This window comes from Marmota monax, unplaced genomic scaffold (genome assembly GCF_021218885.2).
Source record: "Marmota monax isolate L192 unplaced genomic scaffold, Marmota_monax_Labrador192_F-V1.1 WCK01_AAM20220418_F8-fsc00395, whole genome shotgun sequence".
NCBI classification, from domain to species: Eukaryota; Metazoa; Chordata; class Mammalia; order Rodentia; family Sciuridae; genus Marmota; species Marmota monax.
Genome location: NW_026693011.1, coordinates 434846 through 488754, shown reverse-complemented (window position 1 = coordinate 488754; position 53909 = coordinate 434846). Strand labels below are relative to the sequence as shown.

At 45.1% G+C, this 53909-nt stretch overlaps 2 pseudogenes and 1 gene segment (V, D, J or C); 1 reads left to right on the top strand and 2 right to left on the bottom strand.

Moving 5' to 3' along the window:
* Positions 1 to 10951: 10951 nt before the first annotated feature.
* LOC124098405 (immunoglobulin heavy variable 4-61-like) lies at positions 10952 to 11596 on the top strand. The segment is given in 2 exon segments: positions 10952 to 11062; positions 11148 to 11596. Coding segments are annotated over 2 exon segments (495 nt in total).
* Positions 11597 to 16230: 4634 nt separating this feature from the next.
* Positions 16231 to 17813, bottom strand: LOC124098419 (dnaJ homolog subfamily B member 14-like; annotated as a pseudogene).
* Positions 17814 to 32929: 15116 nt separating this feature from the next.
* Positions 32930 to 41244, bottom strand: LOC124098404 (chromobox protein homolog 1-like; annotated as a pseudogene).
* Between the last annotated feature and the right edge of the window lie 12665 nt (positions 41245 to 53909).

The window sequence follows — 53909 nt, the reverse complement described above, 5'->3', positions numbered from 1 at the left end:
GTAAAAATCTCTCCTGAGGCTCAAGGCAAACTCCTCACTGTGGGAGTAAAGTTCAAAACCAAGTTCCAGGTGTCTGATATATAAAGGTGCAGAGTCAACATCTCCAGTTTGAAAGTTAGAAATGAGGCATAGAATAAAGGGATGGGAGCAAAGTGAGACCAAAGTCCAGCTGGACAAGCAGGTCCTGTAGCTCCGTGTCCAGCACCTGGGGCACATGGCATCCTCTGCTTTACCCACAGGGCTGTGCCGCTCAGCTCCAGCAACCTTGCTGGGTGCAGCCTCATGGCCTCTCTCGGGGCTGGTCTCTGCTGGACTCATGCAGTTTCCTTGGCATAAATTCCATGTTGCTGGCATCTCTTATTGGGGACTGTGCCCCTGGAGTTTCACCTTTCTCCTCACATCTCCATGCACCGTCCTCTCAGGGGCAGACCACATAGACAGTGACCCTCCAATCTCTGGCCTTCCCACCTTCCTTAGAGTCTTGTTGGAAGACCTGCCCCTACGTCCAGTGTCCAGCAATCCTGCAGAACCTGCACCATGTGGTTGGCTCCCAGGTCTGCCACCATCTCCAGCAGTGACCTGGCCTCCTGGGACCATGGCCACATGGCCTCTGCCTGCCTGGGTGGCTGAGAATGGTGAAACGACTTTCTATTTCCCCTGTGCAAGCAGGGTGTCCCCGTGGTCTCTTCTCACCTTGAGCCTGAGATGGGGTGGTCCTGCAAATTTCTGAGGTGCTGTAAAGCCATCTTTTATCTTGTTTCCAGGGAGAGTATTTAGCATTTCCCTAGTGACAGTGTGGTCTTGAACAATCCCAGTTTCTTGAGCCTCAGTTGCACTCACACATTTCTAGCTGTACTGCAGGATTTCCACACCTTTCTGCTCCTCCTCCTCATTATCACACTAAATGGCTAAGACCAGGCAGCCTTCTCCATGCCTCTGCCTGAAGGCTGTGCTGTCCTGAAATTCCCTCTGCTATTTTAACAAGTCCATCCCTTTAAACCAGCTTCACAAGAGGAATCAGGACATGGGGGAAAGTAGGCAATTCTGTGACAGAATTATGGTCTCCTCAGCTCCCACCATAAGTCCCTCCCCGTATCAAACTCACACACAGTTGTCTGACACTTTTCCAGTGTGTGTTTGTAAATCTTTCTATAATCTTCCACTGTGGTGAGCCGCTTCTGCCGTTTCTGCAGATTATGGTCGCCATTACAAGATGGCGCTGGCTCCGCTGTGGTCTGTGACAAACAACTTCTTATCTGGGAAAGTTGGCACATGATTTTTCACCACCCTGTGAGAACGTTCCACGCAGCAGCTTTGCATTGGGGCTTGGGATGCTTTATTAAGGCTGGGAGGGGCATCCGGGAGAGAGAAGAAGAAATATCAAGCGCCTGAATAAACTGTTGAAAGAAGATTCTCGAGTTGCGTCTTCCTTGCGGGCAAGGGGTCGCGACAAGTGGTGCCGAAACCCGGGAACCAGAACTTTCAGCAGTCAGGGGTGGTGCACCGGTTAGTCCCAGGTAAGTGGGATCCGCGATCAAAGCGGGGTTAGTCCCAGGTAAGTGGGATCCGCGACTAAAGCGGGGTTAGTCCCTGGTAAGTGGGATCCTCGACCAAAGCGGGGCAGCTCCTCTGTAAACACAGAGAGAGCCTTACATTTTATTGCAGCTGCACTGTGTACTTTCGCTTTTGTTTTTTTGTGCTTCTTTTGTTGTTGTTATGACAGGGACGCTCCCCTGTAAAAGGAAGAGAGCGGGGAATTCATAGAACGGAACGCTCCCCTGTAAAAGGAAGAGAGCGGGGACTTTTGTACTTTCACTTTCTTTATAGCTCTAAAAACATTATGGGTGTTACTTCTTCAAGCCCAATTTTGTTGGCCCTAGATGGGTTGTTACATTCAAAAGGACTTAAGATAAAGCAGAGCACTTTGCAGATGTTTTTAAGAGAAGCTGATATAGCGGCTCCTTGGTTTGCTTTTTCAGGGAGTCTTACGGTTCCCAGCTGGGACAAATTAGGGAAAGATCTAGATTTCGCTCATGAGCAAGGTACCTTGCAGGGTGGCATTATACCACTTTGGAAGTTAGTTAGAGGATGTATAACAGATGGTAAATGCCAGGAAGCTGTGAGTGAGGGTCAAGCTATTCTTGAGCAACTGCATGAGGAAAAATCTGAAGGATCATGTAGTGAAGTGGCAGAGAGTATTAAAAGTAACAGTAGTGAGAAGGCAAAAGAGCCTGAAGATAAAAATAGGAGAAGGCTCTACCCAGACTTGACCGAATTAAAAACGCCTGAGAACACAAGCGACTCAGAGAGTTCTGAGGACCTTGATATATTGTTACAACAACTACATAAGATAAAAATGAAAAAGAAGAAAAAGGAGACACAGGGCACACAGGCCTACTGTAAGAAGGGGAAGGGAGTTAACATTGGTCAACAAAACTCTGAGGAGGAGGAGGTAGAATATCTAGAAGAAGATATGGTGCCGATTGCCCCACCTCCGTATGTGGGGGGGAGCCAAGGTTCCGGGAGATCTTTTCATGCACAAGTTTGGAGGACAGTTAATACAGATATGGGACTTGCATACCCTGTATTTCAGGACAATAACAGGGGAAGATATCATGAGCCTTTAGACTTTAAGATAATTAAAACCTTGGCAGAATCTGTCCGCACTTATGGCATAGATGCCGCTTTCACTCTCACTCAGGTGGAGGGACTTACTAGATTTTGCATGACTCCCTCAGATTGGGCTAGTCTAGTCCACGCTTGTGTTTCCCCAGGGAAATATTAGGAGTCCAAAGTTGGCTGTTTAATGTTTCTGGCAGTACCCAAGACTCGGAGCGAGGTAGGAGACTTAAAATTACTTCACACAATTCACAATTGTTTAATGCTACATTACCCTCCGCAGCAGTCTGTCTCCAATCTCCGTTCCTGTTTCTTTTGGCTAATGTTACATTACAGGGGATGCTTAATTGCTCTAATATTACCTGTTATTTGTCTGAGTGTTGGAATGGATCCTGGCCTATGGCAATGGTTATGAAAATTCCAACTTTTGTCCCGATCCCGGTTACTGCAGATCCAGAGTCATTTCCTATTGTTGAACTGATTGGAGCCCGTAGAGATTTTGGAATTACGGCAGCTATGGTGACAGCTGTGGTGATATCTGCTGCTGCAGCAGTTACAGCTGGAGTAGCCATGGCCAGCCAGGTACAAACTGCTGCCACTATTAATCAGGTTATTCAACAAACATCCACCATACTTGAGTCTCAAAGTAAAATTAATCAACACACTTTATCTGGGATTCTAGCTGCTAATCAAAGGATAGATCTGCTTCAAGCTCAAGTTGAGGAATTGTCTGACCTAGAACATTTGGGTTGTATTGATCAACGTGCACATTTATGTATAACCTCTGTCAGATTTTATGATTCCAGAAATGCCTCCCGCATCATCGGGGAATATTTATCCGGAACCTGGTCCATGGAAGCAGAAAACTTGATCCAGTCTCAACTAACTCAGATTGCTGTTCTGAATAGCACCCGTGTCGAACCAGTGACTTTGGGTCAATTCACCAGTTGGCTATCCTCTGCCTTTTCCTTTTTTAAGGAATGGGTGGGAGTGGGCATTTTTGGTGCAATGTGTTGCTTCGGTGTTGTACTTTGTTTGTGGCTTCTCTGTCGCCTTAAAACTCGCCATGCACAAGAAAAGGCTATGATCATACAAGCTCTTGCAGCTTTAGAAAATGGCAACTCACCTCAAGTCTGGCTTGCGCATCTTAAACAGTAAACCTTTGTCATGGTCGTTACACCCCAAGTTATTATAACATTGCACTGGGATCGACATGACTTTCCTTGTTATTCTCTTAGTATTGGAAAGCCCTTGCACTCTGCCGGTCTTACTGCCATTGCACGCAGATGGGTTTCCACACTAGTGCTTTTCTATCGCCTTAAAGTCCGTGCCTTTCTTTCAGGGTGCTGTCAACTTGTTTGTCGTTATAAACAGCCACAGTTCAGCCTCAGCTATCCCCCTTCGTCCACCATCGTCACGATACAGGATGCGAGGCAAGGCACTGCACTTGAGTGATCCTTGACGTGGACCTCAAGGAGAGCATGTCCTATTGCATGCGGGTTAGACGCGTTCACGCCCCGCCCCACGAAAAAAGGCGTCGGCTGATATGGCCTCAGATCTGGGGAAGGCGCCTCCTTAGGACTGAGTCATACTATGCAGCCACTTCTGCACAGTGGGATAGGACCTCTACTCTCGCCTGTATTGTTTTAAGAAAACAGAAAAGGGGGAACTGTGGTGAGCCGCTTCTGCCGTTTCTGCAGATTATGGTCGCCATTACAAGATGGCGCTGGCTCCGCTGTGGTCTGTGACAAACAACTTCTTATCTGGGAAAGTTGGCACATGATTTTTCACCACCCTGTGAGAAAGTTCCACGCGGCAGCTTTGCATTGGGGCTTGGGATGCTTTATTAAGGCTGGGAGGGGCATCCGGGAGAGAGAAGAAGAAATATCAAGGGCCTGAATAAACTGTTGAAAGAAGATTCTCGAGTTGCGTCTTCCTTGCGGGCAAGGGGTCGCGACATTCCACAAACACCAAAAAGCTCCAAAAGCTTCTGAACCACACAACCAGGTTAGTGGCTTAGTCACCTGTATGGATCCCTATTCCTATTTTAGTCAATATTTGCACTGCTGAGGTCAAAATACCTGTCAAGAACATGGTGTGGGACACAAGGTTCAGTCAACCACTATCTGACTGCATTGGTCAGGACACAGTTAATGCAGAACATCATGTCAGAGGTGTTTGGAGAAGGAAAGCTGCACAGGACAGTGTCATGAGGAATGAGAGAGAGAGAGAGAGAGGCACTCCCCACATCAAAATAACACTCCACTCATCAAAAATAAACCCCTAAATATAAACACCTCCAGGGACCTGTATCCTACAGACACACCCTAACTGTCTACATTTACCAAACCCACTCACTCCTTGCTGATGCATTAATCCACTGGTTTATCCCAACCTTCAGAATCTGACCCCATCAACTCTGCAAATTCTTTCAATGTCTCACACAAGAGGGTTTGGAGCTCCTCACATCAAAACTAAAGCTGATACTCAGCTTCCAACATGGCTCATTGAAAGAAGTGATAGTAAGGGGATCTTCAGAGAACCCTGGACCTATATCAGTAGATGCATGTGACTGGGGACAGGCTGGGGTTCTGTGCCCAAATGATAGCTGTGGCATGTCAGGGCAACAGCAGAGCAGGTAACCTTCTGGGCTCCATGATGAGGGTCAAAGAGACAATTTAATTGTCCAAAAGAAAACAATGGCACTAAAATTAGAGGACAATATTGTTTTCCTAAGGTCCCTTCTATAGAGTTCACACACAGAGTTCCTGGTACAATCCCCAATGTGTGCCTTTCCAGACTGAGGTCACATGTGCAGTCCACCTCCTCAGGGTCTCATGGTGAGGAGGGCTGAGCTGGGCTCTGTGTGCCACCACCACTGTCAGGAGATCTCACCACAATCCAGGACTCAGTGGCACGTGGTCATGTGGTCATGGAGGGCAAGTCACAGAGTGACTCTCCACCAAGGGCAGAATCCACAGGACCAGTTGCCCCTGCAGGACCTCATCTCTCCACAGGAAAAGGCAAGAACCAGGCCTAAGTGCTCTGCCAACAGTGCTAGGAGTGGACCCATGTGAGCAGGGTCTACACCCCACTGAATCACAGTGTGTGCAGCTAGTGAGCACCAACCCTCCCAGGGACGTCCTTGTCACCACACAGTCCAGAGCAAGGTTCATGTAGAACCATGGAGCTCAGTCATGAGTCACCCAAAGTCTTCCAGCACCTGATGAGCTTTGGGTCTAAGGGAATCTGCTCTGAATGACATAGACTGCAACATGCAGATGTTCCATCAAACTCTGGAACCCCAAAGCTGAACATGAGCTTATGGTGACTGCACATGTATTAGAATCATAATTCTGTAACTTAGGGTAAGATATGGGTGTGTATAGCCTGCACTTCTGTGATCTGTTCACACATACACACACATACACACACACACAGCCATTAGCCCTATGTCCTCTGGGAGGTGAGCCTGGTCACCAGTTCTCAAAGCCCTCTGTCATGTGTGGATATATCCTGCTCCCTGGAAAGTCCCACCACATATCGCTTTGGAATGAGGACTCCCTGTGCCTGGTGACATACACCCCAGGAAATTGATGGACCTTCCTGGGTGCACAGCCAGTTGCCTCCCCTAGAGCAAGGTGTCTGTCCCTCCCTGCACATCGTAGATACAAGCCTCCCCACACCAGATGCACAATGAGGCCCCAGGTTGAACCACAGACCTGCTCACTCACATTCAGGGTCTTCTCCAGCTGGAAGGGTTTTTCTAGTATGGGAACCTGCTCTGGGGAATGTGGAGACATCCTGGTCCTTCTTCCTTTTGCTGGAGGCTCCCAGATGTGAGGTCTCAGGGACTCAGGGAGGAAGACATGGGGCAGCTACATCTGAGTTCAAGACTCACTCTGGTTCTCTGTCCCCAGGCTCCTCTCCCTGATGCAGCTACAAGAGTGGGGACCTGAGTGGTGAAGCTCTCCAAGACATTGTCCCTAACCTGGATGTCTCTGGATTTTCCATCACCAGTGGTTACTGCTGGAGGTTCATCCATCAGCCTCCTGGGGTGGGGCTGCTGTGAATGGGGCTCACTGATGGTAATGGAGGCACAACTTATATCCCTCCCCTGAAGAGTGGAGTCTCCATGTGCAGAGACCATGTAAGGACCAGTTCTCCCTACAGTTGAGATCTGTGACCGACCAGGATGTGGCTGTGCATGACTGTGCAGGACCACAGTGAGGGTGTTGTAGGGACAAATGAGGCAAGGCACCGACGATAACAGGAAACAGTTTTATTTGGCTGCAGCCAGGTTCAGAGGGCACAGCTTTTGCTGTAATCAATCAATCCCCTGAACCCCGAGTTCAGGTAGTTTCAGAGTTTTATACCCAGTGTGTAAGGGGAGGGGCTCATAAGTTCACAGTTTGGAAAAGTTCACATAAAAGCAGCTTTTTTCCCCCACTGCTCTGGGCAAGTTAACTCTTCAAGGACCACACCTGAGAAGGGGGGAGCTTCTTCTCCCCTTTTTATTCTCCCCCTGCCAGCTGTTACCATGGAGCCCAGTTGATAACTTCTCTTATCTTAAAAATGTAGACATCTCTGTGAAGCTCAGCTCAAGGCCAGGGGCCTTGTTTGCACATTTCTTCAAAGTACTATAGTGGATATGTTTGTGAAAAACTAGTAAGAGGTATCCAGCACCTGGAGTGCTGATATCCTCTCGGCTAGTGGTCAAGTAAACAGGGAGACACAAAAATAGGAAGTTTATCTACATGGAACTCTTTTGCAGAGACTCTTTTGCTGACAGTCTTAAAATCAGTCTAGGTGAAGATTTCTGGAGAGGCCCAGTTAAGACTTTTCAGTGGAGAAAGAGGGTGCTACTTCAAGGGTACTCCAGGGTGACCCTAACTAAGCACAAGCCTCCCTACATGGTAGCTAAGAACAAACAGGGACATTAGGACCAGCAGGGAGCTCAGGACCAGCAGGGGACCAGAATCAGTATCAGAAAGTCAGGACCAACATGGGAAGCTCAGGACCAGGGGTGGGGCTCAGGACTAGCAGGTGTCTGGGGAACCATGAGGGACAGGAAGGGACCAAGGAGAAGGTGCAGAGAGGAAGCTGGGAGTGAGGGGCTTCCTGTAGGCCTGTGGGGTTTCCTCTCCTTTTTTACCTTATAGAACCACAGAGACCCTGCAATGCACCTGCTGTGGAGGACCTGGGAATGTCCAAGCCCCTGGCATGGAGGAGACTCTTTGTTAAATTTTCCTGCTTTCATAGGTACCTGTTTTCTTCATCTCATTCTTATGAATTTCTCTGAGAGGCAAACACGCCTTGTACACAACTGAAAGTAGACTGCAGTCTGCACAACTCAAGGGCCTTTGGAGGATGGAAGCATCAGAGTCATTACCCTCATCTGAAGCTCAGTCTGCTGTGTTGTCATCAAGAGGGGCAGCTGCATGCAGGACTCTGTGTCTCTGATTAAGAATGAGGGCCTCATGCCTGTCCTAGTGGTCTGAGGACTTCCAATCCTTCTGCTGCACCATTGAACAGTCCTGGGGAGGCAGGAGCAGAGGCCTGGAGTATGGTAGAAGAACATTTAGTGGTGGAAGCAGATGCCACTACACACCTGTTCCTGAACCCCCTGCTGGTCCTGAGGACTCCCTGATGGACCTGAGCATATGCTGGTTCTTTTCCCCAGATGTCCTTCCCAATTGCACCTGCAGGGGTTGAAATCAATACTGTTTAGAGTCAACATCACCAGGGACACTTCCAAGAGCCAGGTATCATTAGAACTCAACAGGGTGAAACCTGAGGATATGGCTGTGTATTCCAGTGGGAGACACCCAGTGAGGGAACTCAGTGTGAGCCCAGTCACTCACCTGCCTGCAGGGGAAGCTCAAGACCACCATGGGGATCTAAGGACCACCAGGTGGAGCTGAGAACCAGCAAGGATCTGAGGACCAGCAGGGGGATCTCAGAATCAGCAGGGGACTCAGGGGACTCAGGGATCTCAGGACAAGGAGGGGGAGCTCAGGGCTATCAAGGGTAGCTCTGCCCCAGGATAAGGTAAAGAACTGTCCAGAGGAGTGTTTGTATTAAAATATTTTGTCTAATTATACAAATCCCAATTTCTCTGTCTGATTGCAGCTCTTAATTGTTAAATGCTGTTATCAGTAAATAATATTCTGTTTTCCTACTCTGGGCCCATGTACTTGTGAGGTTCAACATATTCATGAATTTCAACATTAAATTCTCAGCCTTGATAACTATACCAGTAAGGATAAAGAATTTTAAATATTGTGTGATTCCTTCTCCTTATTTGCTGTGCACACAGAGGAAGAGGGACACCTGAGGATTTGAAGCAGCATCATAGGAACATGAGAACATGAGGCTTGCCTTGCTCCAGACTTCTAAAGCAAGAGTGTTTCAGCTTTGGAGGCCAAGTCAGACTTGCTCAGCCCTAGGAGGCAGGTCAAACTCACATTTGAAGCTGTTGTAGTTTTGCAGTTTTCCATAACATGAGCTGCCTGAGAAAGCATTTCCCACACACACCCAAATCCCAGGAGGATCCTTCACTGTATCCTGTTTTACTGCCTTCTGTTAAGAACAACATTTCTTCTGACCACATTGGAGGGCCACATTCCCTGCAATGTCTGTGAATTTTGATTTGGTTATTTGCATTCATCATAAAGAATTTCCCAGGGGCAAGAAGGATGAAATAAGCTGACAGAAAGCAAGTGAGTTACAAGAAATTTTTCTTCGGCTATAACTCACAGTGATCTTGGCAATGGATCCTGTCTTAATTAGTCAGCACTCTCAATGTTCACAAACTAGAGTAGAATCATCTGAGCTGAAAAGGAGGCCACTCAGAAAAGTTCCAAAGCAACATGAGTCCTGGCTGCAGAACTCACGGAAGAGAAATGAGAGTCAAGATATTGAATCCATGAACTTGATCCTAACCGAAATGCGGAGCTCAGCCTAAGTGAGACTGGATGGAAATGTTACCTCAAGCAGGGCCATATGAAGCCCTGGCAGGATGGAGTCTACCGTCTTACACATTGCACAGGTGAAGTGGGAATGAGAATCCTAAAGAAGACTCCAGATTCCCCAGGTCAGGGCTAAGATCATCTGAAGATGTCTCACCTTTGGTATGCCTGGAAGAATAGCTTTTTAAGTTAGAAGATTTTCTAGGACATGGAAACTTCACCAGGTGGCACTCATGAATTTAGGTGGTAAAATTAAGGAGATGAGCAAGGTCTTACCTGAGTCACCCCAGGACCAGGGGTCAGTGTTTTCAGTGAATTTATGATTAACACCAGAGTAAATAGGGAGAGGAGCCTATATGTCTTATTAATATGTCATGTTCACTCAGTTAGGCAGGAGATAAATTCCTGAATCCTCATCAAGAGATCAGCAACTACACCTGTCCTCTCAGTGACCACACCTCACTAAAGACAGTGTCCACTGTTCTCTCCAAATGCTGGGCTGTGGGCAAGGCAGGTCTCACTGCAGGGATGCTGCACAGGGAAGGGGACCTGGGCCTCCTCCCTCACCCAGCCTGCCCTGCATGCCGTCCTGTCTGCTGTCAGCCTGGCTCTGCTGCTCTGGGGGACTCAGGGGCTCTCAGCCTCAGGCTGCAGCTGAGAGCTACCTCTGCTCCCAGGACTCTCCCCTGGCCCAGCACCTCCATCCTGTCCTCTCCTGGTGGAGACCAGAGGGCAGGACAGGTGAGGGGAGGAGCTCAGGGCAGATTCCCACCCACTGCTGTCCACAGGCATTGGCTGGACAGTCAGGAGGACAAGCAGGGCACAGGGTGGGGGAGGGCAGTGGGCACACAGCAGGAAGCCCCTCCCCTCCTGAGACCCTGCTCCCTCCTCTCCTGCTCAGTCTGCAGCCCCCAAATCTCACAGAGATGAAAGAGAAGAACTCGTCCTGAGAACAAAGGGGGGCTCTTCTCCTGGATGTGGGGAACCCCATCCTCAGCCCTGGGCTCTGTTCAGTCATCACTGAGGGCTTCTCCTTCAGGGCTGGGAGGTGGACCTGGGCCTCTTGCATGCTGGGCACGTTCCGGCCACTCTGACACCCTCCCAGGAGCAGGGAGGAATGGCTTGGAGGAGGCAGGGCTGGGCTCAGGAGGGTGGGCTCCCCCTCTGACAGCCTTCCAGCTCCCCTGAAACCACCTGCTCTCCTCTCACAGGTAAAGCTCCACCTGGGTTCAAGACAGGGACACATCTCAGGAGCACAGAGGCCCTGGGCAGCCTGACCTCAGCCTCTCCAGATATCAGAAGAGCCTCACTCACATGCAAATCCCTCCTCCTGCTCTGGGTTCAAAGGCCCTCTGGGCTGTGGGAGCTCCCAGCTCTCTGCTCAGACAGGGCTGAGGTCTCTGGGAAGGCAGGTGTGGTCTAGAAGATGAGGCTGCTGGGTCTTGTCCTGTGCCTGGTCACAGCTCCCCAAGGTGAGTGTCCCCAGTGTCAGACCTGGGTCCATGGGGAGGTTCTGACTTCCAATGAATGACAGGCTGTGACTGTCTTTGTCCACAGGTGTCCTGTGCCAGGTGCAGCTGCAGGAATCAGGACCTGGCCTGGTGAAGCCCTCGCAGACCCTGTCCCTCACCTGTGCTGTCTCTGGATTCTCCATCACAACCAGTGGTTACTGGTGGAGCTCGATCCGTCAGTCCCCAGGAAAGGGGCTGGAGTGGATAGGGTATATAAGTTATGGTGGTGGTACTAACTACAGCCCATCCCTCAAGAGCCGAGTGTCCATCTCCAGAGACACGTCCAAGAACCAGTTCTCCCTGCAGCTGAGCTCCCTGACCACTGAGGACACAGCCACCTATTACTGTGCCAGAGACACAGTGAGGGGACCTCAGTGTGAGCCCAGACACAAACCTCCTGCAGGGAACCCAGGGCCAGCAGGGGGCACACTGAACACAGGGTCAGTTCCAGAGCAGGTGCAGAGGGAAGTAAGTAAAGTTCCCCTCATGTCCTGAGGTTTCTTCCCAGCCAGCACACCCCCTAACACTACCTTGCATAGAGATTATTTACATCTTTCCTGTCTCAGAATCTTAGAAGTTTGTCCTTCTCTAAATCAGGCTTGTATGAAATTCTCTTGCTCAGCACAGGCTACTGAATAATATTTCTTGATGAACATTAATTTTTTAACCTTTATTTTATTTATTTATTTTTATGTGGTGCTGAGGATCGAACCCAGGGCTTCGTGTGTGCTAGGTGAGCACTCTAAAGCTGAGCCACAACCCAACCCCCCCCCGAACATTAATATTTTAATGATATTTTCTGCCCAGTGTCTGCAACGTAAACTTTATAGACTTATTTTTTCAGTACCAGGGTTTCATATCAGGGGGCCCTACCCTGAGCTCCATCCTAGCCCTGCCTCAGTTTTATTTTAAGACAGGTTCTCTCTAAGAGGCCCAGCTGGTTTTGAACTAGTTATCTTCCTACCTCATCATCCTGAGTACCTGGGATTAAAGGTGAGCTCTACCATGTCTTATCCCCTCCATGCTCAGATGGATCCCCTGTTCCCTCCCCATGACACCTTCCCATTCCCAATCTTCTCAGTGTGCTTCCTGTTATGGGTCAGGTCATAGAACACATGTTACAGTAGAGCCCACATACTGCCAGAACCTTTCACCCCTGGGACCTTTGGCAATGTCTGGAGTCAGTTTTATTTTCTCTTCTGTTAAAAAAGAAATTTTCCAAGGCAGTTAGTTGTTAGGTAACATTGTAGCTGCCAAACCTCCAGCCATCACACAACACCACCCACAGCAAGGCATTATTCGAACCAAATGGCTATGTACTAAACTGAGAAGCAGTGATAGAAAGGCCTAAACCCAGTTGAAATGCACAGCAATATGCATATTCAGAATAAACTTTCATGTATGTGAGATGTCTATCCTAGTGATGAGGCTCTGTGACACCCAATTACCAAACCCAGGGCTCCAAGCTCTGTGTGGCCTGTGGACAGGGGTGACCTAAGAAAGGTCTTGAAGAGAAAGGGGCTCCCTTGGCAAAGACCCAGGAGGGAGCATGGTCAGTTATGCAGGAGACGGTGGGAGCTGTAAGGTGGCTCTGAAACTGGCCCCAGGTCCCTGAAGACATGCTCTGCTCAGTACCATTCTGTTCCCATCTTGGAGTGAGGTGACCCCAAGTCCAAGAAGCTCCAGGACACCTGCTGGGGAGAGGCAGCTTGGAGCCTGCCTGGGTTTCCAGCCACTGTGGCTAGATGCAGGGTCACAGAGAGGGACACCCTGGGCTCTGTTACTACTCACACCAGTGTCTACCCTGTCCTGAAAGTCCAGCTCCAGTCTGGGTGAAGACGAACAGTGGCAATTTTGATATTCCAGATCATCCTAAGCTACTCCAGATTCATTCCAGAATATTAAATTATTGGGAGTATTTGAAAAATATGGGCCGGTTAACAGCTATGGCACTGATTTTAAATATAAAGCTTGCTAGTGGCTAAAATTTATAGTACTAAATTTTGTAACAATGCTTGTCAATTCTGTATCTATCATTAACAATCTCATTTTTTAAAATTTCTTTGATTTTTTTTGTGCATTATAAAAATGAAAATTGTGTAGTTCATTTTGATGTAGTTTTAAATGCATATACACAATTTTATAGCATAGCAATTTTACCTGTACACCTTGTATATCTTAAATTTCTCTGCCTGTCATCATCTTTTCAATTTATCATATATGTTTGGTCATACTAAAAGCAAACACAACAGTTTTCCTTTGTTATATGTCTCTGATGGTCTTATTGTACACTGCAAATGTTGGTGTTTTAATGACTAAAAAGAACTCCATTGCATTCAGAGGGCATTTCTGAATGATTTATTTCCCCCAATGGTTTGATTTCTGTCTTCTTTCCTTCACTGAAACCTCAGGACTTGCTCTGGATTCTCACACAGTTCTTTCCTTGCCCAGGTGGATGCTGGGATCACTTTCCCTAAACAAGATGTCCCTAACTTGCAGACAGCCTGTATTTGATTGCTTAAGCCTGTTTCTCTGAGTATAATATATGGACATACTTATATAAATTAGATTTAGGACTTGAGAGTGTAATACATTTTGAAGGATCTGAATAAATAATGATGTGTTGTATATTGCTGTTCACACATGAGGGTGTTTGATCATCAACATCACTGTGAATGTCACCATTTCTTTCCATCAGAAACACAGCTGGTGATTCCAGCTTTATTTTCATAATTACATTAAAACCTTGTAAAGTCTTGTGAGGCAGAGGACAGCACCCTGACACAGGGGTGCCAGGCGCCATGATGGATCCCAGGCTGTGCACACCCAGCTGTCCATCACCTGTCCCTCCTGGGTGTGGGGAGTCCACCAGCTGCTCTGCCCCAGTTACTATGAAGCACAGCCTGGCTGTGGGCCACAGGTGACCTGTGAGCTGCAGAGTCCCAGGACAAGGCCCTCTCTGCACGTGGCCCAAACCACCCACCCTCACCCTCACCCTCCCTGCACCTTCCCATCTCCAGGGGCCACTGTCCTCTCTCTTTCCAGGACCTGATGCAGTAGCTTCCCCACATGAGGGATGGTGTGGGGATGGTCTCCCTCTGCCTGACCCATTTCAGCTAGGACCCTGTGCTCCAGGGCCATGCCCAGGTCCAGGAAGGATAGGATGTCATTCTTTTGGCTATAAAATATTTCCTGGTCTATGCATAGTGGATGTTCTTCATCCATCTACCACTGAATGACTCCTTTGTTGATTGTGAATTGTGTTTCAATAATCAATGGTTTTCAAATAATTATTTGATGTACAGATTACATTTCTTATGGAAAAACACTCAGTACCTGGGTGGCTACATCATGGGTGAGACCTGATTTTATTTCTGATGAAGCTCCACAGTATTCTCCATGACACAGTCTATATTCCCAGTAGTACTCTGACCCCTTCCACTGTGAGCATTTGTTATCTTCCTCTTTTACAAGGAGCCATCTCACCAGGGAGGGTTGAAATCTCCCTGTGGTTTTGTTTGCATTTTCCTGGTGATTTGTGATGTTGAGCATTTAATAAGTTATTTGTGTTAGTCTATGTGATCTTTGAGAGATGTGAACATAGGTAATTTACCCAAGTGTAGTAAATTGTGGGGTATTTGTTCTGTGTTATCTTTGGCTACTGAACTGTTGGCTTTTCCCACTCATTCTGCATTTCTGACCCTTGTTGGAGCAACAGGTTTCCAAATAAATTTTCTGCTAGTGTGTAGATTTTCTCCTCACTCCTTCCTTTGCTGTGGAGAATCCTGCTGCTTGATCTGTCCACTTTTACTCCATGGCCTTTGTTTTTAGGTTCTTATCTTATTTCTCCTCCTGTGTGAGCACCTTTCAGTGTCTCCTAGGTTTTCTTCCATGGCTTTGACATCTCAGGACCTGTGTGTAAGTCTTGCATTGATTTGGAGCTGAGATTTCACCTGGTGAGAGTGGGGGTCTAATTCCAATCTCCTGCCTGTGGTTGTCCAGTTTTCCCAGAGCTATTCAGTAAAGAACCATCCTTCCAATAAGGATTCCTGACCTTTTTGCTAGACCCTATGGACTACATGTGTGTGGCTGCACCCTGTCATCAAAATCTCATTGCATCTGTGTGTGGGTTCAGTGTAGGGCCAGCAGTCTAGGCTGCTGTCACCTGTGGTACATGTTGACGTGCAGGTAGAGATGAGACCAGGCAGTGCTATTTTGGGTGAAGGTGGCTTTGCCTGTTCAGTTTCCCTTTGTCTCTCTGTGAGTTTTAAGTTTATGCTTTCTCTTTCTGTAAAGAATGTCACAGGAACTTTGGCAAAGGATGCATTGAATCCTCAGGTGGTTTCATGGGGTGTGGAAAATCAACAGTATTTTTACTCCAATTCCATGAATTGGGATATCTTTCCACTTTTTCTGTATTTCATCTTCAATTGCTTTAAACAAATTTAGAGTTTACCTAATGGATGTATTTCACTTTTTGGATAATTTAATTCTAGATAATTATGTAGCAATTTTGAATAGGACTATTTCTTGAATTTTTCAACATGATTACTTTTTTTTTTAAAGAGAGAGCGAGAGCCAGAGAGAGAAAGAGAGAGAGAGAGAGAGAGAGAGAGAGAGAGAGAGAGAGAGAGAGGAGAGAGAATTTTTAAATATTTATTTTTTAGTTTTCGGTAGACACAACAGCTTTATTTTATTTTTGTGTGGTGCTGAGGATCGAACCCAGTGCCCCATGTATGCCAGGCAAGTTCACTACTTCTTGAGCCACATCCCCAGCCCACAACATGGTTACTTTTGATGTATAAAAATGTCACATTTTGTATGGCAACTTTGTATTTTGTGACTTTACCAGTTTTTCAGTTGTAATATTCAAGGTGGACTCTTTAGTTTTTTTTTTTTTTTTAAGGAAGTGTCTTATGGAGCTAAACACTAAAAGAATTTAAATAAAAGGCAATAATCTGTATGATCATTCCATAAATATTTACATGAGGGAAAAGAGAGAGAATCATTAAAACTGAATTGCTACAGGTATGAGAATCCTTTCTCAAAGCATTTTTAGTGAGGAATCATATAAGCTTTCAAAATGAAAATAATTGCAGAAACATAAATGTTAATTTCAGTTCTCAGTTCTTACTATTTAAAGGAACCAATGAGTCATAAACAGCCCAAGATTTCAGGAACCAACTATTCAGTTCAGTTTTTAATATCAAGTCTTTTTCTTCAGCTCTCATGGTGAAATTAAATTTACAGAAGAGATAAAGAGCATGCTGAAAGGCATAAGTAAAAATTCCAGTTCATCCTCCTTTATAAAGGCTAGTCAGCCGCTCCAGTTCCTTGCAGGTGTCCATGCTCAAGGCATGTGCCTTCCTTTGGAGTCGATCTTCATGGTATACTTTTGCTGCATACTGCATATCCTTTTTTTGCTGTCTTTCTTTCCAGAAATTATTTCGAATATTAGTCACATAATCTTCTTCTACACTCTCTTTTTACCTTTGGTAATAACATTCCTTTATATTCATTTTTAAAGTCCTTGTTGACATAGTAAACAGGGCCCAAATTTTCTGTTTGCATTTTAATGGTTTGCTCTGATCCAGATCTGGGATATAAGGAATAAGGAGGATTGGAGACCATCAGTTGGCTAATAATGACACAAGGATCAGTAAGATAATGGGCATCAGCTGGATAAACACAGAAAAACCTCCGATTCCCCTTTTTCTTCTCTTTCATGTCCACTATGTGGATGCTGATGTTGATGGCTATAACCAGCTCGGACATTTGAAAATGAGTGTACACTACCTGAAGGAAATCCACCACCAAAAAATATATTGAACAAGTCTTCTGGAGTTATATCAGCTTCACAGCCTCTATGGAAATTTAATCTGCCATTGTCTTGGTGATTACATGCTGTTCTTCACTGCCTGTGGGATACACTGTTTTCGTTTTTCTGGATTGCTTAAAACAGCATAAGCATTTCCAATCTTTTTAAAAGCATCTGTTGCTCCAGATGCATGGTTTTTGTCTGGATGAAACTTCAAAGGAAGCTTTCTATAAGCCTTTTTCAAATCTTCATCACCAGCATCTTTTGTAACCCCAAGTACTTCCTAGTAATTTTTACATTTGTTAATGCTGAGAGCTCCATCTACTTGGTCTTTGGTGTAGCATTTTCCACTTTCACCACCACGGGATATGCTGTCTTTGTGCAGTGGGGTTTGCTCCGATCACTAGTACCTGAGGGTGTTCCGCAATGAGGACTATTTCCAGCAGTGCTTCATTTTTCATAATTACCTCCCACAGTGCTCTATTCCCAGCTACTCAGGAAGGCTGAGGCAAGAGGACTGCTTGAGCCCAGGAGCTGAAGACCATCCTGAGCAACAGCGGGCCCAGGGCAGAGGGTAGAGCTTCTGAAGGCAGCGCTGGGCCTTCTCACGGTTGCCGGGGATCTGAGCCTCCCTGGCGACCTCGACACATTTCTCTGCCTTATTCGGGTTCCCCCCAGGACTTGCGCCTGGTTCCCTTTCCTTGCTACGACGGGGAAGCCGCCACTGCTGAGGAGGCGAGGCCAGCCCGGGTGGAAGCCAGGGGCTGCAGCGAGCCAGGAGGAGCACCCAGGACCCCGGTGGCGGCAGTAGCAGGGGCTCAAGGGCGGGCCTCGCAGCCCCGCCTCCTCACAGCGGCCTCCCCGCCCCCCGCGGGCCGCTATGGCGCCAGCCATCTCTCCCAACCCCAGACCCATCTCCAGGGCCTGGGCATCCTAGCCCAAGTGGCGGCCAATAGAAAGAGCCGACTGGCTGGCAGCTAAGGAGCTTACAGCAGCCCGGGGCAACAGCAGCCATATGCAGAGAGGGGCGGGGACCTCTTTAGGTTTTTATGTATATAAAATTAGGTCATCTAAAACTGAAGTTCCTTGAATTCTCCTTCCCACTTTGAAGGGCCTTTGCTTCCCTGTCCTGTAAATTGCTTTGCTAAGGCTTGCAGTGTGATGTTGACTAGAGGTGGCCAAGCTGGGCTTCCCCCAGATCTGAGAGACCTCTGGTTGGCCCTCATTTGGATAAGCTGGAGAGTGGGGATCTACAGCAAACCCTTAAGTTCAGACACACTTCCTCCTCATGGTTCTCACAAGTTCTGCACCACACAGGAACATGTGCTGGGATATGACCTCAGTAGTGCTGTGGGGACATGGTGGAAGGTCTCAGGGGCAGCCATTGGGGAGCCTGGCCCAGGGTGTCAGTTGTTCTCTCCATCTGTGGATGACGTGGACTTGCTGAGGAAGACAGGGCAGCAATAGCATGGGCAGGTAGCTGTATGCCCAGGAGGATCACAGGACACATGTCCCAGACAGTGAGATGCTGTTTCCCCAGGTCCTGCACTGCCCAGGATCAGGAACAGGTCACAGATGATTGATAGATAGATAAATAGATAGATAGATAGATAGATAGATATACACAGAGGGCAGACAAATAAAGGGATACCTGGTAGATAGATAAGGTATTTCATTGACAGATAACAAGGAAATGATAAAAGATAATATATACATATAAATAAGTGACCAAATAATGTATCAAAGCTGATATAAATATAAGAAAATGATGATAAATAATATATACATAATAGATGATTGATGATTCACAGAGAAAGATAGATGATAGATAATAGATACATAGAAATATAGATAGATAGATAGATAGTTAGCTAGCTATAATTGGTCTCAGGCCCCAAATGATACAGGAACACTGCTCCAATTTTCAAGTCTTTCCTGTTCTTGACCACGTATCCCCTTCCATATGTTTCTTTCACCATATTCCCTGGACAGGACAAAAAAGATGCTGGGCATGGAAAGTGGGAGCCATGGAGAGGTCTGAATTCTCTCAGGGCTGTAGCCTACTTCACTCAGTAGAAGCCCATGGCCAGAGCCTCTCCTTTCCTGTCTCACCCTCTAGGTCCTGGTCATGGCCAAATCACCATGGGGACACAGGGGCAGCCTGGCACTGTCTGCTCTAGGTGTGTGAGTGGCAGGTTCCTTACCCCATTGACCAAGCCCTGGGCTTGAGACCATGTGTGCAGTCCCTGTGCTGGCTCCATGGCCCACTCCTGATGGGTCGCTGCAAGGACAGTTAGCATGGAGAGTGTGCTCAGCTGGGTTTTCCTGGTGGCTGTTTTCAAAGGTAATGAATGGAGAACCAGAGACCCTGAGTATGTGAGGGGACAGAAGTGAGAGAATGAGTGTATGAGTGAGAGTGTCCTGACCAGGCTGCCTCTGTGTTTGCAGGTGACAAGTGGATATATAGCTGGTGGAGTATCGGGGGGCCCTGGTGCAGCCCTTGGGGGGGACTGCAACTCTCCTGTGCAGCCTCTAGATTCACCTTGAGCAGCTACTGGATGAACTGGGTCCGCCAGGCTCCAGGGAAGGGCCTGTAATGTTTTGACAGTTTAACTAAAATGGTGGTAGCCCCTACTACCCAGACTCAGTGAAGTGCCAATTCACCATCTCCAGAGACAACTGCAAGAACATGCTGTACCTGCAAATGAGCAGTCTGAGAGCCCAGGACACGGCCACCTATTACTGTGCCAGAGACACAGTGAGGGAACCTCAGTGTGAGCCCAGACACAAACCTCCCGCATTGCGACCAGGGCCAGCAGGGGGCGCTCAGCACATAAGAATCTCAGGGTCAGGACAGGAGCAGGTGCAGAGAGTGGTTGAGGACTGGTTTCCTGTGGGATATTGAGGCTTTTTCTCTGTCCCCCTGGGTCCTGGGCAAGTAATACTTTTTAACTCAGTTTGTATATTTCTCTGATGTCTTTGGCAAAAATGTTTGTTTCCTTGTTTTTCAGGGTGACAGGAACACCAGGGCCACTTAGAGCCCTATATCACAGGCTCCAATGTAAACTCTTGAAGAGGGAGATTCAAATGGATTCCCTCTGGGGCTTCCCCTCAGTTCAGAGTCTCCCCATGGATCTTTCCTAGATTTACAATCCTGTTCATCTGCTCTCAATTCTACATTCAGAAGTCATCACTGCAAGGGAGCAGAGATTCACCATGCGTAAGCACAGGGTGTGGCCACGCCTGCTCCTGTGAGTGACCTCACAGTGGGACACACAATATCCAGAGCCCTCTGCAGAGTTGTTGACAGCACTTTCTGAGACACACAATCAGTCACAGAGTAGACTTGCTACTCTGGATTCAGAGTGAGGCAAAATGGACAGTGGGGTCAGGACCCAGCTCATACTAGGACACACAAAGGTCACAGCTCAGGCCCATCATCAAGGGTCCCTAAGGGAGGGCCTGATTCCAAGTACTGTCTCTGAAACCAACCAGTCATCAGAATTTCTGCTGTCCTCAGGTTGCAGAAGCACAGGAGAGCTCCATAGTTCAGCACAGGGCAGCCTGGCCCATGTCACAGACAGAGCTTATGGAGCCTGATCCCTCCAGGGAGAAGACCCTTTAGCAGCCAGATGAAGAAGAGAAGATAACCAGGGTAAGGGGGCTCCTGGGTACTTTTCTGCTTTCAGCACTGTGGTTGAGCCCTCCTGCAGAACCATGAGGGACTTCTCCACAGTGATGTCCAGGCTGGGGGCCTTCCACAGACACAGAGAATTTGAGAGACACTTTGAATTCCCCACAGTGATGCCTAGGGAGTGCTGGACTGGTGCAGCAGGACTCAACTGGACGGGGATAGGGGAGAGAGCGAGTTCCCACAGTGTCAGGGGTCAGCAGGGAAAGTTCCACCTGGATGTTTAAGATTAACCAGCACCAGAGGAAGACATGCTCAGGAGCTTTCTCAGCTCTATGCCCAGAAGTGAGGCCAGTGGGGCCACTGGCTTCAGAATCCTGAAGACACACTGTGCTCAGAACCACTCTGACTCCATCTTGCTATGAGGTGATCTTGAGTCTGAGAAGCCCCAGGCCATCTAGCTGCTGGGCACAGGCACCTTGGACAGTGCTTGGGTTTCCAGTCACTGTGGCTGGATTTCAGGATCACAGAGAGGGACACATAGGTGTCCACCCTATTGAGAGTCCAGCTCCAGTCTGGGTGAGGATGAGCATCACCAATATTTAGTTCCACAATACTCCCAGGCAACTCCTGCTTCACTTCGTAAATTTAAATTATTTTGCTTTTTCCAAAAGATTTTATTTTTAATTGATTTTTTTCCCAAAAGATTTTGATTGAGAGTCATAACACATTTTTTGTATATAAAATGTATAAGTTTCTAACTAAATTAGAGTTTTATATTTTATATCAGTGGAACCCATTTCTTTTTCAATCAACAATACTTTTATATTCTTAATCATTTGTAATGTTTTATATTGAGCATTATCATCATCTTCTCAAATTATAATTTATTTTTTTCAAACCAAATACAAATACAATGATTTTCTTTTGCTGTATATCCCTGATGTTTTCATGTATACCTAACTAATAATCATACCTTGTACAATATTGTTTTCATTGGTGAAGAGAAGTGATTTTGCATTTGATAAACATAGAATTTTTTCATTAATTTTTTTCCTTAGTGGTTGAGTTTATGTCTCCTTTGCCTCATTCAGAACTCAGAACTTACTCTGGGAACCTTGCTCAGCTTCTTCCTGAGCCCTGGTGGATGCTGAGATACCATTCCCTAAATATGGTGCCCCTCACTTTCAGACAGTTTGAGTTCGATATCTTAAGCCTGCTTTTCTGAGTAAAATGTTTGGACAAAGTCATATACATTAGATGTGCGATTTAACAGTGGAATCCATATTGAAACCCGGATAAGCATTCATAGTGTATGTTGTTGTGTTTCACACACCTTGCTGAGACTGCTTCATGTCCCTCTTGTCCTCTCTTCTGATCTCAGTGTCCTGTCTTGTTGGGCAGACAGGCATTTTGTTGGATTTTATGTGTTTTATTACAGTTTATTATAATTTCAGAAAATTACTTTAACCTGCTTTTTTTCTTTTTTTTTCTCTTTTTAAAGAGAGACAGTGAGAGAGAGACACAGAGAGAGAGAGAGAGAGACACAGAGAGAGAGAGAGAGAGAGAGAGAGAATTTTTAATATTTATTTTCTAGTTATCGGTGGACACAACATCTTTGTCTGTATGTGGTGCTGAGAATCGAACCCGGGCCGCATGCATGCCAGGTGAGCGCGCTCCCGCTTGAGCCACATCCCCAGCCCTAGACCTGCTTTATTCTAAGTGTTCTATAAATATCATCTTGAACCTTGCCCACTCTGTATTTGGAGATTTCTGTTGTATGGGCCCCTCACTAGCATTTGGTTTCTGTCTTATGAAAACATTCCTTGGAACCACCCTGTGCTTTGATCCCCTCACATCTGGTTCCTGGCTCCTTAGATGACATCTGGCTCTCCTACTTCTTTCTGCACCTGAAGCTCTGTAACCTGATAAATTTTATTCCAGGCCGGGATTGCCTTAGGGGACTTGCTCTGAGCTTCTCTCCAGCCTGGCTTTGGGCTCACATGAAGGGCCACTAGGGAGGCCTCTGTCTGTCCCCACTGCAGTGGGGAGGTGTTCCTGGCCCACATTGTCACCTCCCACCCACCACAGAAACCTGCCTCTCCCTGTTGCCACCTCCCTGTGATGCTTCTCCTCTGAGGACTCAGACTCTTATTCTGGTCTCTTCTCTTCAGCCCAGGGTGCTGTTCCTGAGGACAGGGAGGGGTGGTCTGGGGAGTGTTTCCCCCTTCTGTTCCTACTTTCTGTGAGGTTCCAGAGGAGCCCCTGGTATTGGATTGGTGGGTTGCCCTGCCTGTAACTGTTGCATGTGACAACATCTTTCATTAACTCACTTGGTGAGTCTGACTTTTTTCTCCAAGTATGATGTTCCCAATTCAGTCCATTTTCCAGGAAGTGACATTATTTCTCTCTTTCTTGTTGCTGTGGGAGCTCCAGTGGGCACACAGCTCACATTTTCTCTGTCCACTGTTGTGTGGACAGCACCTGGCTGGTGCTACACCTGGCTCCTGGAGCTATGCTGCTGTAACATTGGTGTGTGTGCATCACTATTCTCTGCTGATATTAGGTCTGTGGATCAGTACTGAGGAGTGGAAACTGGTTCCATAGTAGCTTGACTCCTAGTCTCCTGGGTCCGTGGGCTCTTTTCATCCAGCAAGGAAGTCCATGGAACAGGGTAGAGGAGAGTATGGCTGCAGAGTCACTAATCAAGACCTTTGGAGACCAAGCAAGAAGCAGTTCTGATTTTATTGCACAGTTACCATGTATATATATACTCAGGCAGCAGCTAAGCAATTTACAGGTAATCACCAATATAATTTCTGGCCAACTTTCCTCCACAGCCCTGGTAGCCAGGTCAAATTTGCAATCAAACCTATAGTATGTTTGCTGTTATCCATGGACATGAACTGCCTGGGAAGGCAATCCCCCCCCCCCCAGACATCCATTCCCAGGAGGTTCCCTCTATCCATCCTCTTGTTTCTGTTTCATACTGTGAACAAATATTTTTCTGACCAGCAATGGAGGACCATGTTCCCTGCAATGTCTCTGCATTGTGATTTTATTATTTCCAATGGTCCCCAAGAATTATGTTTTATGAATACCTGGGCTTCAGATGTGAAAGAACACTGGGATGTGCTTTACACAGAAAGAATGTGAGAAACAGAAACTTTTTTTTTCAATTGTGACTCAGAAATCTTGGCCAAGGCTCTAGTGCCAATAGGTCACCAATGTCAATCATCCATGAGTAGGAGGAGAAATCACCTGAACTGAGCATGAGGCCACACAGGACAGTTCCAAAGCAACCCAGGTTATGGGAGAGGAAGTCAAGGAGCCTGCGAGACCAAAATATTGGATTTATGAAATTTTAATCATAGCAGTAATGAAAGAGCCATAAGTGAGCATGATGTTAATGCAGTAGATGGACACGAAATCTCAGGTAGGGCCAAGTAAAACACTGGGTGCTAGAACCCACTGGTTCACACCTGGATGAGGGGAGGAGAAAAGAGTGTCGTGCCAAGGGTCTAGGTGCATTGCTGTGATGGCCTAACTTGAAGAATAGCTTTCTAAACCAGATGATTTGCTAGGACTTGGAAACTACATATAATGGCACACCTGGCTTTTTGGATGGTGAAAACCTGGAGACCAGCAGGTCTTACCTGAGCCACTCTAAGACCAAGAGGTGGGTGCTGCAGGCTCAGTGTCTGCAGGGAGTTCATGGTCAACACCACAGGGAACAAGGAGAGGAGCCACATGTCTTATTAGTGTGCTGTGCTCACTCAGTTAGGCAGGAGGTCAATTCCTGAACCTCATCAGGAGGTCAGCACCTACACCTGCCCTCTCAGTGACCCCACCTCACTAAAGACAGTGTCCACTGTTCTCTCCAAATGCTGGGCTGTGGGCAAGGCAGGTCTCACTGCAGGGATGCTGCACAGGGAAGGGGACTGGGCCTCCTCCCTCACCCAGCCTGCCCTGCATGCCGTCCTGTCTGCTGTCAGCCTGGCTCTGCTGCTCTGGGGCACTCAGGGGCTCTCAGCCTCAGGCTGCAGCTGAGAGCTTCCTCTGCCCCCAGGACTCCCACCTGGCCCAGCACCTCCATCCTGTCCTCTCCTGGTGGAGACCAGAGGGCAGGACAGGTGAGGGGCTGGGCTCAGGAGGGTGGGCTCCCCCTCTGACAGCCTTCCAGCTCCCCTGAAACCACCTGCTCTCCTCTCACAGGTAAAGCTTTACTTGGTTTCCAAGGAGGGACACATCTCAGGAGCACAGAGGACCTGGGCAGCCTGACCTCAGCCTCTCCAGATATCAGAAGAGTCTCACCCACATGCAAATCCCTCCTCCTGCTCTGGGTTCAAAGGCCCTCTGGGCTGTGGGAGCTCCCAGCTCTCTGCTCAGACAGGGCTGAGGTCTCTGGGAAGGCAGGTGTGGTCTACAAGATGAGGCTGCTGGGTCTTCTTCTGTAGCTGGTCACACCTTCCCAAGGTGAGTGTCTCCAGTGTCTGACCTGGGTTGATGCAGAGGTTGTGACTGCAGGTGACTGATAGCATGTGACTGTCCTTGTCCCCAGGAGTCCTATGCAGGTTCAGCTGCAGAAGTCATGATCTGGCCTGTTGAAGCCCTTACAGACCCTATCTGTCTCCTGTGCTGTGTCTGGATTGTCCATCACAACTAGTGGCTATGGCTGGCACTGGATCGATCCTTCAGTCCCCAGTAAAGGGGCTGAGTGAATAGAGTATATATAAAATGATGGTGGTACTAACTAGAACCCATATTTCAAAAGCTGAGTGAAAGTCCAGAGACATGTTCAAGAATTAGTTTTTCCTGCAGCTGAACTCCCTGACTTCCCAGGACACAGCCACCTATTACTGTGCCAGAGCCACAGTGAGGGGACCCTAGTGTGAGCCTATACATAAACTTCCCTGCAGGGTGCCCAGGGCCATCAGGGGGTGCTCAGCAAGCTCAGGAGCAGGTTCAGAGGGAGGAGAGAAGAGTTTACCTCAGTCCTTGAGGCTCCTCCTCAGCCAGGACCTGCCAAGACACAATCTTGTATGGAAATTCTCTAGATCATTCCTGTCTCAGAATCTCAGATGCTTTTCCTGCTCTAGATCAGGCTTGTCTATAATTCCATTGCTCAGCATAGGCTACTCAACATTATTTTCTGAGGAACATTAATTTTTAATAATATTTCCTGCTCAATGTATTTAATGTGAACTTTCTAAACTTATTTTTTCAGTACCAGGGATTGATACAATGGTTTCATAACCCTGAGTTCCATTATAACCCACTTTGAGTCTTATTTAAGTCAGGTTCTCCCTAAGAAGCCCAGGCTGACCTTGAACAAGTTATCCTACCTCAGCATTCTGAGTACCTGGGGTTAGAGGTGAGCTCCACCACACCCAGGTTAACTTTATAGACATTTGATGCCATATCTTACCCTCTCCATTCTCAGCTGGATCCCCTTTCTCTCCCCATGACACCTTTTCATTCCCAATCTGCACAGTGTGCTTCCTGTCATGGATCAGGTCACAGAACACACTTGACAGCAGAGCCCACATAGTGCCAGAAACTTCCACCCCTGTGGACCCTTGGCAATATCTGGATTCAGTTTTATTTTCACTTATGTTAAGAAAGGGTTTTGCAAGTCAACCAGTCGTTAGAAACCATTGTACCTGCCAAACCTCCAGTCATCATTCAACATCACCCATAGCAAGGAATTATCTGAACCAAATATCTATGGACTGAACAGAGAAGCAGTGACAGAAAGCCCTAAACCTGGTCAATGCACAGAAATATGCATATTCAGAGTAACTTTGGTGTATGTGAGCTGCCTACATCTCATGATGAGGCTCTGTGACATCCACACTCCACACCCAGGGATCCAAGCTGTACATGGCCTGTGGACAGGGGTGAGAGAAAGGGGCACCCTTGGCAAAGACCCAGGAGGGAGAGTGGACAGCTCTGCATAGACTGTGGGAATAACAGGTCACATCTGCCACTGGCCTCAGGACCCTGAAGGCACAGTTTGCCTAGCGCTGCTCTAACCCCATCTTGCTGGGAGATGACCCTGAGCCTGAGAAGCTCCAGGACACCTGGCTCCTGGCAGAGTCAGCTTGGATCCTGTCCAGGTTTCCAGCCACTGTGGCTAGATTGCAGGATTACAGACAGGGACAACCTGGGCTGTGTTCCTGCTCACGTCAATGCCCATCCTGTCCTGAGAGTTCAGCAGAAATCTGGGTGAAAATGGTCATGGGAAATTGTTATACCCCAGATCATCTTAAGTTATTCCTGGTCCATTCCAGATAATTAAATCTTTTTTTTATTGTATTTTTTTTTTGTATTGAGTGTTATAACACTGATTTTGCATATAAACCTTATAAGTTGCTAAGTTAGAGTTTTATATTTTATATCAATACAAGCCATTTCTGTTTCAATAAACAATATTTCCATATTTTAATATTTTATTTGATTATTTTAATTATGTAATTGTGTCACTTATTTTGGCATATTCATAGATGTATGAACAAAATTTATTGAAGAGTCTTTTGTTTCCTGCAGGTATTTTCTATATGAAATTTCTCTACCTGTCATTATCTTCTCAAATTATTATCTATTTTTATTTATACCAAATACAAATACAATGATTTTTCTTCTTCTTATGTCCCTGATGTTCTTACATATACCTAAATAATAATGATAGTTTGTATAATACTTTTTTCATTGGTAAACAAAAATGATATTGTATCAGATTAACAGAATTTTTTTCAATTGCTTATTTTCTCAATGGTTTCATTTCTGTCTACTTTGGCTAACTGAAACATTAGGACTTGCTCTAGAGGGCTCACTCAGCTCCTTCCTGATTCAAGGAGGATGCTGGGATCTCTTTTCCTAAACATGACACCCATCACTTGCACACAGTCTGTATTTGATTGGTTAAACCAGCTTTATTGGTGGGAGGTACTGGGGATTAAATTCAGGGACTCTTGAACACTGAGCCACGTCTCCAGCCGTATCTTATATTTTATTTAGAAATAGGGTCTCACTGAGTTGCTTAGTGCCTCACTATGGCTGAGGCTGGCTTTGAATTTGGTTCCTTCTGCATTAGCCTCCCGAGCCATGGGGATTGTAGGTGTGCACCACTGCACCTGCCTTGTGTCTACTTTTATGAGTATAATATTTGAACTTAATTGCATAAATTAGATTTAGGGATTTGACAGTTGAATACATTTTGAAGGGCCTGAATAAGGAATGAGATGTTGTATTTTGTTTCCTTTTTCATGTGATGGTGTTTGATCACCAACATTATTAAGAATGTCAGCATCTCTCTCCATCAGAAACATAGCTAGTGATTCAGGAATTATTTTTAGACCTACAAAAAATGAGTTCTTGTGGAGTTATTTTGAGGGAGAGAACAACACCCTGACACATGGGTGCCAGGTTCCATGATGGATCCCAGGCTGTGCACACCCAGCTGTCCATCACCTGTCCCTCCTTGATGTGGGGAGCCCACCCAGCTGCTCTGCTCCAGTCTACAAGATTACAGAACACCCTGACTGTGGGCCAAAGTGCACTGTGAGCTGTGGAGCAACAGGACAAGGCGCCTCTGCATGGGGTCCTTACCACTCACCCTAACCCTTGCTCTCTCTACACCTTCCCATCTCCAATGGCCATAGTCCTCTTTTTCCAGATGCAGTAGCTTCCCCTTATAATTGATGGTGTGGTGATGGTCTTCCTCTGCCTGTCTTATTTCAGCTAGATCCATGTACTCCAGGGCCAGGCCTAGTTCCAGGAGGGTCAGGATGCCATTCTTGTTAGTTAAATGACATTCTTCCTCTGTTTATATTATATTTCCACATCTTCTTTAATGAAAAATATGATGATCATACAAAGTGCTTCAAGAGCCATGGAACTGGTGTTAAGGACAAGCCTCTTGGACTACATATACCAACTTCTATGCACATTGGGCAGAGGCTTGTCCCTAAGCCTTAGTCTGTCCCACCCGATGTCTCTGCTGGCCTCTGGCTATGTGGCACAGGGTGGCATCTCCTGCCTGCTGCCCTCAAAGCTGGCCCTGCAGATGGCAGACCTATGTGCTGTGGCCTTAGGGGGCTTTCCTCCAAGGCTCCACTAGCCATGGCCTAGGGGGACTCTTATAGGGGCCATACCTGGAACAAAGCTCTGTCTGAGCTCCAGGGCTACCCAGGACATCCTCTGGAATGCAGATGGGGGAAGACCACCTCCACACTCTTGCACCCTATATGCCTGGAGAGTTAGCCCCACAGGTGCTGTCAGATTGGCTGTTGGGTGACTATTTCAGCTCCCAGATCTGAGCTGGCACAGACCAACACATTGCCCAGTCCCAGGACTGCATCCACATCTTTAGATGTTTACTACAACCACCTCAGACCCCTGCACCAGTGTGTGCTGAGTCCAGTCTCTACTGCTCTGAGCAGCTCCCATGCCTGATGGTTTACAGTGAGAGAGCTACATTGCAGCAGGTTCTGGAAATGCAAATATCAAGGTGCTGCTCCTGACCAGGCCTTCCTGAGGCTGTACCACCTCACGGCAGAAGGCAGGAGGCAAAGAGAGGCAGATGGTTATAAAACTCCAGAATGGTGCTCAGATCACACTGGGGGCACAGTGTGCAAGAAAGGCTCTCTAGCAGCCCTATGAGAAACCAGGTGGGCATGCCCATGATGTCAGTTTTATTATCTATTCTAGGACCATGTGGACATGGTGAGGGTTGCAGAGCAGCAGCATTGTTTTCAGGTGACTGTGCTTCCAAGATGATCCCAAGACAGTTGTTTTAGACAGAGAGAGCCTGCTTCCCCTAATTCTGCAAATCACAAGAGGAGGAAGGGAGGCCTAGATCACAGATGACAGATTAGCAAGGGGGTGAGAAAGATAGATAATTGATTATTGATAGAGTATATATAGATAGATGAAATATAATGGTAGATAGATAGATAGATACCACATACATACTGAATTAGAATGAATTAATCCTCACCCTGAAAACATCATGAAGTCCATGTGGACACTGGCTGGTCCATCTCCCAGGCCTGTCACAAGAGTGAGCTAGACAGGGCCCTTTCTGGACTCAGCTTATGACAACTGAAAGTGAGGACAGAGACTGAATTTCTCCCTGTGCCCACCACAGATGGCAACAGCATGTGTACCTGAGGGCTCTGTGCCAAATGGATGCTCCTGAGCTGAAGGAGGCCCTCACAGGGAAGCACAGCCTTCCCCCTGCAGGGAGTCTCTGAGGACCTCAGCTTGATGCCTCCCTGGAGAGCAGGTGCAGCAGAGGGGAGAAGATGCTATCCAAAATATCTGTGAAACCAAGTACTTTGCATGAATTAGAATTTTGAGGACAGGGATGTTTGAATCATACATTACAGTTGTGTTGTATATTCTTTTATCTCATTTTTACATTTTACATCTTTTATCATTTTCACTTTTTTATTTTATTTTTCTTAATATTAAGTGTTTGGCTTATGTACTTATTGTCTCCCATTTCCTGTCTCCCCAAAATCACTTTCTCTCTCTTCTCCTGTTACTAACCATCATCATTTGATTCCTCTTGCATACTTCCTAAGAACTAATAACTCTATAATCTCACCTTCTACCCCTTCAACATCTCATTCTTTGTCCACCATCAGAAACTGTAAATCCTTTTGCAAACATACTGTTTATATTGTAGAAATAATTGAACTCACTGTTACTGTATATTATGACAAAAATATACATCTTAATAGCAACCAGTTTGTTTAAGGTTGTATATGTTTTGTATTGGGATCTGTTAACCTTGTTCTTCCCATCAAAGAGAGATATTGGAACCCTGCAAGGCCACTATAAGCTTATAGGGTAAAAATGGTAATGCTGTGGTTCTGCAGTGCTAGAAGGGAAGACAAACAAACAACATAAAAAAACTAGGTAAAAAGGTGTCCCAAACTAATCAAGATACTACATTATTAGATTCCATGGCGAGCACAACAGAAGAAAGATTTCAGGAGGTACATAATTAAAGTGTTCTGTGAATTATAGGATGATATAAGAATACAGGCATCAAAAGATCATTTCAATAAAGAGCTACATAAGCAAATACAGGAAGCAAAGGTTTACTTCAATAAGGAGACAGAAGTTCTAAAAAAAATCCCAAGCAAACAGAAATCCTTGAATTGAATGAAACAAAAAACCATATTAAAAGCTCAACAGAAAGCATCACCAACAGATTAGAACACTTGGAAGTCAGGACCTCAGACAATGAAGACCAAATATATAATCTTTAAAAGAATGTAGATTGCACAGTGAAAATGGTAAGAAACCATGTGGAGTGACATGGGATAACATAAAAAGAGCAAATTTAGAAATTATTGGGATAGAGGAAGGCATAGAGTTCCAAATCAAAGAAATGAACAATCTATTCAATGAGATAATAGCAGAAAAATTTCCAAACATAAACAAAAACACAAGAGAAAACAAAATACAAGAGGCTTACAGGACACCAAATGTAAAAATTACAGCAGATCCACACTAAGGCACATTATAATGAACTAGCATACAAAATAAGGAGAGAATTGTAAAAGCCACAAGAGAAATGAATCAAATTACATACTGGGGGAAACTAATTGGGAAAACTGTAGATTTTTAACCCAGTCTGTGAAAGATAGAAGATCCTGAAATAACATATACCAAGCTCTGAAAGAAAATAAATATCAACTAATAATAATTTTATGTAAATTTTTAAATTTATACATGACAGCAGAATGCATTACAATTCTTATTACATATATAGAGCACAATTTTTCATATCTTTGTATATATAGTATATTCACACCAACTTGTGTCTTCATACATGTACTTGGATAGTACATGATTACCACATTTAACCATCATTAATTACCCCATGCCTCCTCCCTTCCCCTCCAACCTCTCTGCCCTATCTAGAGTTCTTCTATTCCTCCCATGTTCCTGCTCCCTATCCAACTATGAGTCAGCCTCCTTATTTTTTAAAATAAATCTATAGTTTTATAAAGACAAAAACTGACAGTGTGTATGAAGTTTACATTGAAACAAAAATCTCACAGAAACCTAACACATGCCTAAAAAGATTTTACAATGTAGCTCTAGGTGCAGGTATAGATGATATCAAGAACTTTTGGATATCATGATTCATGGCAGCATTTGGGGTATCAGTCAATTCATAAATATTTTTTTCTTCAAAAAAATCTTTTAATGTGTTTAAAGTGAACCACTGCCCCAATATGAAAGCTAATCTCCTGAGAACAGGGCTTTTGAAACTACTCAACCTTTGAATTCACTTAATGAATCTTGTGCTGTCAGTGACTGAACTCTGCCACTAATGGTTTCAGAGTTCAAAGTTTAAAAAGCAGAGGCTCCAATAGTTACCAACCCGAGTATGGGCCCTCCTCTTTCCCTACTCTTCCATTTCCCATACCCCTTTGGCTCCTCCCCATTACTTCAGCCAGTGGCTTAGATGGATAAGCTGATTTTATTTATAAGTTCATAATTCTGTTTTAGAGGTGCTAATTCTTGTCTAAATGCAAGAATGAGCACTTCTAAGACAGCATAATCTGCCTGTGTATACTCTCCAATAAAAGACCTTCCCACCTCAGTCAGTTTCTATCTCCAGAATTGCAGCTTTGGTGACATAGGCACTGGCTTAGTCCTTTGTGGGGAACTACATTAGCTCAGGCAGGGAACACCTTGGCTTACAGGTTTCAGGCATTCACAGCTTTTAAATAGTCTCTCACAGTCCTCATTTATGGTGCCAATGACATTTTTTTTTGAATAAGGTAAAATATTCTGGACGTAGAACCCAATCATTAGTTACTTGGTCTTCCCATTGTTTCACCATTTCCCCAGTCAGGCCCCAAATTTAAAAAAAAATGATCCTACACATCTCCCTTCTTCCCTGCCCAATCCCTCCCACCCCAAATAATATACCAGTAAGAGTCAAAAAACTACACACATGCTACATTGTAAAAAGGCAGAATTGACATTATTGGGAAGAAGGCTGTGGGTTGTGGAGATGCTCTTTGAAGATCAACAGTATTTTTTGCCTTCCCAAACACCCAATTCTGCAAATTTTATCCCTCATAGAAAGTCCTTTGCTTTTCTCAATAAAGTGCAGAATGGGTTGCCTTGAAACACTTACCCCTTTCCCCTCCACTGGGATGGGTGTGCTAACTATACAGCTTGGAATGGCTTTAAAGTACTTCGGCTGCTGCAGGGCACGGAAACTAGACTGGCTCTTTAAAGGACATCTTCTCAAGCCACCTTTATGGTGTCAAGACAAGTAGAACTCCTTCCCTCTCCACTTAAATCCTCAGTCACAGGCAACAGGGGCTGGTACTCAGGAGAGTTAATTCTTGTCATCTTTTTTATCATCATCCTCTGAAGGGTAGGAATGCCACATCAGCCTTTTCTCATAGAAGGATATGACAACCTGTGGACACCTGACATTGGCTTCCTTGGCAGGGACCAGGTCAGCCTCATCAGAGTTTTTCCATTTCATCAGGAACATGAGCTCTGCACCGAAGTCTGTAGCTCCAATAATAGGCTCTGGCTCCTGCTCCAAACCCCGGGCAAAGCCCCTTGGCTTTTCAGACTCTTCTTTTTTTCTTCTTTGGTTTGGTCTCTTCTCCCTTATTATCAGAATCTGAGTCAACTTTATGCTTTCCTCCCTTTGATTTATCTGTTTCATGTGCTGTTTTATGTGACTGTAGAAACTCAGCAAGAGGTTGGGACAATCCAGGTTCTCTTCTGGCTCCCATGTACTGTCCTCATCTGAGAACCCCTTCCATTTAGGAGATACTCCATTTTGCCTTTTACAATTGATGATGGAGGGAAAAAATACAGGAAGATGGCCGCTGCGTACGGGGGTTGCTGAAGTGCTGAGCATGGTGCTCAAAGCAGCGGCTTTAATAGAGATTTCGCACAGTCTGTTAAAGCTCCTTTCACCGTTAATCTGTAGTGGACCACTTTGCCAAGGAGTAGGAAGAACAAAGAATTCGAAAAAGAGATGCTTGGCTGCTCAGAGCCGTGGGCGCTTTGCTCCCATCTGCTTCCTCTTTCGCTTCGCTCCGGGCGGAGAAGCTGAATGTGTAATCAGCAGTGGATTGTAAGTACCCAAGGCAAAGAAAGCTCAGTGCGCCCCGCCTTTTTTTTTCTTTGAATATTTTTTATACAGGGAGAGTTTGTGGATTGGGATTGTTGGCGGGGCTGTGGTTTCTGTGCCGAAAATCCACTCCGCGGGAGCCGCCATTTGCTTTCTGCTTGCTGTCTTGATGGCTCCGTATACACTGTCCGGCAGCCGCACCTAGAGGTTGGAGCTGGGCTGCGTGCCGAGCCCTGTCCTCCGAAGGCTGGACTGCAGCCTCGAGCGTCTCTGTGGCCTGTTCGCCGCTGCACCTTCGGGCAGAGCCTGCTCTGGGGTCGTTCTGCACCCCCCTGCCAGGGGACCCGTGCTCCGGAGGAGGGGGACGGAGAGCCGCGGCGGCAGCCGCTTGGGCCCCTGGGGCCTGGCACCGGGCTGAAGAGCTGCGGAGGCCAGGGCGGCTCTGCTACGGTCGCAGACAAGCGCGACGCTCGTCAGCGCGGCCCAGAGACGGAGGCGACGGCGGCAGGGTTTCATTCCTAGAAATCTGGACTGGAAACAGAAGCAGCAGTTTGTATAATCCCAAGAACTTGCTTATAGCAGGAAGCTGTAAGGGCAACATGAATATCATTGATGAGATGTAACATGGTGGCAGGCGCAGAGAGATCAAGTCTCTGACATCTTCAACTGCACGGGCATAGGGAGCCGTAAACTGTCTAAATGCTGTTTGCTCAGGATCACTAGGCAATGCTGAGCTGACGTGGATCTGGGGTGTACAGGCTGGGCCCCTCAGAACACACACACAGAGCCCGAATCGGAGGCAATTAAGCTCCGGTTCGCCTGCTTCGTGTGACTCAGCACTAACGATCCCGCTGAAATAATTGGCCGGCCCTTAGGAACTTACAGAGGTAAAAGCCAACCGAGCCTTCATAGGCAGTGGCCACAGGACTGAAACGGGGATTGGGAGAGACAGTCAGGACCCACCCGTTGCATTGGTCATCCGGCAAAGGGAACAAACGGTCACCATTTGCATGGGATATCACCATGGCAGAGAAATGGCGTCACGGGCGGAGGAGATAACTGCATTGAAACCAGCGCGACAGGTGTGTAATCCCCTAGCCATCTCTCTCCACACAGCGGGGAAACCTTAAGGGCCACTCCCAGCTCTCCTGTGAACGCAGTAACCAGACCGAGGGAATCAGGAGTGGCGCGGGACTCGCGGCGCGGAACTCCCGGCTACCGCTCCCACCAGTGCTGACAACTGAGGTCTCTTGCACCAGCTACCGGGGGCGTGGCTACAGGAGGGCAAGCAAATTCGCTGGGGGATCTCAGCCCCAAGCTCTACAAACTTAGGGTCTGAGGGAGGCAAACAGGGAGAGTGAGCCCAGGTGTTCATGAAAACAGGGCTCCCAGGAGCAGCAGACCTGGCGTGTAGCCAGTATTGTGGTGAGCGCCACAGGTGAGCACGGCCTGGCTTGAGGAAACGCAAGACAAGGCCCTAGACACTCAGGATTGGAGACCCGCCCAGTCTAGGAGAAAGAGCTGCTGCACAGTGAATGGTTCCCACCTATTGAGAGGAGAAGCTTGGCCCAGTGGGCACAGCTCCACCTACTGGAAGAGAAGTTAATAGAACTCTAGGACTGCATTTATTATTATTATTATTATTATTATTATTATTATTATTATCATTTTTTTTCTTTTCTTTTTCTTTTTTTTCTTTTTTTTCTTCTTTTTCTTTCATTTTCAATTTTTATTTGTTGTTGTTCTTTAATTTTTTTTCAATGTTTCTATTTTTTTTAATTTTTTTAATTTTATTATTTTTTTTATTTTAATTTTCATTTTTTATTATCACTATTACTTTTGTTAAAATTTTTTTTCGTCTTTTCTTTCTTTCTTTATTATCTAATCTTTGTTATTCTTGTTTCTTTTGTCTTTTCATTTCTTTTCAATCTTCTTATTCCCCCTTCCTTGAATTCTACCTGCCTACTCTCATTCTCTTTAGTGACTTCTTCCCTTCCCTTCTAATATCTTTCCTCTCAAGCATCAAATAAATCTATAAGAGTAAACAGTAACTCAGCAGTCAAACAGAACAAGAAGTAACATGAGCAGCATAAAAAAGCAAGGAAGAAAAGGAGTACAAACAATGAAGGACAGCCTAAATATTCAGGAGGACCTAGAGTCAGCAGAAAAATGGTCATATAAAGAACTCAAGGAATACCTTAGACAGATGGAATGGAACCTTAAAGAAGATACGAGACAGCAAATCCAAACAGTGAAAGAACACTTTGAAAATGAATTACATAGACAGATAAAAGAAGAAGTTAAGCATCTTTATCAGGAGATTGAGATTATAAAAAAAAAAACAAACAATAATTCTAGAAATGAAGGAAATGATAAACCAAATTAAAAACTCAATTGAGAGTATCACTAACAGAGTGGAGCAAGTAGAAGCCAGAACATCAGATAATGAAGACAAAATATATCATCTTGAAAAGAGCCTAGCCAACTCAGAAAGGCTGGTTAAAAACCACGAGAAAAACATCCAAGAGATATGGGATAACATAAAGAAACCAAACCTACGAGTCATTGGGATAGAAGAAGGTACAGAGATTCAAACCAAGGGAATGAGTAACCTGCTGAAAGAAATAATTACAGAAAACTTTCCAGAAATAAAAAAGGAAACGGATATACAAATTGTAGATGCATACAGGACACCGAGCACACAAAATCACAGTAGACCAACGCCAAGACACATTGTTATGAAGATATCCAATATACAGAACAAAGAGAAAATACTAAAAGCTACAAGAGAAAGGAGGCAGATTACGTTCAGGGGTAAACCAATAAGGTTAACAACGGATTTTTCATCACAGACGCTGAAAGCGAGAAGATCCTGGAACAACGTATTTCAAACACTGAAAGACAATGGATGCCAACCAAGAATTCTGTATCCAGCAAAATTAAGCTTTAGGTACGATAACGAAATAAAAATCTTTCATGATAAACAAAAGCTAAAAGAATTTGCAGCCAGAAAACCAGCATTGCAAAGCATCTTGAGCAAAACACTACACGAGGAAGAAATGAAAAACAATAACCAAAACCATCAGTGGGAAGTGCCTCTATAAAGACAGAGGGCGGGGGGAAAGCTAACCATGGAGAAACAAACTAAATTAAAAAAAAAGAAGAAGAAGATAAATAATCAAACATGGCTGGAAGTACAAACCATATATCAATAGTAACTCTAAACATTAATGGCTTAAACTCTCCAATAAAGCGACATAGGCTGGTAACATGGATTAAAAAAACAAATCCAACAATATGCTGCCTCCAGGAGACACATCTGATTGGAAAAGACATACACAGGCTGAAGGTGAAAGGTTGGGAAAAAATATACCATGCACACAGTCCTCGTAAGCAAGCAGGGGTGGCCATCCTCATATCGAATAAAATTGACTTCAAGACTAAATTAATCAAAAGGGATAAGGAAGGACATTATATACTGTTAAAAGGAACCATTCACCAACAAGACATAACAATTATCAATATTTATGCACCAAATAATGGTGCTGCGACGTTCATAAAACAAATTCTCCTCAAGTTCAAGAATCAAATAGACCACAACACAATAATTATGGGTGACTTCAACACACCTCTCTCACAATTGGACAGATCCTCCAAACAAAAGCTGAATAAAGAAACTATAGAACTCAATATCACAATCAACAACCTAGACTTAACTGACATATATAGAATATATCAACCATCATCAAGTGGATATACTTTTTTCTCAGCAGCACATGGATCCTCCTCAAAAATAGACCATATATTATGCCATAGGGCAACCCTCAGTAAATATACAGGGGTGGAGATAATACCATGCATTTTATCTGATCATAATGGAATGAAACTGGAAATCAATGATAAAAGAAGGAAGGAAAAATCCTACATCACATGGAAAATGAACAATATGTTACTGAATGATCAATGGGTTACAGAAGACATAAAGGAAGAAATCAAAAAATTCTTAGAGATAAATGAAAATACAGACACAACATATCGGAATCTATGGGACACAATGAAAGCAGTTTTAAGAGGGAAATTCATCGCTTGGAGGTCATTCCTCAAAAAAAGGAAAAACCAACAAATAAATGAGCTCACACTTCATCTCAAAGCCCTAGAAAAGGAAGAGCAAAACAACAGCAAATGTAGCAGAAGGCAAGAAATAATTAAAATCAGAGCGGAAATCAATGAAATTGAAACAAAAGAAACTATTGAAAAAATTAACAAAACTAAAAGTTGGTTCTTTGAAAAAATAAATAAGATCGACAGACCCTTAGCCATGCTAACGAAGAGAAGAAGAGAGAGAACTCAAATCACTAACATACGGGATGAAAAAGGCAATATCACAACAAACACTACAGAAATACAGAATACAATTAGAAATTATTTTGAAAACCTATATTCCAATAAAATAGAAGATAGTGAAGACATTGATAAATTCCTTAAGTCATATGATTTGCCCAGACTGAGTCAGGAGGATACTCACAACTTAAACAGACCAATAACAATAGATGAAATAGAAGAAGCAATCAAAAGACTTCCAACCAAGAAAAGCCCAGGACCGGATGGGTATACAGCGGAGGTTTACAAAACCTTTAAGGAAGAATTAATACCAATACTTTTCAAGTTATTTCAGGAAATAGAAAAAGAAGGAGCTCTGCCAAATTCATTCTATGAGGCCAACATCACCCTGATTCCGAAACCAGACAAAGACACTTCAAAGAAAGAAAACTACAGACCAATATCTCTGATGAACATAGATGCAAAAATCCTCAATAAAATTCTGGCGAATCGGATACAAAGGCACATCAAAAAAATTGTGCACCATGATCAAGTAGGATTCATCCCTGGGATGCAAGGATGGTTCAATATACGGAAATCAATAAATGTTATTCACCACATCAATAGACTTAAAAATAAGAACCATATGATCATCTCAATAGACGCAGAAAAAGCATTCAACAAAGTACAGCATCCCTTTATGTTCAAAACATTAGAAAAACTAGGGATAACAGGAACTTACCTCGACATTGTAAAAGCTATCTATGCTAAGCCTCAGGCTAGCATCATTCTCAATGGAGAAAAATTGAAGGCATTCCCCCTAAAATCTGGAACAAGACAGGGATGCCCTCTATCACCACTTCTATTCAATATAGTTCTCGAAACACTGGCCAGAGCAATTAGACAGACGAAAGAAATTAAAGGCATAAAAATAGGAAAGGAAGAACTTAAATTATCACTATTTGCAGATGACATGATTCTATACCTAGAAGACCCAAAAGGGTCTACAAAAAAACTACTAGAACTAATAAATGAATTCAGCAAAGTGGCAGGATATAAAATCAACACGCATAAATAAAAGGCATTTCTGTATATCAGCGACAAAACTTCTGAAACGGAAATGAGGAAAAACACTCCATTCACAATATCCTCAAAAAAAATAAAATACTTGGGAATCAACCTAACAAAAGAGGTGAAAGATTTATATAATGAAAACTACAAAACCCTAAAAAGAGAAGTAGAAGAAGATCTTAGAAGATGGAAAAATATACCCTGTTCATGGATAGGCAGAACTAACATCATCAAAATGGCGATATTACCAAAAGTTCTCTATAGGTTTAATGCAATGCCAATCAAAATCCCAACGGCATTTCTTGTAGAAATGGATAAAGCAATCATGAAATTCATATGGAAAAATAAAAGACCCAGAATAGCAAAAGCAATTCTAAGCAGGAAGTGCGAATCAGGCGGTATAGCGATACCAGACTTAAAACTATATTACACAGCAATAGTAACAAAAACAGCATGGTACTGGTACCAAAACAGGAGGGTGGACCAATGGTACAGAATAGAGGACACAGAGACTAATCCACAAAGCTACAACTATCTTATATTTGATAAAGGAGCTAAAAGCATGCAATGGAGGGAGGATAGCGTCTTCAACAAATGGTGCTGGGAAAACTGGAAATCCATATGCAACAAAATGAAACTGAATCCCCTCCTCTCGCCATGCACAAAAGTTAACTCAAAGTGGATCAAGGAGCTAGATATCAAATCAGAGACTCTGTGTCTGATAGAAGAAAAAGTTGGCTCCGATCTACATATTGTAGGGTCGGGCTCCAAATTCCTTAATAGGACACCCATAGCACAAAAGTTGATAACAAAAATCAACAAATGGGACTTACTTAAACTGAAAAGTTTTCTCTCAGCAAGAGAAACAATAAAAGAGGTAAATAGGGAGCCTACATCATGGGAACAAATTTTTACTCCTCACACTTCAGATAGAGCCCTAATATCCAGAGTATACAAAGAACTCAAAAAATTAAACAATAAGAAAACAAATAACCCAATCAACAAATGGGCCAAAGACCTGAACAGACACTTCTCAGAGGAGGACATACAATCAATCAACAAGTACATGAAAAAATGCTCATCATCTCTAGCAGTCAGAGAAATGCAAATCAAAACCACCCTAAGATACCATCTCACTCCAGTAAGATTGGCAGCCATTATGAAGTCAAACAACAACAAGTGCTGGAGAGGATGTGGGGAAAAGGGTACTCTTGTACATTGCTGGTGGGACTGCAAACTGGTGTGGCCAATCTGGAAAACAGTATGGAGACTCCTGGGAAAGCTGGGAATGGAACCACCATTTGACCCAGCTATTGCCCTTCTTGGACTTTTCCCTGAAGACCTTAAAAGAGCGTACTACAGGGATACTGCCACATCGATGTTCATAGCAGCACAATTCACAATTGCTAGACTGTGGAACCAACCCAGATGCCCTTCAATAGATGAATGGATAAAAAAATGTGGCATTTATACACCATGGAGTATTACGCAGCACTAAAAAATGACAAAATCATAGAATTTGCAGGGAAATGGATGGCACTAGAGCAGATTATGCTTAGTGAAGCTAGCCAATCCCTAAAAAACAAATACCAAATGTCTTCTTTGATATAATGAGAGCAACTAAGAACAGAGCAGGGAGGAAGAGCAGGAAGAAAAGATTAACATTAAACAGATACATGAGGTGGGATGGAAAGGGAGAGAAAAGGGAAATTGCATTGTAATGGAGGGAGACCCTCATTGTTATACAAAATTACATATAAGAGGTTGTGAGGGGAATGGGAAAATAAACAAGGAGAGATATGAATTACAGTGGATGGGGTAGAGAGAGAAGATGGGAGGGGAGGGAGGGGGGATGGTAGAGGATAGGAAAGGTAGCAGAATACAACAGTTACTAATAGGGCATTATGTAAAAATGTGGATGTGTAACCGATGTGATTCTGCAATCTGTATTTGGGGTAAAATTCGGAGTTCATAACCAACTTGAATCTAATGTATGAAATATGATATGTCAATAGTTTTATAATGTTTTGAACAACCAATAAAAAAAATTTAAAAAAAATTGCTACAGCCTAAAAAAAAAATTGATGATGGAGAACTTTTTCCACCACATATTCCTCCTCCTCCTCCTCCTCCTCCTCCTCCTCCTCCTCCTCCTCCTCCTCCTCCATGGGGCTAACTCTGAAGGCACACAGGTGAGTCTTCTTCCACTTGCATTCAAGAGGATTCCCTGAGTAGTCCTGGGGCTCAGGCAGAGCTTTGTCCCAGGAGTGGCCCCTACACAGAGTCTCCTTAGAGCCATGGCTAATGTGCCCTGAGAGCAGGCTCCCTAAGGCCCCAGCACTGTAGGTCTACCACCTGCAGGGCCAGCTTTTAAGTCAGCAGGCTGCTTAGCCTACCCTAAGTAGCATGACCTAAGGCCAGCAGAGACATGGGGTGAAACAGCCTGAGGCTTGAAGACAGGACCTCCGCCCAGTGCGGGCAAAGGGTGGTTTGTGGATTCCAAGAGGCTTTTCCTTAACACCAGTAACATGATTGTTGAAGAACTTTTTATGATCACCATGTTGCCCCTTATGGAATATATGGAAAATATGCTATCCAAGAGGAAGAATTTAATTTAACCAAAAGAATGGAATCCTCTCCCTCCTGGCACTGGACATGGCTCTGGAGCACATGGACCTAGCTGAAATGGGTCAGGCAGAGGGAGACCATCATCACACCATCCCTCATGCGGGGAAGCTCCTGCATCGGGTCCTGGAAAGAGAGAGGACAGTGGTCCCTGGAGATGGGAAGGTGCAGGGAGGGCGAGGGTGAGGGTGGGTGATGAGGGCCACGTGCAGAGAGGGCCTTGTCCTGGGGCTCTGCAGCTCACAGGGCACCTGTGGCCCACAGCCAGGCTGTGCTTCACAGTGACTGGGGCAGAGCAGCTGGTGGGCTCCCCACACCCAGGAGGGACAGGTGATGGACACCTGGGTGTGCACAGCCTGGGATCCATTATGGTGTCTGGCACCCCTGTGTCAGGGTGCTGTCCTCTGCCTCATTAGAACTAGATTTTGGTTAATTATGAAAATAAAACTGGAATTACCAGCTTTGTGTCTGGGGAAGACAGATACTGACAATTTTAGTAATGTTGATAATCAAACACCATCATATGAGAAAGACAACAACTTACAACACCTCATTGCTTATTTCTTCATAAAAGCCAGCTTAAGCAATCAAATACAGAGATTCTGCAAGTTAGGAGCATCATGTTTAGCATAAGATATCCCAGTATCTACCAGGGCTCAGAAAAGAGCTGAGTGCAGCCCCCAGAGCAAGTCCTGAGGTTTCAGTGAGTTAAAGAAGCCAGAAACTAACACCCTGTGGATAATAAACCTTTGGGGAAATGCCCTCTGAGTGCAAAAAAATATCATTTTGTTTCATAAATCAAAAATAGTTGTATAATGCATGATTAATATAGGTGCATGTAAGGCCATCAGGGACATACAATCATTAAAACTGAATGTATTTGTATTTTTCATAGAAAGCAATTGATAATAATCTGAGAAAGTGTTGCTATGTATAGAAATTTCACATATTCCAAGTGCACAGGAAGCAATTATTTTCTCATAAAATTTTGTTTATGCATCTATGAATACGTCAAAAGCCACATGCTTTTGTAAAATTATAATGCTCATATAAAATGTTAAAAAGTCTTAAAACTTGGAATATTATTTATACAAACCAAAATGTCATCAGTTGTTATAAAACATAATACTCTAACTTTGCAAATTACTATTTTTATACAAAGTTAATAATGTATCTATCAATAAACACATATTTCTGAAAATACAGAAATTATTTAATTTTTTTGGAATGAAAAAGGAGTACTTAGGACAATCTAGGATATAACAATTTCTCATGATCATAACCCAGACTGGAGCTGAACTCTCAGGACTGGGTGGGCACTGACATGAACAGGATCAGAATCCAGGTTATCCCTGCCTGTGATCCTGCAATCCAGCCACAGTGGCTGGAATCCCAGACAGTCTCCTAGTTTCCTATCCCCAGAAACCAGGTTTTCTGGAGATTCTCAGGCTTAGGGTAAGTTCCGAGCAAGACGGGGTCAGAGTGGTCCTGGGCACAGTGTGTCTTCAGGGCCCTGAAGCCAGTGGCAGTGCCAACCTGCAGCTTCCACAGTCCATGCAAAGCTGACAACTCTCCCTCCTGGGTCTTTGCCAAGGGAGCCCCTTTCTATCCAATACCTTGCTCAGCACACCACTGTCCACAAGCCATGCACAGCTGCAAAAGGAGTCGGCACCTCTGCCCTTGGAGTTCTGGGTGTCATGTGTGGTCCACAGAGCCTCATCAAGAGGGATAAACAGCTCACATACACCAAAGTGTTTTTTGTTTATTTGTTTTTGTTTTTTTTAACCCAGCATTTCCTCCTTCCCTTCACTCTTTCCTCCCTCAGTTCCCCTGTACTTTTCTATGAGTTTTTCTAATATTACTTTTACTTTTAAGGTATTCAGCTTCTGAATTGGATCCACAAGCAGACCTAGATCACATATGTCTCACCACCTCCCCTGGAGAAGTGGGTGTCGTGATGGGCAAAAGTTGTGATTTATGCAGTCTAGGGGGAGAAACAAGAAATGTCCATGTACTTCTGTCTTTATAAATGCTTTATTTACTCAAATCACTCAATACAATTTTATTGTATAGGTTTTTAATCAAGAAAATGACAATCCTTAATGCTAGGCACTGCAATAGACATAATCAATTCACAGCAAACAATTCTAAATTAATTATAAGCACTGCAAATACACTTAATCATGACAGGCTAATGACAGACATTCCCTCTGTGTGGTAAGTTCAAGTATCAGATCAAAAGTCTCAAGCCTTAGGCTTTAAATCCAGCAGATGCACACTCACTCAGACTCTGGTGATCATGTCAGAAACAAAGGCATGCTTCTCCTGGATTAGAGCTCATGGCTGGTTGAGAAGAGGGTTGTAGGGAGAAGTTGCAATTCTCACCAGGGTCAAGATGTGGCTGTAGAATTTGAGAGTGGTGAGAAAAATGAAGAGGATCAGCAAATGATGAAAAGTGTTGGGATGTCAGTCCAGGTCCTCATCAGGCTCTTAGTGTGAGGGCATCATTGTTGGCTGGCTAGATGTCTGTTGGATGGCTGAATATCTGTTCATTTGCTCTATTATTTATACCAAATCTTAGGGTTTTGACCCCTGCTTTTAATCCTTATCAGCTGTTACTGGATCCCTCAATGACATCATTTACCCTGGGGTTAAATCATCTGGTCTGTTGGTCTCCACCCCAATCTTTTCACCTTTCTCTCTTATCTGATGCTTTTTCCTCTTATCACAAGGAGAGTCTGCTGGAGGCTTCACTCTGAGTTTATTAGGATGAGGAGAAGTGACTTATTTGTGTCTCAGGTCCTCCATTAGGTGAGCCTGGTGAGACTGAAGGTTTCAAACTCAGTTTTTAAAATGCAGTTGCTTAGAATCAGGCCTAAGGCCATCCTCCCAGTGGGATAGACTGATTTTCTCTTTCACAATGGCTGTGCTATACCCAGGGTTGAGAGTGTGAGTCTGTGAAGGCATCTGATCAGCTCCTCCACCCAAGTGATATGTAGAGGGATATAGCTTGAATCCTTTTGTCCTTTGGGGAGTCCCTGTCCCTGTGTTGTGCTTTGGGGTAGAGTTGTTGGGTCATCACCTGATGCTCAATCCTCCTCAGACCATAGGTCCCCATCCCAGACCATCATACTCTCATAGGCCAGTCTGTCCATTTCAGATGGAAGTGCCCATTGCTCTTACCCATGTGTAGACCTCCAGCCAGGACACAGTCTCTCTTCTACTCCCAGAATGGGGATAGGCCTGGGATCCAAGGACTCAGCGAAGAGTGCAGCCTAAGTGACTGTCCATCTTGGACATTCAAAAGAAAGTACTCCTAGTGCAACTGAAAGAAAAGAAAGGGGAGAAAGGAAGAAATTCTGAAGTGATGTCTGGTCAGCAGAGGTGCACTGGAGGATTTCCATGGCAGCTCATTGAGTCCTTTCAAGCTGCCAGCCCTTTCCCAGCTCTGGCACCTCTGCTGGGAAGTTCCATATCCTGTATGGGGCCTTCAGGTCCTCTCCAGCTAGAGATCCCTGGGCTTTCTCTTGGTACAAAGGGAGATTTTCTGAGTGCAATATCTGCTCCTGGAGGGGTCTGTTGCTTACTCTGTTTCTACAGTCCTGGTGGAAAGAGTCTCTCCTCCTGTTGATGGAGGACTTGGCTGCCCCCATAGTCCAAAGCATACCAGACCCTGCTGCAGTCTGTCACATGTACCAATCCCTTTTTTATTCTAGGAACCAGTGTTTTTATCTTTCTTCTGAATATCAGCTCCCTGAGTTGCCACCTGCCTTTCCTATTGCCTGTCTCAGTTACTGCTAAGTTATTTCACTCCTGGAAGTTACTGCAGTACTGTGGGTTTCTCTGAGCTGCCTTCTCTATTCCTGCTACCTTATTTTCAAAAACAACATTATTTTCTGGAAATGACTTAGTTTACTGTTTTCTGTGTTTGAATTTTAAAGAGGAGCTTTCCATATAATTAACTGATCATGTTTTATCAAGTTCATACCACTGAAACACGGAGATTGACAGTTTCATAAAAAGGCTCTGGAAACTCCACATAATGTGCAAATCACTCCCTTTGCTTTACTTGTGGAAGGAGAGTCTACAGCCTCTTTGGATTAGGGCAATTTTGCAAAGGTACTATGAAGTCTAAATACCCAGTTTCAAATTTCTAATGCAATAGTGTCCCAATACTGGGTGCAGTAGATCTAGATACCACAGATTTGATATTTGAAATTTGCATTCTGGCTAAAAATTCCAATGCACCACCAAGTCCTCAGTAAATGGGTGCTTGCTGATGTTATTAGGCATGTACATCCTGCAAGATGCTTGAGGCTCAGAGTGTGCAAAGCCAAGCTGAGGTCACCCACTCTTCTTGTCTCAGCTCACATCCTGCCCTATTCATGGGAAATTTAGTGTCAGAATTCCACATGTTTTTCATCATTGGCAAGCTGGTACTTACATTAGATCCAAGAATGTTACTATAGTGTCCTTTGTCATTCCTAAGTGTTAGAATGTGGAAAGATTCTAATATAGAAAATATGTGAGTAACAATGGTTTTCTGTTATTGTAGTGTTGGCCATGAGCTCAGGGTGAGTAAATCAAAAACTTGAATTCTGCATAAAGAGGCAGAGAAATCAGCTTATCTGAGCCTGAAGGTGCTCTGAGAATTACCAAAGGACTCCAGCTGGGTGTGGGGACCTTGTGGACAGCTGAATTGAATACATTATTGGATTCCTCTAATAAAAATAAAGAAATGCCATTAACAGTGTCTCTTGAAGGACAAGCTGAAGTATTCATGGCCATGACGCACAGGGCAAGGGAGATGAGAAAACTTTTCTGGCTGGAGTTGCTGATCCCATACATGTCAGAATGTGAAGCAGAATGAGAAGGTTGAGCTGATTGAGCACCTTCAGGGGACAGGAAGAATGTGAAAGGATTTTTTTTTTAAATTTCTTGTAAATGCTGCATAGGAGAAGTTAGGTGGAGAAGCAGGTTGAGAATTCACATGGGACTGAATAGTTTACCAGGACATCTGTGACCCAGGGGATGAATGTATGACCAGAAACCAGCAGAAATCAGCCTTGCATTTGCTGGGAGAAGCAGGTTAGCACTCAGTAACTGAATGTCTGCTGTGACTTTGAGGATTGTAAGTTCCCCACATAAGGGGATTTGACTGCATAAGTGGTATTACATCTACACAGAGTCAGAAATCATGTATTTCTTCCTTTTGTTTTACCATGACATACATACAGAAGTTTATTTTTCTTTCTCAGAACTCATGTGTCCCATATCCTGCTAATGGAGTGCTCAGTGGTTTTCTCTGAAAGATATTTCCTGGGTGCCTGGGTGGGACAGCTCAAGATGGGTCCTTTCCTGCACACATCTGTGGTTGAGCTATTCATGTGGACAAGCCACATCAGAGGATAGAGGCACAGAGAAAGAAGCCCTTCCCTTCTGAGACCCTTGTCTCTCATCTGTGCTGTGTCAGCCCAGGGCTTGCTGTGTTCCCAACTCTCAGCAAGGTGAGGTGCCTGAGCTGTTCTTGAGCAACAATTAGTACTTGCTGGTCCAGGGTGTGATGAACAAGGTCCTTGGCTCTGCCTCCTAGTTCTATTATTAGGAGGAGTAATCTTGACCTCTACCCAATGCTGACTGCAAGACTATTCACCATGGCAGGATACAGCATCCTTCTGTGCCCTCAGCAGGAGAAGCAGAGCATGAGTAATCATGGAATACTACTCATACAGGAACAATGGTGGGCTCTCATTTGGGACAATGAGAGGACAATGATCCTGAGGACACTACACTGATTCACATAAGCCAGGCACAGAAAGACAGGAACCATGGTCTCACTTACAATTTTGATCTAAAGAGTTCATTTCAGAGGTACACAGAGTAGGAGGCTACCAGGGCCTGGGGCAGGCTAAACTTAGAGAGGCTGGCCAGAGTGGGGGTCATTTCTGTTAAGCAGGAAGAATACTTCCAAGATAGCTGCTGCTCAGCAGGTGGCTATAGTGAGTAATCACCTACTGTGGACCTGCAGCAGTGCTGAGAGAGCAGGCTTTGATTTTCTCACCATGGAATGATGGATGTCAGAGCTGCAGCACCTGATAATATCTGGATTAGCCTTTCCACCACGGGTGCTCATCAGGAAACTTTGTCAGAGCTAAAGAGTCTCCAGGACCCTAGTTTGCCCTCTGTGGGCAAAGTGATGATCAATAGACACTTAGACCCAGAAGGTTTAGTGTTATCTTTCTTTGCAGTTTTCTATTTGGAGCATTGTGGTGAGCCGCTTCTGCCGTTTCTGCAGATTATGGTCGCCATTACAAGATGACGCTGGCTCCGCTGTGGTCTGTGACAAACAACTTCTTATCTGGGAAAGTTGGCACATGATTTTTCACCACCCTGTGAGAAAGCTCCACGCGGCAGCTTTGCATTGGGGCTTGGGATGCTTTATTAAGGCTGGGAGGGGCATCCGAGGGAGAGAAGAAGAAATATCAAGGGCCTGAATAAACTGTTGAAAGAAGATTCCCGAGTTGCGTCTTCCTTGCGGGCAAGGGGTCGCGACAAGTGGTGCCGAAACCCGGGAACCAGAACTTTCAACAGTCAGGGGTGGTGCACCGGTTAGTCCCAGGTAAGTGGGATCCGCGATCAAAGCGGGGTTAGTCCCAGGTAAGTGGGATCCGCGACCAAAGCGGGGCAGCTCCTCTGTAATGAAAGAGAGAGCCTTACATTTTATTGCAGTTGCACTGTGTACTTTCGCTTCTACTTTCGCTTTCTTTTTTTTGTGCTTCCTTTGTTGTTGTGTCATGGGTGCCGCATCTTCAAGTCCACTTCTCCTGGCCCTAGATGGCCTGTTACATTCCAAGGGACTGGAAGTGAAACATAGTACTTTACAGAGATTTTTACAGAAGATAGATATCGCTGCACCGTGGTTTGCATTTTCGGGCAGCCTTACTGTGCCTAGTTGGGATAAATTAGGCAAAGATCTTGACTTTGCTTCTGAGCAGGGCATATTAGAGGGTGGGGTGATACCCCTTTGGAAAATGGTCCGTGGTTGCCTTACAGATGGCAGATGTCAGGAAGCACTTACTAAAGGACAGGAGGTTTTAGAGCAATTACATGAGGAAAAATCGGAGACGGCAGAAAGTGAAGTGACTCAGGAGGACGGGAGTGTGCGGAGCATGAGACGGGGGAGGAAACGGTTGTATCCAGATCTCAGTACGCTGCGTACACCCCCATGCAAAAGTGGGTCAGAGGAGGAGGAGGATGAGGAGGAAGAGCTCGGGAGGCTGTCTCATCAGATAGGGAGTTTAGCTATAGGAGAAGGGAACAAAGATAAACAAGGGCTCAAGAAAAGCGATCCCCCGGATCCACCGCCGTACGGCGGGGGCGTTTCGGGGAGAGCTTTCCATGCCCAAACATGGAGGGCTGTTCACGCTGAGATGGGTCTTGCTTATCCAGTTTTTCAGGATGACAACAGGGGAAGAGTCCATGAACCCTTAGATTTTAAAATTGTGAAGACCCTGGCGGAGTCTGTACGCACTTATGGGGTGGATGCCACCTTCATGCTGACTCAGGTGGAAAATCTGTCTAGATACTGTATGACTCCCTCTGATTGGGCTAGCCTTGTTCGGGCTTGCGTTTCCCCGGGTAAATATTTGGACTGGAGAGCATTCGTGCTAGAGGGTGCAATAGAGCAGGCCGCCCAAAACCATGCGGCGGGACACCCCCATTGGGACAAGGATATGCTCTTGGGACAGGGTAGATTTGCAAATCAACAGACAGGATTTCCTCTTGAGGCATATGATCAAATTAACAACATTTGCATTCGGGCATGGAAGTCGCTTCCAAATAGAGGAGAGGTGTCTGGTAATTTGACCAAGATTCTACAAGGCCCTACAGAACCCTTTTCAGATTTTGTAGCAAGGATGGTGGATGCCGCTGGAAAGATTTTTGGGGATCCTGATAGAGCCATGCCCCTTATCAAGCAATTGGTCTTTGAGCAATGCACCAAGGAATGTAAAGCGGCAATCACTCCTTATAAAAATAAGGGCATAGAAGCATGGATGAAAGTGTGTAGAGAGATTGGAGGACCTTTAACTAATGCAGGTCTTGCAGCTGCTGTCCTTTGGATGGCAAAAGGGGGCAATCCTGGTGCCGGAACATGCTTCCATTGTGGTCAACCCGGTCATTTCAGACGTGAATGTCCTAAAAAAGATAATTTTACTGGACCCCCTCACGGTGGCCCTTCCAATGGCCTTCGTCAACCGGGGCTGTGTCCAAAATGTAAAAAAGGGAAGCATTGGGCAAAAGAGTGTAGATCAGTGAGGGACATCCATGGACAGCCTATTTCAGCTGGGCCAAAAAACGGCCGAAGGGGCCCCCGACCCCAGGGCCCACAAATATATGGGGCAATGGAGAATGTCACACCCAAACCCGAGACATGGCCATCTCTACGCCATCCCATGAGACGCGGAGAGCCACTACAGGTGCCGCGGGATTGGACCTCTGTTCCACCTCCAGACTCGTATTAACACCTAAGATGGGAGTCCAATTGGTGGAAACTGAGTTCAAAGGGCCTTTACCGCCTGGCACTGTAGGTTTGCTAATTGGACGTGCATCCTCTACTTTACAAGGTCTTCATGTCTTTCCTGGAGTCATTAGCCCTGATACTGTAGGGGCAATAAAGGTTATGGTGGAGGCTCCAAGGGGCATTGTGTCTATTTCCCCAGGAGACCGGATTGCCCAATTGCTAATTCTACCCAGTCTGCATACCCGCTTTCCTGCTGATTCCTTTTCAAGGACAAGTGATGAGATTGGAGTTACTGGAGGGAATTCTGTTTATTTGTCCTTAGATATGAATGACTGTCCTACTTTAAACTTAACCATAGAAGGCAAATCAATTTTGGGATTGCTAGATACTGGAGCAGATTGTAGTATAATTGCACAAAAGGACTGGTCAAAGGGGTGGCCGGTGCAGCTCTCAGATCAATCACTAAGAGGTTTGGGATATGCCCAAGCCCCTCAAATCAGCTGTAGACATCTATCTTGGAAGGACCCAGAAGGACACAATGGCACCTTTCAGCCTTATGTACTTGATTTACCTATTTCTTTATGGGGTCGTGATCTGATGAAAGACATGGGGTTCACTCTTAGTAATGACTATTCCCCGGTGTCTCAACAGATTATGCAAAATATGGGGTATAGGCCAGGTCTAGGACTAGGAAAACACCTACAGGGGCATAGGCATCCTGTGCAAGGTCATCAAAAGCTTAAAAGATTTGGTCTGGGTTTTTCCTAGGGGCCACTGGGGCTCAAATACCCATAACATGGCTCACCGAGGAGCCTGTTTGGGTGCCTCAGGGGCCTCTTCCCTCGGTTAAATTGGCAGCAGCCCATAATTTAATCAAAGAACAACTGGACTTGGGTCACATCCAACCTTCTACTTCTCCATGGAATACTCCCATATTTGTTATTAGGAAAAAATCAGGAAAGTGGAGCCTACTGCATGATTTACGAGCAGTTAATGCTCAAATGCAACTTATGGGGCCCATTCAAAGAGGGCTGCCTCTGCTCTCCTCTATTCCTCAGGGCTGGCATATTATTGCTATTGACATTAAAGACTGTTTCTTTTCTATTCCTTTGCATCCTAAAGACTCACAACGTTTTGCTTTCACCCTTCCCTCATGTAACCACGAGGAGCCAGATCTTAGGTTTGAGTGGGTGGTGTTGCCGCAGGGAATGGCTAATAGTCCCACGATGTGCCAGATGTATGTGGGGAAGGCACTCGCACCTCTCAGACATAAATATTCCTCCATCAAGATCATTCATTATATGGATGATGTGTTATTGGCCGCTAAGTTAGAGCAGATAATTAATGAGGCCTATAAAGAATTAGTAAAGCTGTTAGCTCAATATGGGCTACATATCACACCTGAAAAGGTTCAAACGGGGAATTCTATTGAGTATTTGGGAGCAATAATTGGGTATGACAAATTGAAACCACAAAAAATCACCATAAGAACTCAGGATCTCCAAACTCTGAATGATTTTCAAAAACTGCTGGGAGATATTAATTGGATAAGGGGATATTTACATATTCCTAATGGTGTGCTCCAGCCTTTGTATGCTACCCTTAAGGGTGATCCAGATCTTGCTTCTCCTCGTAGCCTCACCAAAGAGGCTAGGGCAGCCCTTATAACAGTAGAAGAAGCTATACAACATGCTACTCTATGCAGGCTCCAGAGTGATAAACCTTTCCAGTTATGTGTGCTTGCCACTATGCGGCAGCCTACTGGAGTACTGTGGCAAGATGGGCCTTTACTATGGATCCACCCACATATATCCCCAGGAAAATCTTTAGAATACTATACTGATGCTGTTGCAGCGTTAGCACTTAAAGGGATCCACCAAAGCATTCAATTTTTCGGACAATCACCTTCTTCTCTTATTATACCCTATACTAAGGCTCAACTTAATGTTTTGTGTGCTACTCTAGACAACTGGGCTATTCTATGTTGCTCGTTTCAAGGGGATATTGATAATCATTACCCTTCCCATCCATTACTCCATTTTTTTAAAGAACATCCCATCATTTTCCCTAAGGTAACCTCACCCAATCCAATTCCGGGGGCTGTTAATATTTTCACTGATGGTTCCAAGTCTGGAATGGGAGCTTATGTAATTAATGATTCTCCCCCTGTTCAGCATCAATTTGCTCCTGGTAATCCACAATGGGTTGAACTGCAAATTGTTATTGAGGTTTTTAAACAGTGTTCTTTTCCTTTTAATCTTATCTCGGACTCCATTTATGTGGTACAAGCACTCAAAGTCCTGGAGGCCGTGGGAGCTATTAGTAATGCCCATAATGTATCTGCTTACTTTAATCAGCTTCAACAGCTTATCTGTAGTTGCACTGCTCCTTTTTATCCAATGCACATACGGGCTCACACCTCTCTTCCTGGTCCGTTATCACAGGGTAATGCCTGTGCGGACTCAGCCACTAGAGGCCAGTTGATATGCTTGGCTTCCTCCTTAGAGGGGGCTAAATTATTTCACCAAAATTTCCATGTTAATGCTTTAACGCTGCGCAGGCGTTTTTCCATTTCAAGAGCGGATGCTCGTCAGATAGTATTACAATGTCCCCATTGTGTCACATTTCTTCATCCCCCTACTTATGGAGTGAACCCACGGGGATTGAAGCCATTGGTTGTCTGGCAAATGGATGTGACACACATACCTGACTTTGGTAACCTCAAGTATGTACATGTTTCTGTTGATACGTGCTCTGGAGTTATTCATGCCTCTGCTTTGTCGGGAGAGAAGGCACGTAATGTTATTACTCATTGCCTAGAAGCATGGGCAGCATGGGGTGCTCCTGCATCCCTTAAGACTGATAATGGACCTGCTTATACTGGCAGACAATTTACATCCTTTTGTTCTACCATGGGAGTGCAACTTACTCATGGTCTGCCTTACAATCCTCAAGGACAAGGCATTGTTGAGGGTGCTCATCGCACCTTAAAGGAAACTTTACAAAAACAAAAAGGGGGATTAGGAGCTGAACACACTCCTAAAGAACGCCTGTCCTTAGCTCTCTTTACCATTAATTTTTTGAATTTGGATATTCATGGTCGCTCTGTGGCTGAGAGACATGTGTCCCCTCAGCCCTCTGTGATTGATTATGTTAAGTGGAAGGATGTTCTTACGGGCCAATGGAATGGCCCCGACCCCGTGCTGACATGGGCACGAGGATCTGTATGTGTTTTTCCCCAGGATCGCACGGAGCCGTTGTGGGTCCCTGAACGCCTGACAAGAAGAGTCTTGACATCAACCGACCAGCAACAAGAGATACCACAGCAACCCTGTGATGAGGATCTTCACTCTGCTACGTGCTCTGGTTCTGGTGCTGGTGCCGATGGCACAGACGACACCAATGCAGTGGTGGGCAGTGGCACGGGCTTGGCCAATGCCGATGCCGGTTCATGGTAGTTCTAGTGTCCTCCCCACTCTTTTCTCTACCTCATGTGAGATGTCTGCTCCCTGTGCCTCTCCTAGAGGGGACATGGAGAGCATTTTTAATCAATCTCAGGTTAATCTCACAGGAGTTTTTTTTTCAGCCTTGGAAACGCTAATTGCATTAGCCTTAAGACCAAAAATTTGACTAACTGGGAGGACCCATTGCGGTCCAATCAAGTCTCAGGGAGTATTATTAATGCCG